The following is a 62656-nucleotide window of genomic DNA, read 5'->3' on the forward strand; positions in this document are numbered from 1 at the left end:
TGTGTTCACGGACATTCCTCCTCACAACAATCCCTGGGAGGAGAGGAAACCAAGCTTCAAGGCTTGGTAATCAACTCGTCCAAAATCTCTCTGGGACAGAGCTGAGACCCTGCCCTTTGTCCCCATGCTCTGAGGCTATGCCCTTCCCTTCTGCACTTGGCTGTCTCCCAAAACTTTCACTGATCAGGAATTGACCCTAGACCCCCAGCAGGATAGGCAAGGATTGTACTTCGGAGGCAGGACTACTGTCAAGCCTTAGTGACTGAGGCATCAGCTCCTCCCTCTTGGCGTCTGGAGAACAGAGCTTGGTTCTGCCTCCGCAGTGGCCAGTGGCGGTGGGGTGTGGGGACAACCCCCAGTACCCCGCATAGCAGCACAGCGCCTGGCCCATCGCAGGAGTGCAAATAGAGTATTAAATGCATGGAACAAAACCCTGGGGGCTTGAGATCATTGCTTCCTGACAAACTTTTTTCAAAGCACTGTCATTTTGATTTTACAACTGAAGAAAGCTTAAACCAAAGTGATCTGACATTCTTTTATGTGGACACTGATATTATGGTGAGGCCCTGGGCAGAGAAAGCCATATCTGATTTTCACTATGCCATGTATATACATACAGCAGTGTTTTACATGGTGCTGCAGTGGCTCTGGTTTTCAGGAGAGTTGAGGTCTGTGGTTGGTCCAGCCCCAGAAAATGGGCATCAAAGAACTCTCTAGTATAGCCTCATTTCTCTTCATACCAGAACACTGGACACAAAGGCACTCCCTCCTCCACCTCAGCTGTGAAAGTAGCCTAGATCTCGAAGTAAGCATCACTTCTGGGAAGCCTTCCCTGACCACCCCCAGCACAGGTTAGAGCCCTGGGCCCTGTCCTCATGACAGCCTTCTGCAGCCTGATCCCGCCCATACATCCACTTCCCCTGAGGGCAGGGGGCTATGTCTTGCTCCAGCAGCTCCCAGCTCCTGGCACAGCACCTGGCACACAGCAGATGCTCAGTATGTTTGCGAAACGAAGGCAAGCTCTGTTTCCCCAGATCTCCTCTGTCCAAGAGTGGTTTTGTCACTGGGGCTGCTAGTCTGATGACCCCTCTTGACTGTGCTCATCAGGCCCCTAGTCCCTGCTGTTCACCCCCTCCAGCTAGGACAGGAGGGTGCGTGGAGACTGTCCACAGAGACACCATGTGCCCCACAGTGCACTGGAGTCATTCATTTGTTCTCTTTGCTCAGCGATCAGAACAGTACTGATCACCACATTTGCTGAAGGTTTAGAAAATGTTAGCACTCTGCATCACCTCTGGGGCTCCTCAAAACCAGTTGCAGAGGACTCAGTACTTCCCAGCTCCGCCTCCCCCCCCCATGAAGATGTGGTGAATGAATGGACACACCAACAAGAGTCTTAAAGACTCAGGTGCTTTGCCACTTTTCTCCTGTGTTCCCCTAACACTGGGGAGAGCTCGGCGGAATTAAAGGAGCCAGGTGGCTTTGGGGAAGAGGCGACCCCAGGGGAGAGCAGCTTCGAGCAACCCCACATTACTCAGTAACCCAAGCCCTGGTCCCCCTGACAGCCTGGCCGCACTAGGCCAGGGCAGGCAGCAGATAGCAGTTCCTCTTGGCCATCTTCCAGGCATCCATCTCTGATCACAGCTGGAAACTGGAGAAGGAAGGTCTGAGATTGAGTAGACCCCAAGCCAGCAGAATGGGAGCTGACAACAGAGTGAGGGCCCCTTGGGGGGAAGTCTAAGATGGAGGGGGGATTGAAAAATAAAGCCCCCCCCATCCCACTAGAGCTTCCAGGGCCAGAGGAGGCAGGGGGAGGGCCAAGGGCCTTGATATCGCTTGGTGATCCTAAAGAAAACCATGGATGGAGACTCTTCATTCTGGGTGGTGGGCCAGGGGAGTCCTCACAGCTGGAGGCCTGCCAGGAGAACCCTTGGGGGAGGGGAGTCAGGGGGACCCTCAGAAGGGGAGGACTGTCAGGATCTTGCCCTCTGCTGGACCAGGGGTGACATAAGCTGGTACCACTGGTTGTTAAAATGTAACGATGTTTCCATACAGGTTGATAGACAGATGTTGCCCAGATATCTATTCTCCACAGGCTGGCCCAGCTATTCTGGCCCTTCCAGGGGTTCCCTCTAGACCTCCTGACCTCCAGTAGATCCAGTAGAGGTCCGTATAGAACTCCAGGACCCAACTGTGTTACACATATTAACTAGAATCTCGAGTCATAGCCCTAGGACCTGGACCAGGGTTGTTACTAAGCAAATAGTTGTTAAATGAAGAATGAACAACAGAAGTGGGGGAAATCAAGGCTCCAGAGGCATTCAGAGACTAAGATGGGAGAGGCTCGAATCAGCCAGGAGGCTCCCAGAAGATACTGGGAGGGCCCAGCCCATTCTGTCTTGCTCTCCCTGGTTCTGCAGCTTGTGAGGGCTCTTCCCTTTGTAGGGCCTGTCCAGACCCTGCCTGGATAACCCAGAGCAGCCCCCACTCCCAAACAGTGCCCAGGAAACAAGCTGTATCCCTGGGGCAGAAGGCTGGACCTGAGAGGATACCCCAGACGAATTGTCCAAGAATCATTATCCAAAGGCTGCTGACCAGACATCTCCCACCCCCACCCCTTGCTGAAGGAGCCAGCAAACATCCTTCCTGCTGACCAAGGAGTGACAGAGAACCTCTGGGCCAGGGGCCAGGGGCCACTGAAGGCCAGAGAGCCTGCTTGGTTTGCCAGGAGCAGTGCTACAAAGGCTGATTGCTGCCCTCCCAAGCCTGCTTGGCTGGGCACTTACTTAGGTTAGGAAGCTAGACATCTAGAATCCAGCTGTCCCCCAGAGTCCACGCTAGGCTCTCAAGCCCATGGCAGGAGGTGGGGAGGAGATGAACTGCACATAAGGCAGAATCACGTCTATTGCCCATTCCTGAGAATGGCAAGCCCCGTTCCTAGCAGGAGCCCCACTTTGCATCTGCTGTGGGGAGCAGCTGCCCCTACAAGCCTAGGTCACATCCTCGGGGAGTGGCAGCTCTTCTTTCAGGCAGGGATCTTTGCAAACAGCAGCAATCCCCTCCCACACAACAGCCCACTTGGACTGGGCTGGACAGCAAGATGGAAGGAGGGCTTCCCCTCCCACCAGCCCCACAAAGATCACCTCGCAGCTTCTCTTCTTTGAAGTCCCCTGTGGCCCGCAGGCGTCAGAACCAGTAGTGCCAGGGTCTTCCACCTGTGAGAGTCCTCCAGTGGCCCCATGACCATGGGGTAGAGGCCACCTGCCTCAGCAGGGCATCCAAGGCCTTTCTAGACACCCCACCCTATCAGCTTCAGTCCCTGAACATCCTGGAAACTCACATGGCCAGGCTTCTGTCTTTGCAAGTCTCCTTCTTGAAACACCCCCTTCCTCCTCTGCTTGCCCAATTTCTAAGTTGCCATTCTAGGAAGCAGTTCATGTGGGTGCCCAGCCTCTTCCCCACTCCCATGAGTTCTGCTGCTTCTCTTCCTGGGCCCCAGTGGCCTCTGTACTTCCTAAGGTCTCACATTCACCCCGGTGGGAATGCAGCTCCCTCCTATGTATGGGTCTCTCAGCTGGACAGTGGCTCCTGAAGGCCATGAGGGTCATCTCCAAAGCCTGGCTCACAGTAGGCATCAGTCTGTGTGCTTCTTGTCTGTCTCCTGGGACCCCAGCAGATGTCCCAAGTGGCTCCTGACTCCTGGCCCAGAAGACCCTCTGTCTTGCTTCCCTTCTTTCCAGCTGCTGAGGCAGGCCAGGTCTCCTCGGACCCGTGCAGGTGAGAAGGAAACCCAGCTGTCAGCAGGGCCAGCTGCTAGTCATGCTGGGGTGCAGACCTGGGAAGCCTAGGAGGCTTGGGGCCCCGGGGAGGGCTTCGGCTGCTGAGGCCCAGACACCCCCAGCTGGGTTAATCATCAATGCTTGGACAGCGCCTCTTTACCTCTGTACTCCATCTGGCTTTTCCAGTTTGGAAAAGATTGAGTAACCCCTCAACTGTCTCTGGTGTTAACCCTGGGGGGGCCAAGCCCAGGCTTTAAAGGGAAACAGAAACACTCCTTGGGAAACACTCTAAACTAACACCACGTTTGAGGGGGAAGGTGCTCTCCTTGCCCCTGCCTGGGACCCCCAGCTATGCCCCATTAGGGCAGAACACCAGCCATCTCCAAGACCTACCCCAACCCGAACTGCATGAGGGTCAGCTGGGCCAAGGGAGACAGGCCCCAGGGGTCTGACACTGCCGCCCCGCCCTGCCGTCCTTGCCCCACCTCAGGCCTCAGGCCCAGGCCCTCACTGCCCTGGTTCTGTAACTGCGGGGGCTGAGCCTTGGCAGGGCCTGGGCCTGGCTCCAGTGGGTGGGGCCTGGCTCCGGTGGAACCTGCGGGCCCTGCTGGGGAGTGTCTGCCCTGTGTGCTGGGAGCCCCAGCCTGAGCCAGAGCCTGGAAGACCCTGTTCATGGCCAGATCCCCCCGCCGCGCCGGGGCCCCGCGACTGCAGCTGCCCCTGCTGTGCCTCCTCCTCCAGGGCGCCACTGCCATCCTCTTTGCTGTCTTTGTCCGCTACAACCATGAGACGGACGCGGCCCTCTGGCACTGGGGCAACCACAGTAACTTGGACAATGAATTTTACTTTCGCTACCCAAGTGAGTGTGGGTGAGGGAGCGGGGAGCTAAGGGCCCAAGCTCCATGGTGTCTTGGGTGTGCATATCTGCCCCCAGGAGGGCAACCATCTGGCTGAGATGAAGTTGCCCCAGATTTATAATAATACCCTTTCCCTGGTGTCTGCGGTGCTCTAGGCATTGTGCTGAGGGCAGCACATGCATTATCTCCTTTACTCCACGAAGTGGACAAAGATGGGGAAACTGAGCCTTGAAGAGATTAGGACGTGGCTGGTTCAGATTCCAGTTGTCAGAGTTGAGGGAGCTGGAATTCAAACCCAGATCTGAGCTTTAATCGCTCCCTGTCTTGCCTCCCAGTTGGCCAAATTGGGCTTTGCAGGGCTGTTGCAGAGACTGCCTTTCTGAGGACCTCCGCCCTAATCACAGGAGAGAGAATCCTCCTGTGATTAGGGCGGAGGTCCTCAGAAAGGAGGTAGGGAGTGGTGTGCGGGAGGTGGCAATGGCAGGGCACTATGAAGGCAGCCAAGACTGGTGGCGCTCAGGTGTTTCCTCCCCAGTCACTCAAAACTGGCCCTTCCAGAGTCAGAGAGAGAATGGCACAACCACTGACCACAGCCGCAGAGCAGCAGCCCCCAGCCCCCAGAGGGAAGCATGGCAGGGTCATTAGCCCATTTCCTAGGGGAGGAAGCTGAGGGCTTGTGACTTGCTCAGGAGAATGGCAGAGCAGGAACTGGGACTTGGGCATCCCAAGCAACACAGCTCACCTGCCTGCTGACGAGGCCCAGGAATGAGAGGTTAAGCCTCTGCCCCTGCTGGAGACAGAGCCTCTCCCTCAAGGTTGCCCCCTTCCACTCCCAGCTCAGGCCCTGGGCAGCTGGGACCAAAGATACCAGATCTCCAGACTATAGCACCACTGCTTGGGCAAGGCTTCTCTTAGCCTCACTTTTCTCCATCTGGGCAATGGGGAGCAGGATGCCTCAGTTTGAGGGATGTACATCCAAGTAAGTCCTGGTGTGAGAGCCTCCTATAAAAAAACCCCAGGCTGTCATTACCTTGCTTTTTGTATGCTGAGCTGGCAGCAGGCTGTCCCCACCTGACCCTCTCCCAGTCTCAATGCTGACACAGCGAGGCTCCCAATGCTGAGGACATAGACAGTGAGTTGCACTGGGCCCGAGCAAGAAGCGCTCAACCCCCAGACCCCCAGGTATCCTCGGCAGAGGGGCTGCAGCTCCTCCCTCTCATGTTTCATGTCAGCCCTGTCTTTACAAGGTGAGCCACAGAAGCTGGGGTGGCAGTCTCATGGGTTGTGCATTTGTCCAGAGAGGTAGTGTTGGGAGGGAACAGCCCCCAAGCTGAGAGAAGTAAGCTCTTGTCCAAGAGTCTGACCTGGCTGCCTGCAGGACCCCCCCCCCCCATTTGCTCCTCCCATGGGCCTCACCCAAGGCCTCAGCACCCTGCTCCACTCAAAGTTCTCTCTGAAACACCCCAGCCTGTCACCCCTCTGCTGCATTGCGGGGGGGGGGGGCTCTCCTGGGACACGCAGCCCTCCCTGGACTGCAGTAAGAGGAATGGAGTGGGGATCCTACCTCTCTGCTGCCCTAGGTTTCTATCCCTGTGGACTTGGGACCCTGGTGTGGGGGAAGGTCGGGGCCAAGGGAAGTGTGAGGTCTCTAGAGCCTGGCGCTTTGATGAGCCGGGTCTTCCTCTGCCCCTGAGTCCAGGGGAAGGGGTCAGGGCCAGAGGGAGGTGTAACCACTGCCCTTTCACCGCCGGTTCGGGAGATGAAAGGGAGTTCTGCAGCTGGTGTTGAGCTGTGGGGCTAGGTGTCCAGTGCCAAGGACACAGCTGCTCTGAGGGTCTCTGTCATTGCCACAAGGAAGGACTCTCAGCATACATGTGGCCCTCTCCCCTCAGATGTGGAGAGACAACTAGAGAGGTCATGGGGCTGCCTAAGATCATACAGCTAGTTAGCCAGGCTAGAGCCAGGTCTCTTGGCTGCCCAGTTGTGGCCTTTCCCCACATGACAAACTTCCTGTCCCATCAGGCAAGTCATGGAGAATAAGAAAGAGGAGAAAAGACAGGTTTATAGGGGACACAGTGGCAAGTACAAGATAGAGTCTAAGAAAACAGTATGGGCAGGTCCTGTGTCACACATCTCTGAGACCTTGCTCTTGGGGAGAAGTATTTTGGATAGATGGAATCAGGATCTTCTTGGAAGAAGTGGGGGAAGGGGATGTTACTGGGACCAGAGTGGTTTGTGACCACTAGAAGAGTGTGAGGGGAGGTGGACTCCACAGCTCACCACTCCCTTCTCTCTGTTCCTCGTGTTTTATAGCCCCACTTTACAGATGAGGAAACCAAGGCTCACAGAGGTTAAGTGGCTCATCCATGATCACACAATCTGGCTTTAACTGTCCCCTTGTTCCTTGTTATTTTGTTCAGGAGCCATCCAGTGGGTTGGGGAGGGGTGGTAAGGGGAGGAGGGAGGGTCATGGGTATCTCTAGAGGGCTTCTGATCTGTTCTCCAACCAGAGGTGCATGGGTTTGGTGGCCACAGCCACTGTGGAATGTTCCCAGTGAAGGAGATTTCTTAATGTTTAGACTCCAGTTGAAAGGTCAAGGGAAAAAAAAAAAAAAAAAAAAGGTCAAGGGACTGAGTTTTGATGGAAAACAAACCCGGGGTGGGAGATGTAAATATTATTCCCACTTCAGACAAGCTCTGGGGCAGTTTCTGCATGTCAGGGACATGGCATCCAGCACCCCATCCCCCTTTGCCATCTTGCTGTCCTTGGACAAAAGAAGAGATAAGACATCCCCTTTACTGTTTGCTTAGGGAGAAAAGAAGCCAGACAGTGAGGCCTCAAAGAACGTAGGTTGCAGGCTGGGTTATAGGTGATGCTTCTTTTTTTTCTGTTGGGGTTTAAGATCTGAGAGGGAAGAGAGAGCTGGGTGATTCGGGAGCACACAGGGCTAGAGAACACTTAGCAAGGCGAGGGGACTTCCAGACCCTCTCCCCGCTTGGCTGTGGGGGCCGACAGCTGAGCTCTGCTTCCAGCACCCACCCAACCTTCTGCCAGGGGCTTGCAAGCTTATTTCCTGTCTGCCCATACCTAGCACAAAAAAGCAAAAAAGTCTGCTTCTCTCAAAGTTACGGATTGCAAAAATTTTTGGCCTGTTGGTGCTTCCTCAGATTAAACATAAAGGTGACCGTGATTGTTTTTTTCCTTTATGATCTGTCTATTTCTACAAGAGATTTGAAGTCATTTGTAACAAAAACATGATGAGTAGGAGAAAAGAAAAGCAGGGAAGCAGAACACAAATAACGAATAGAACACCATAAGTGCTTCCAGGTGCTCCAGTGGCTGGCCGATGGCAGCGTGGCTCCAAGCTACCAGGCAGCCAAGAGAAAAAGGAAATATGATCAGTCATGTCTTCTCCTCAGAAGCCAGGAAGGCTCACAGAAGCAATTCTTTGATTCTTCCAGGTTCGGTGACGGCAGGCACAGTGGCAGCTGAGCTAACAGCTCCGTCCCCAGAGCCTGATGCTCCAGTTCATAGGAAAGCTCGCTCCCATGAATTTGGGGAACGCTGCTGGGTCCCTTGGGGGAAGTGACATGTGCTACCACCAAGTTCCAAGAGAAAGTTCTCACGTGGAGCTATAAAAGGGGAGTTTAGGGTCAGAGTTGACTCTGTTTCTCAATAACTTATTTACACTTGCGTGACTTCTGGCAGCACTGTGATACTCCTTCTCTAGCATTTCTCCATTAAAGCCAAAGATACGGCATGGAATCACTCTACACGTAGACCTGAGACAGAGAGCGGGGCCAGGTGTGTGCTAGTGGCATGTCGCACAAGGTTATGTTCCAAACCCTACTTACACGTAGGGGAGGAGAGAGGTCCAGAACAAACTAATACTGAAGCAAACTACTTGTCTGTATCTCATTTTCGGCCTTACTGCATATGATTTGTATTAATCTCCTCTTTTATGCATACATAATAAAAAGCAAATGGAAAGGCTCTGATCCACTGGGTGTTATGCTATATGTTGGCAAATTGAACTCCAATAAAAAATAAATTAAAAAAAAAAAACAAAGAAAAGAAAGGCTCTGATCTTCCTGCCCAGAAACCTCAGTGACACTTAAAAAAAAAACAAACACAATTAATTCATGTATAAAATTAACATATTCAAATTATAGAAAGAAACAAACGAAAAAAGCAGAACCCTCCTTCCCAGAGCTACCACATTGCAGGACTCCAGGGGCTGCGGTTTGAGGGGCAGCAGTGCACCAGCAACCCCCCCCCCCCACACACACACACACTCCATTTAGTCCCTGAGGAAATCTCTGTTCACAATTAGAGCTATTTCAAAAATAAATAAATACATACATAAAGTTATTTCATAAATTATTTTTTAAAAGTTTAAAATCCTCAACATGGAGAGGTATAGATTCTCAATATGAGGGATGGAGGATAGACCTTGAGGAGGACTTTCCAGCAGAAAGGGAAAATTGAAAGAAGCTCGAAGGGGAAAATGAGTTTGGGCATGGAGGGGCAGGGTCTGCGGCAGGAGAGAGCTCAGGCCGGACTTCCTGCCAGCCAATTGTAGGAAACCAAAGGCCAGGCCAGAGAAGAGACTAGAAGGCTCTCTGTGCCTTGGCTCCGACATGGGGACAGCAGGGATGGTCTGAGTCCCACTCCAAGCAAGCCAGCTCTGTGTAGGTGATCCTGGCCAAGAGGCCCCACCACACCTGAGGAGTTTCAGAGCCTCAGCTACTGCCTCAAGGTGGCCCTGGCTGGTGAGGGCTGGGCGCTGGATCGGATGGCCCGAGGCCAGAGCAGCCTTGAATGTCCCCTGCAGGTTTCCAGGATGTGCATGTCATGGTGTTTGTGGGCTTCGGCTTCCTCATGGCCTTCCTGCAGCGTTATGGCTTCAGCAGCGTGGGCTTCACCTTCCTCCTGGCTGCCTTTGCCCTGCAGTGGTCCACACTTATCCAGGGCTTCTTCCACTCCTTGCACGGAGGCTATATCCATGTCAGCGTGAACAGGTACGCAGGGATAGCCTCCCGGTTCCTCCCTGCCCCCTGGTCTAGCTGGGAGGCTCCTGCCCCAGGGGGAGCCAACCCCAGCCTGGTCCTTCAGGCTGCTCCTGGGCCAGCAAGTGACTTATCCAGGTGCCCTGCCTGTTCCCCTTGCCACCCACACACCCAGCCACACCTCCCCCTTTCTTGAAATCCCTTCTTCCCCAAGAACTGTGGGGTGTAGGACAGGGCACAGGGGCACCTGTGGTTCAGGGTGGTTCTAACACTGGAATCCTGGCATCTCTGCCTCCGGCCCTGCTTGTCTGCTCAGGGCGCCCTCACCTGCCCTGCTCACCCTCCCCTCACACCCTGCCTCCCCAGCATGATCAACGCTGACTTCTGTGCTGGGGCTGTGCTCATCTCCTTTGGTGCCATCCTGGGCAAGACTGGGCCGGCTCAGCTGCTGCTCATGACTGTGCTGGAGGTGGCGCTGTTTGGCATCAATGAGTTTGTGCTCCTTAATCTCCTACAGGTGAGTGGATGGATGGGGGCGGGGGGTGGGGGGGTGGGGGTGGGGTGGGGTGGGGGGGTGGGTGGGGAGGTGGGCATGGTCAGGGCCAGGCCCCAGAGCATGGAGACCATGGGGCCAGGACTGCCCTTCCAGCTCAACTCCACCTTCCCAGGTGAAGGACGCAGGAGGCTCCATGACTATCCACACTTTCGGGGCCTACTTCGGACTGGTGCTCTCACGGGTCCTCTACAGGCCTCAGCTGGAGAAGAGCAAGCATCGCCAGTGCTCTGTCTACCATTCGGACCTCTTTGCCATGATTGGTGAGGCCTGCCTGGGCAGGGTGGGGTGGTGGGGTGGGGGTCAGGCAGGGCCATCTCCAAGAGAGGTCTCAGGGTGCTGCCTATAGTCTTTGGGGTCCTGCTGGGAACTCCCTTCCAAAGGCCAAGATCTCTGCTCATCATTGTCAACAGTTTTTTGCCAACAGTTCTTGGACTCAGCCCTGGGCTGAGCACATGCCCCAGACCCACTCCTGGGGGCCTTTCTGAGTTAAGTCCAACTACACCAACCCTTGCTTAAAACCCTTCATCCTCCACCCTGAGGCAGAAGCCCCCCGCATTCTCCCCATCTACCACCTCCAGGATGCTGCTCCTCCCTCTGCCCCCCCCCCCAGGTGATTTCCCAGAGGCCCCCTAACACCCACACCTTGGGTGCTGGGAGAGGTTGTGGGTCTGACCATCAAGGCCATCTGTTTCTTCAAGCATGAGCGTAGACCTTGGCCTCTGCTCCTGTCTCTGCCTCCACAAATGAGGCAGGAGAGGAAATTGGTATTTTATCTCTTCATCGGTGGTACTGAACAATGATCACAGTGCCTATTCCCACAGTAAACAGAGAGGCTGGTCTTGTATTTCTTGCTCACCTCAGGGATTATCATGAAATGAGGTGGATGCTTCAGCATTCAAGAAGGCATGCTTCCCCCAGAGGCTTGCACCCCAGCTCTCCTCTGTCCTCCTCCTTCCAGGCAGGACACCCTGCCTCTTCCTGATTCCTCCTGCTCACCTCTTGCAGGACACGCATGTGAGCAGACTGCACGCTTCAAGGAGCAATTGCATTGCACACCTGAGGGCCCTCAGGACGAAAGGTCGTCCCTCAGGCCCTCTTGCCATGGTGGCCCTATGGGGTCCCTGCCCTCCCCTCCAGGACTGGCCTGGGAACCCCACACGGGTAGGCGGGGCACATGGAGCTGTGGTTTCCCCACACACACACACACAGAGGCACCCCTCCTGCACCTTGCAGCCCCCCCCACATTCAAGGGGCAGGTGAGGTTTTAAATATTGCTATTTCCCTGATATGAATATCAAGCTCCCAGTTGAGTGCCTAACATGCAGTGCCCTTTCCCTGTTTTTTTCTCCTTTTCTGATGCTGAAAAAATATGTCAACTGCCTGTGGTCCTCAGTCGGGTAGCTCTTCCCATTGGTTCCCTTTGACAGCAGCTCTTGGTTGGGCAGTTAGTGGCTGCTAGGCCCAGGGCTGCACACTTCCTGCACGCTGGCTGATGTGGCCCGGCTCTAGGAGGTGTTATCCCCCTTTATGAGTGAGGACACTGAGCCTGCTCAGGGGACTACCTGCTTTCTCTCACTCTGCCGGCCTGCCCCCTGTTTAGGGACCATCTTCCTGTGGATCTTCTGGCCCAGTTTCAACTCTGCACCCACCACACTGGGGGACGGGCAGCACCGAACAGCCCTCAACACATACTACTCTCTGTCGGCGAGCACCCTCGGCACCTTTGCCATGTCAGCCCTCGTTGGGGAGCGTGGCCGGCTGGACATGGTACGGGTGGAGGCCTCTGGGAGGCCCAGAGATGGGTGAGGGGAGGAGAGGCCTGAGACCGGGCAAGGTCCACTTTCCAGAGGAACAGGACACGGCATGAGCACAGGGACCAGATGTGCAGGGTCACAGCAAGACAAGACCCCATGACAGCAGGAGAGTTAGAGATCAGACAGCAGAGGGACTTCCAGAGGCAGGAGATGCTGCTGTGGTGGATGGACGGAGCAGGGTTGGTCTGGGCAGACAATCTGGAAGAGCCTCCAATGCCCTGCTCTCCTTGATCCTCCAGGTCCACATCCAGAATGCCGCACTGGCTGGAGGGGTTGTGGTAGGGACAGCAGGTGAAATGATGCTGACACCCTTTGGGGCCCTGGCAGCTGGCTTCCTGGCTGGGACAGTCTCCACGCTGGGCTACAAGTTTTTCACGGTATAAATCCCTCTCAGGTCCTGGGCAGAGCAGGGGTCCTCAGCACCTTTCCCCCCATTCTCCAACAGCCCAGTGGGGACGGGCACACGAGACTCATGATGGTGTTCTGTCCTCCAGCCCATCCTCGAGGCAAAATTCAAAGTCCAAGACACATGTGGTGTTCACAACCTTCATGGGATTCCTGGGGTCCTGGGAGCCCTCCTGGGGGTCCTTGTGGTCGGGCTGGCCACCCATGAAGCTTATGGAGAAGGGTGAGTCCTCCCCATCCCTGACCCTCTCCAAGGTCATTATCCCCCTGGGTGGCCTCTCTCATTCTCTTCCTCCTTCAGTGGACCAGCACAAAAAGCAGTGTCTATTTTCATTTACTCATTCATTCATTCATGAATAATGACAGGAAAACATAATAACCTTCAAGATGGAGGTTTGCACATTAGGGGTCAGAGGACAAGCACAGTAATCCTCAGACTGAGTCAGAAAAGCACATGTCTGCGGGCACACGAGGGTGGAAGGGGGATCTGGGCTCCCTTGAGGTCCTTTTGGCCTCTGTGTGATGCAGTGACCTGCCCTGGCTCTGGCTCTATCTTCCCATCACCTCCTCTCCCTGCAGCCTAGGCAGTGTGTTTCCGCTCATAGCCAAAGGCCAGCGCACTGCCATGTCTCAGGCCATGTACCAGCTCTTCGGGCTGTTTGTCACTCTGATGTTTGCCTCTGTGGGTGGGGCCCTCGGAGGTAAGTGACCTTGGCTGGGGTGGGCAGCTAGCAGGAGCTCCCCGGAGCACGGAAGACAGAGGAGGGGTGCTCTCTGGAGGAAGGGCCTCTGGATCCCATCCCCCTGACATTCATTTGCTCACATGATTATTAAGCACTTGCTTTGTGTCAGGTGTGGAGAGCGGCTGCAGAGTTCAGGGGTAACCTCCTCCAGAAGCAGGTGCTTGTTCCCTCCTGGTGCTGGGAAAAGATGGGGAGCAGGCTAGGGACCCGTTGTCCAGTCCTGTGGCTTCCCTGTGATGCCCATTCTGTCCACCAGAGGGCAGCACGACCTCAGGCTGAGGCCCCTAAGGGAATCCAAGCTCGGTAGGGAGCAGGGGTGGGAGAGAGGGGATGGACAGAGGTGGGAGGGGAAGGACAGGGGCAGAGGGTGGGGGCTGGAACACACAACCTTCCGCAGAGGCAGACTGCCCACTGACCCGGGTCAGACAGTCCTTCCTGATGTCTGGCCTTAGTCCTCGGGGCCTCCAGAATGAAACCTGAGACTCAGTATTCGCACCCTGCCCCTGCTCTCACCGTGAGCTTCACCTTCTCCCACAATGTTCAATTTGTTGGGTCATTTAATTCCTTATTTACTCAATAAACACCCTCTACAGCTGTCCTAGATGGAGGTTATGGGGATCCCAGGAGCTGTGCTTATGGGAGCCTCACGGTTTAGGTCATTAATGTTTAGGGGAACCAGTAAGGGCTGGACTTCTCTGGGCCTCAGCTTCCTTCACTGTGACCAGAGGGTCATGGGTAGTTTGTTGGGCTGCTGTGGGTACTCAGGGGCGGGGGTGGGGGGCTTGATGAGCCCTTGCCTGGCCTGGCCCAGCACACAGCAGGTGCTCCCCAAGTCCAGCTGGGTTCTCTGTGGCAGGCATCCTGTGGAGACCACCCTCCAACCCCCCCACACCCCTGCACCTCTCACCCCCTCCCAACCCCTCCCCTACTGCCATCAGGTCTCCTGCTCAAGCTGCCCTGCCTGGGTTCCCCGGCAGACTGCCAGTGTTATGAGGACCAGGTGTACTGGGAGGTGAGCTGCCTGCAGGCCCTCAGACCCCCCCTCTTTCCTCCCTCCCTGCTCATTCTCCCTTGGGGGACACCCCAGCTGTGGTCTTCAGCCCCCTGAAGCGACCTCTTCACCTGCTCCCCCACCCCTGCCCTCCAGGTGCCTGGGGAGCATGAAGATGCAGCCCAGGGACCCCTGAAGGCGGAAGAGCCAGATACCCAGGCCTAACTTGCTTCCAGTCCTCGAGAGGACGAGAGGATGCTCTTGTTTTAGGAGATGGTGACTGGCTGCCATAGGGATGTTCTTTTCTAGCTCCTGACTCTCCTGATACAAGAAAGGCTGAGAGCTGCCTGGGGTACTGGGCACAGGGCGGTGGAAGGGGCGGCGATGGGGGGAAGCCGCACCTGGCCCAGGTTGGGGGGAGAACTCACATCAACCCCACCCCACCCCTGGGCCTGTGAGCGAGGTTTTGGGCACAGCAATTACCATGAGGTGTGAGCCAGGCCCGGTGGCTGTTGGGGTGATAAACACCACCTATACCAAGGACTCCAACTCCTTTTTGTGCACTGGGAATCCAGGGACCTCCTCTCTGGCTCTAACACACAGTGTTGAAACCTTGGCGGGCTCAGGTGGGGGGACCTGGGTGCCAGCACACTCCCACCCCCCGGGGCCCCATGTAGCTCCCTGTGTGGTGCCCAGCTTGGGCTTGCCTGCCTCCAGGGACAGGGCACTCATTCTCTACTAGAAAGTCTGTCATGTGGGGCCTGGGCTGCTGGACAGGCCTTCCTGCCCCAGAATGGCATCTGCTCCCCATCCTGATGTGGGCGGCCTTCAAAGGCAGCAGAGCGGCCCCTGTGGGACTTGAAAGGGGAGCAGGGGCTGGAAAGGGGAGCAGGCTAGCACTGTGTCCTTGGACGCAGCCAGCAGTCCGCACCGTTCTGCCCCTGGGGTCAACAGGGGAGTGGGAAGCGCCCAAAGGGAGGCTGCATGGGAGCAGGGAGACAGGCCCAGCCTGGACGCCGGAGGCTTCTGACCACCAGAGGGCGCCCCAGATCCAGCACAAGAAGCGGAGGCCCGGCCCTCACCCTCACCCTCACCCTAATGGGTGTCCTTCCCAGGCGCCCTTTCTGGGTTCCTTCCTGGTGTCCTTACTGGTGTCCTTCCTGGGGGTCCTCCTGGTGTCCTTACTGGTGTCCTTCCCGGGGGTCCTTCCTTTGTTCCTTCCCAGGCGTCCTTCCCGGATGTCCTTCCTGGGTGTCCCTTCCGGGTGTTCTTCCCAGGTGTCCTTCCCGGGTGTCCTTCCTAGGAGTCCTTCCTGGCTACCTCTGCCTGCTCCTCACCGTCATGCCCTGAGTCTGCTTTGAGTTCCCAGTTCCCACTGTATGTCAGGCGGGTTCTAGTGCCTCAGATCTTGTGCAGCAGAGAGGCCACCCCTCCAGCAGCCTGGAGTGCCTCACCCCTCCCAGAGAGCGAGGACCCCTCCACCCTGTTCTGTCCTTCCTCCAGCGGGAGCTGCCCAGACCACAGGCCTCTCCCCTCAAGATCAACACCCATTCAGACCCAGGGACCTGTGGGGAAGGGGCTTCTGGGGCCTGACTCTGGGTCAGGAAAAGAGGTACCCCCACCAGGCTTTATCCTCATGGAAGTTGGGGGGATGGAGTGTGGCTGGGAAAGGAGGCCGAGCACAGAGCTGAGAGGAACAGGAGGAAAAAGCAGCGCCACTAAGGGACCCCATCTCTGTCCACAGGGCCCCATTGTACCCCAACCCATCAGCTTTCTGCTTCCTCCACAGAGCCCCCCATTGCTGGCTGGAATGGGTGTGGGAGGGAGCACCTGTGCTGGGGCAGGAGGGTGACTGCCCAGGTTGCAGTAGGGTCCCCTGTGCTTTCGGCCCCTGTGGGGAGGGAAGGGGCTTGGGAAAGCTGAGGCCTCATCCCCCTTTACCCCCTGGGGACTCAGCTCCGAGCCCTATGCTGGTCCAGGCCCAGCTGCTGAACTGGAGCCCCCACCCTCACCACCCAACCATCCTCAAAGGGACCTGAAAGCCTGTTGGGAAGGGAAGGCTCAGTGAAAGGATGAGACCCTTGCTGCCCTGGCTCAGTCTGGGTAGTCATTTCTGCACACTGCCAGAATTTTCCAACAGATCCTCTTCTGGTTCCTTCTTTTTTTTTTTTTTAATATTTTATTTAGGGATCCCTGGGTGGCGCAGCGGTTTGCCGCCTGCCTTTGGCCCAGGGCGCGATCCCGGAGACCCGGGATCGAATCCCACATCGGGCTCCCGGTGCATGGAGCCTGCTTCTCCCTCTGCCTGTGTCTCTGTGCCTCTTTCTCTCTGTGACTATCATAAATAAATAAAAAAGAGATTAATATTTTATTTATTTACTCATAGACACAGAGAGAGAGAGAGAGACAGAGACACAGGCAGAGGGAGAAGCAGGCTCCATGCAGGGAGCCTGATGTGGGACTTGATCCCGGGACTCCAGAATCACACCCCAGGCTGCAGGTGGCGCCAAACTGCTGCGCCACTGGGGCTGCCCATCTTCTGGTTCCTTTTTGATGGCAGCCACATCTCCTCCAGGCTTGAAAACAGAGCCTCTTCCAGCCCTGGCTGGCCACTGCACCCAGCTTGGTGGAGAGAGGCTTTGGAGAGGGGACAACTGAGCCCTCTCTGGGGGAAGGCCATCAGCCAGCCGGCGTTCAGGGGAGGAAGTATGGGGTGGCCCACCAAGAAGTCCCTGAGGAAGGACAGGTTGGTCAGGGACTGTCCCACAACCGAAGCCTCACGTGTCCTGCAGGCAGATAGTGCCAGGCTCCATCACCCCCAAGAGGCCTCCCATGGCCTGGAGTCAGTGCTGAGCTCTGTCACAGAACCCATAGCTTGGCTCAGGAGCCTCGGTCCAGGGCTGAGCTTTCCCAACCGGGGGCTGGCTTGTCACAGCTTTTCTTCCCTTCCCTCCCCTACTGGTTCCTGAGCAAGCCGCTGGGCACCCCATTGACTGTGCCCTGTGATTAAAGCCATCACTTGTGGTTTGGGGATGGGGGCAATGGGGGGCAAGAAGGGGATGGGGGATGGGAGTGATGGGGGAACAGGGGTGATGGTCCCATCACTGCTTTCAGGCGGGGAGCTCAGAAGGCGGGAAGTACAGGTGTCTCTGCAGTCCCTCCTCCATCTGCTCTACAGCCCGGCTGGTCCTTCACACAGCAGCCCATCCATCCATGCTGGGTCAACAGAATGACAATGAGCAGGTCAAGGAGATGGCAGGGCCAGGGGCCGGAGGGCTTCTTCCTCACCCTGCAGGACAATGATGCCTCTGCCCCTCAGGGACAGCCCCTCTGATCACCACCATTATTACTCTCAATGCAGGACAATCAGATGCTTGTCCACTCATGAACTCTGTCCAGCTCCAGTGTCTGAGCTCTGGGGACAGTGATGGACGAGGACATGGTCCCACTGATGGGGAGAGGGTGTGCTGAGGTCAGTGTGGAAGCCAGCAGGGCCAGGGCCTTGAGGAAAGGGTTTCTGGAAGTGGCCCCTGTTCTGGCTTCCAGTGGCTGTGTCTGTGACAGGGGGTTTACCCTGCAGACATCTGCAAGGTCCCCTGGTACTTCCGTGCCTGTGTGGCTGGAGCCCTTTGACTGCAGTGGCTCCTCTGACCTCTGGAGGACCCGGCCTGAACTGCGCAGCCTGGGAACAGCCTGAGCTGCGCCATTGGGATGCACATCACGGCGCATGGCACCGGCTCAGGGAGGAATTAGACACGGCGTGGGTGTCCAACGTGGGGGTCGGTGGCTGTATCGGGGCAGATGGACTCGGCGGGCGCCCCGCCTCACCCCGATATTTCTCTACCACCATCAGGACCCCTACCCGCCGCCTCCCAGCTCTGCGCCCCAGCCCCTTTGTCTGGCCCTGCCGCCCGCCCCGCGCGCCCGGGCCGGCCCGTGCACCACCGCCGCCACCACCGCTGGCGGGAACAATGCGGGCCAATGTCTCGGACAGGCGGACAGGCGAGCTGGCTATGCAAATGCCACCGGCCTGTGAGAATTCCCCTCCGCCGCCCCTGGCTTCTACCGCCTGAGAGGGGCCGGCAGCCACTGCATAGGGATGAGCTGTCATCTCCAGCGCCCTGGGACAGAGCGCCATTGTCTCCACTGCACTGTCTAATCGCCAGCCTCCGCCCAAGGCAGAGGTGACCCAAACCTGTCCCCTCCACCTACTCCTTGCCCCAGAGAGGCTTGACTTGGGGGTCGGACTGTGGAGGGCCCCCAGCCTCCCTCCCTGCTCACTAGGTTGGTGCCCTGCAGGCTCAGGGCTCAGTTCCTGTCTCTGAACCTGTCTCAGAGGTGAAGCCTGGCTGGGTGGTTGGTGTTCTTTCCACTCCCCCTGCCTATCCACCCAGCACCTCTCCCCCTTCTCTGTCCATTTTCTCACATCACATCGACCCAATGGACTCTTACAGGTGTTTCTGAAGCTGATTCCTGTCCAGAGCCTCAAGGGGAATGTCCTGGTTTCCCCAAACCAGGTTATGGGACAGCCATCCCAAGTGGTCCTCTCTGAGCATGTACCCCACACTTCCCTCCACTGTATGCCACAGTTAAGGGCCCTGTCTGTGCCCTGAAGAAAGGCTCACCACAGCAGGACTGAAACTCCTCCAGTGACGAAGGCGTAGGGCTGCACATGCAGTCCCCCTCCACAAATGGAAGAGGTGTGCCCAGGGGGAGGCCAGTCCAGGAACCTGTATCTGGCTAACATATGGGACTGGTCAAACCCTGGCCTGAAATACTCAGACGGCAGGGGTGCCTGGCTGGCTCAGACTCTTGATCAGGGGAGCCTGAGTTCAAACCCCTTGTGGGGTATAGAGTTTACTTAGAAAAAATACTCAGACATTGGTTGAGGGAGCTCTGTGCTGGGCAGTGAGGTGCCTGGAGCCCTGTTCTTGGACGCATGCAGGCCAAGCTCCAGCACACGGTGTGGAGGCTGGATGGGGTGCAGAACCTAAATCCATTTTTCCTGAACCTTTCCGGAGATTCATGATCAAGGGCTGATGCCCCTCAGGTGAAAAGCTGTTCTAGACCTGGCGCTTGGGCCCTTGAGACAGTGATATTCTGGGACTCCTCAGGTTCTCGAGGAGGAATCAGTCAGGGCAACACCAAAAGGAGACGTGTCCTGGGAAAACCCAGGCCCAGTAAGGCAGAAGAGAGTTGAAGGGGGGCGGAGGGAGAAGACGCTGCTGCAGAGGCTTGCTCTTCTCTGGGCTGGCCCAGCCTTTCATCCCCCATGCAGCTCTTCCCTTCTGTCCCTCTGGCCTCCCCAGAGGTGCAGGTGCGAGGGTGATGTACACAGCAACCTCGTCCTGGGGGCGTGTGAGGGGAGCCTGGCCTCCAGGGGCCACATTGGGGTGCTATTAGATAAGAGGAAAGTCAGGACCAGGGAGCTGGGGTGTTTCATGGAACCAGGGAAGATACCAGAGTTCTGCCTGCCTCGCAGCCCCCACCTTTGGAACTGGGCCCTGCTGAAGCTCCTCACCCAGCTGCTCTTTTGTCCAGGTTTCTGGTCCAACCCAGAATTCCTCCAGAGCATTCTGACCTGGGCTGCTCAACCTCATGGAAGCTCCTGGCGCCACCTCAGGAAGAAGCCAAACCCGTGTTCTCACACATCTCCACACATGGCCAGGACCCCCCCTGGGCCCTAGCCCCAGAGCACATCTTCCCTCCCATGAGGGCATTTGCAGATGGGCCCCCTTGCTTTGGGCAGTTCCTGGAAGAGGAGTGACCAGAGCTCCCCACCCTCAAAGCAACCCTCTCTCTTTCACTTGGACATTTGGGGCTCTCTGGGCCTGCTCAGCTAGTCTTCTGGGGCCCCAGGCAGGCCCAGCTTGGCTCGGAGGCTGAGAGAGGAAGTGGCTTTGTTGTGCCTGGGCATCGTCTGGATTCTTAAACTTGCTTTTCCCACCCTGCTCTTCTTGGCAGGAGAGCCCTCAGCTGGAGATGCTGCCCGCCTCCCAGTGTTCCCTCCTTGCCTGCTCACACCATCCACCTCCGTCTCCCCAGAGCAAGGAATGTGGCTCCAGGACACTGTGGGGCTTGTTCCCAATCCCTTTCTAGCTCATTTCACTCAGGCTTTTATAAACTTGCCTTCATCCCACGGGCTGTTGTCTGGTTCTGGCTCTGAAGACACAGACAGAGGTCTCCCCTCCTCCCCGCAATTCCTCACGCTTCATTTTGTCCCAACACCATCTGAGGAGGCTGCGCCATGGGGGGTCAAGGAACCCTGATGTGGGAGCTGGCGGGGGGCAGGGTCCCCCTACTTTCTGGCCCTCGAGCTGCTCAGGAACCGGACCCCGCACGGTACACCGTGGCTGTCAGCCAGTCAGCAGTTCTGTGCCAGCCCTTCTGTCCACGCCCCGCAAGCCTCGATTATTGGTGGAATTAGCACCGAGCTTCTTGTTGGCAGTTGCTAATTAAGACCATTAATAAACACGATTATTGATGTTGTAGCAGGCTGCAGCCGCCAGCATCTATCTCCCGCACCCCGGGCTCTGCGCTGGCTGCGGGGTGGCTTCTGCCCACCTCTGTACCAACCCTCAAGGGCTGCTCTGTTTCACCACTGCCCGGCCCTGGTAGAGGCCCTTCGAGCCAGAGCTTAGTGGGCACAGAGGCTTGGAAGGGGCGAGCTGGGCCTTCCAGAGAGAAGTACAGGGGCAACCTTCACCCCAGAACTGGAACCAGGGAGGCCCCCGTGTGTGAGAGAGCCACGTGATGCCAGTACCTTTTGTGCCCAGAACACTCGGGGGTGGCTTGGGATGGAGGCATGAGGGCTCTCACACCTAACTCACACACAGGCACCTCTGTGCTCCAGCAACCCACAGCCCTCAGCATCCCCGTTTGCCTTAAACTGGGTGGTATAGTATTTGAACTTCTTCTCCTGTGACTGAGAGCACCCTCTCAATGAGACGGTGAGACCCCAGGAAAGGGGATGATGTGCTTGAGTGCAATACTGAACGCCTACCAGGTGCCCATGAATAAAATATGGTCATCTCTTCCAGGGCATGGTCCCTAACCCTCCAGATTGGCTCAGGTCTGCGTCCTCTGTGGACCATTGCCTCCTTTTACATTTCAGCCCCCCTCACGGGGTGTTGTGGGGAGCTGCTTATCTGTTCACCCCAAATGGACCTCAGGTGGCTGGAAGACAGAACCTGCCCGTGCTCACTGCGGAGGCACAGCCTGATCCTACTGCCTCACCCCTCCTCCCGACCTCCAGCCTGGGGCCACCAGGGGGACGCACCCAGTTAGGGGTAGCAGAGCCTGCTGAGCCCTTGGCCAGTGCTCAGGGCAGGTGGAAGTCGCCCCTCTGGCCTAGCCTGGCCTCAACACCCCCTCCCCATGGTTCCTTCAGGCCCTGAGAAGTGGCCCAAAGCAGCCCAGGAGAGCTTGGGAAGAGACCCTCCCCCACACACCTGCTTCCCCCCATTCTTCTCCTTGAGGACTTCAGTGTCTTGACTTTTTCCTATGGCTTTTGAAGGAAGGATCCACCAAGACTTTAGTCTGCCCCAACTCAGAAGAAAAGAGGGGAGAAAAGTCCTGAAAACAAAACCCCTACCACAACCTTAGACTAGGAGAGATTGGCTGGAAGGCTTTTAATCCCTTAATCCCTCTCAGATGGGCCTTGAGACGCTAATGATTTTCCTAATTATTCCCTCCCATTTTCCCATCGCTCTGTAAGGGCTTTCGAGAGGAGTGAAATTCTGAGCGATGGGGGTGAGATGAATGGCAGGCCCACCTCCCCCAGATCAAGCCCGAGTTCAAGCGGCTAGAGAGGTGGGGGCAGGGCCAGGAGTGCTCCAGCTGGGGAATCCGGTTCCCCTGCCACTGGGACAATGGGGCAGTGGAGTCCGGCTGCCTGAGAGGGCCAGGTGTGGGGCTGGGGTCCCCTCAGTGTGAATGGCCCATTATCCTGCCTAAAGGATGGGAGCTGAGGGTCTCTTTATGTCCGCTAGGAAAGGCCCCTCTGGGTGATAATCACCCTGGGAGGGAGGTGGAGGTGGTGATAAGGGTCTTTAAAGGGGACCAAGCCTCTTCAGAGAACAGTGGCCATTCAGGCTTCGGGCTCCCCTTGTTTCCAGCAGCCTGGGATCCTGTGGCCCATCCATGGGGTTGGGGGTGAGGGGCAGACAAGCAACTGTAGCCAAGCTCTGGGCTCAGCCTCCTCCCCATCACTGTGGCCTGCTGGCCGGGGGCAGGGAAAGGGATAGCCTTCTTCAGGAGACTTCCCCTAAACCCCCTCCCCTCCTGACTCCCACCTAGTCCTGGGTCCTCTGGGGCCTAGTCTCACCTCCACCAAGCTGCTGAGTTTCTCTGGGGCCAGACATGGCTGAGAGCAGACCCTGGCCCTGCCGCTCCTACAAACTCCCTGTGGGATGAGGAATCAGCCCCATTTCACAAATGGCAAAACTGAGGTTCTGAGCAGTCAGGAGACTCATGAAATGCTACAGAACCAGCTACCAAGCTGAGATTAGAGGTTGCTCTTGCACACCCCAGGCCCAGGGCTCTGGTCTTGGCATTTCTCTGCCTGGAATGCCCATGTTTCCAAGGACCGTGGGGCCATCTTCCATATTTCTGCTCTTGGCTCAAACCACGCCGTCCATGAAGGAAGAGGTCTGGGATTGGCTTCAAAACTACAACTCTGAGCCTAACCTGGGAGGTGTGGGAGCTGGGTAACAGAGCGGTGGGGGCTCCTCACACTATCCTCCCCACTTCTGTGTTTATTTACAATTTTTCACAAGAAAAAGTGGAACAAAATCTGGCCTTCCTTAAGCACCTTATTTGAAATTGCGATTCACCTCCTAAACCTGGCCCTTCTCATCCCCTTTTCCTGTTCTATTTCTCTCCAGATTGTGTAGGACCAGCTGACCCTGGATGTATTTTACTGATTAATTTGGGTTCTTGTCATCTCACGCCCTGGCCTCACGAGGCCTGAGGTACTGGGGTCTGGGTGCGCCCTGGCATGCAGTGCCACACCTGCACCCAGAGGCACCTAGCACACATCAGCCAGGCACCCCCATGCTGATCCTGACCCGGGTTTGCATCCGAAGGCTATTGTCCCCACCGAGGCAGAGGAAGGGCAGCTTCCTTTTGGCTTGGGTTTCTAGCCTGCAGCGTCCTTGAGCACCTGTAGCCATAGCCAGAGGGTCCTTCCTGGCGCCCCCTTGACTGGGAGAAGCCCCCGAGTGTCCTATTATGTACACTCACTTCCTACTTTGTTGGGCCTTTTGTCAGTGGGCCTGGGAGTGTGAGGGGCTATTACCACAGACCTCATTATTCCCAACCAGAGCAGTAATGAGGAGTCCCCTCCACAGGCTAGCGCCCCGCGCAGGGTCCCTCCCATTTAATAAGTGCAGTGACAGCCGCTCCTAGGAGCTCCCGCTTTGTGCTTGTGTGGTGCCAAGCACGCCACATACATTAGCACAGTTAACCCCCCGCAGCTCTGGCAGAGAGCTACTCTGTGTAGCCCCATTTTGCAGATGTGAGTGCGAAGGCTCCACTACCAGACCTCCTTTGCGCTCGGTGTAGCCGCCCTAGGAGAGGAAGGGCAGGGGTGCACCCGGGGCCCCAATGGGATGCAGAAGTGCAGAGAGGGCACGTGAGCACACAGCAGGCTGGCGAGGCCCACGCTGACCAGGCAGAAAGAGTCTGCGGAGCATGGGTGGGGGGGCAGGTGGCATACCCTCAGCTGCAGAGGAGCCACCAGGCCACCACTGTCCCCTCCCAGGACAGCTGCTGGCTCAGGGAGCTTCAGTGACCTGCCCATGTGCAGGGAGGTAGTGAGAGCCCAAGCTCTGCCTCCGACACCATCTGGCAAGGGAAGGGGTGCTTCTTTTTCAGGGCTGGTCCCACAAGGTCCTGGGGGGACCTGGGCAGAGCAGGAGGTCTAGTGACCAGGCCCCGGCGGCCATGGGAGGAAGCAAGAGCAGGTGGAGGAAGGAAGAGGCAGCCAGAAGGACCTGAAATCCCACTCTTCACTCTTTGTTTTTTTTTAATATTTTATTTATTTATTCATGAGAGACACAGAGACAGAGAGAGGCAGAGACACAGGCAGAGGGAGAAGCAGGCTCCATTCAGGGAGCCTGACATGGGACTCGATCCCGGGTCCCCAGGATCACACTCCGGGCTGCAGGCAGTGCTAAACCGCTGCGCCACCGCCACCAGGGCTGCCCCCCACCCCCCCCACCCCCCCCACCCCCGGCCACCAGGGCTGCCCCCACTCTTCACTCTTAAATGAGGAGTCTCAGGGTTTGTTTATGTTCTGGCCTTTGGGGTAAAACCCTCTCCCTCCCCAGCCTTTAAAAAAGATGCAATAAAGAAAATAAAAAAATAAAAAAGATGCAATAATTAATATTTTACATTTAATTGTTTCTGAATAAGTAATTCCTTTGTTGTACTTTGGAAGCACAAAAGGACAAACAATACAGTTTAGAGTTTCCCTCCAGCCTCAGTCTCCACCCCCAGGTCTGGTCCCAGAGACAACCCCATCCCCGTTGCTCGTTGCTCGGGATCCTCCTAGAGTTACTCTGGGTCAGGCTGTTTAGTTTCTAGAAGTAAACACCCGTCCCTCTGCAGGCCATTCGTGTGTTTCCTGAATGTGTGTAAGCACCCTCTCAGCCAGAGACAACCCTCCACTGAGGGGACCCCAGGTATGGAGGGGAAGAGGGTCCTCAGAAGTGGGCATGGTCTGTGCAAAGGCTCAGCTGGGTGGCATCTTCTGCAAGTCCAGGTTGCTAGTGTGCTTCTTGCATGAGAGTCAGCGGAGGAGGCTGGGCCCCTGCAGCTGGGCCTTGGGGGCTGCAACCCACAAACTTGGACTCTCAGGATTTGTCCATCAGTCCCTTCTTGTAAAGGATGGGTGTGAAGGAACTCCCTGGTCTGTGACCCCCAGCTCTTCAGTCTCATCCTGAGGGGTTATATAACTTTATGAAGTATTTAGCACAGTACTTGACACAGAGAACACTCTAACCGTGTCCTGCCTTAATGGCCCCTCCCCATCAGTACCTACGCACCTTCTCTGCTCATTCCTGGCCTGAAAACCCGTCATGCTCCTTCATCTTGGGTCCCTGGGGAAGGGTAGCCAGGGAGCCTCCTTGGTGTGACCCCTGGAACTGGGGTGCTCGGTGAGACCCCACCCCTCCTGGCCCCTACACTCCACCTCTTCCCACCGCCCCACCCCTGCCTCGAACCCCCGCCCCCCCTGCTCATTAGAGCCCAGCAACTGGCTACAGCCCTGGCTAAGGCTGCAATTAGATCGTTAACACCAGCCCCAACCCACCTGCTCAGTCTGCAAACGAGTTTTAATTGTAATCCCTTAATCTCCCTCAGATGGCTAGCAAGGCTGGCTCTAGGGCTTTTGCACCAATAGCTCCTTCCCCCCCCTTCCCCCAATTAAGGGGTCCTCTAGGCAGAGAGTGCCTTTCCCAGGCCTGGGAGGAGCAACATCCCGCCCTGTCTCCCTCTCGGTGAGAAGTGGCCCCAGATAGCGGCTGGCCCACCTGAAGTTCCCATAGGTGGACCCCTCCCTGGGCTGCACGCCTCCAGCCCTGGTTTCTCTGTGCTCAGGGAAGCCCCCACCCTGGCCCCTTCACAATGACATGATTTTCTGTCAACCCATCCTGCACCCCTGTACTGGCCAGCTGTCTCCTCTGCAATTCCGGGGTTGTGCTGCAGGTGGAACTGGGGGCCTCGACGGGAGACAGGACGACAGGACGTGTGTGTCCCATGTCCCAGTGGGAGCCTCCCCAGAGCGTGGCCTGGCCCTCCAGTCCCATGCCCACCCCGGGTCCTGGCACCCTCCACTACAGAGGAAACTGGCAAAACATTGGGCTGGCCTCCATCCTGAGCTCTGAGCAGGGCAGAGACAGGAGGAGGGACAAGATGACCCAGCATGTGGCCTTGTCTGAGGCTGAGCCTGGATGAAGCTCTTTGCTGGGAAAGTTCTGTCACTAATTGACTTGCAAATGCCTTGTTTCTCCCCAGATTCATAATTAGTGCTAAGGATTTCTAGGGCCCCATCCTGAAGGGGCTTTTTTGGGGGCAGCCTACCCCTCTCCCCTCTCTGAGGTCGGCTGGGCTGGGGGTGGGCAGAGTGGGGCACCGGTGCCCAGCTGCCGCCCGGTGTTCCCACGGCTCTGGTGCCAGCGTGTGAAAGGGGAGGTACGGGAGGTGCTGGGGCTGGGGCTCCCCACCATACTTCAGCTGGGACCAGGGCCAAAGCCCCAAGGCTCCAGGAAACAGCAGAGCTGGGCAGTGGGCAGCAGTGGCGGGTGGGGGCTGGCTGGCGCCCCCAGGAAGGAGAGCCCAGCCGGTGCGGGGGGCTGGCATTGGCGGAGCCTCCGGCTAGATGAACAGGCCAACAAGGGGCCTCTCTTCCCTGTGGCTTCCCCACAAAGGCCTTGGCTCCACCACTGGATGTGGGGGGGCCGGGGGTGACCGGAGGGAGAGGCCATTCTCAAAGACACCCCCACTCCTGGCCTCTGTACTCCCAGGAAGGGGCCCTGGGCCAGGGGCCCAGTATCCCAACTTCAGGCCCAGCTGGGACTCTATCTGCCAAGGGAGGAGGGCAACTCTCCCAGTCTTCTGGGCTCAGTTTCCCCCGCGCTGTTATCCCTGGGATCCTTCCCCAACCTGATGTCCCCTCCTGGTATCTACCCCATCTGTTGTCCCCAACAGCCAACCCCACCCTCCATGGCCAATTCCCAGGAGTTCCCAGCCAGGGCCCCTTGGCCAGGCACAGCTCCCTAACCCTGGACACCTGCTACCCTCCCCAAGGGCAGGAGAAGCCGTCCTGGGTTCTGCTTGCCGGAGAAGGAGAAGGAAGGTTCTAGGCTGTGGCGCCTGCTGTGGAGCTGGACAGGCCAGGGCCTGCCATTTGCAAACAGGGTGTCCAGACGTGTCTGTCAGCCCATGGGGGCCTCCCCGCCTGTGCAAGGCTCACAGGGCGATCGCTGGAGCCGAGGGGACCCAGTGGGCCTGGCAAGGAGTAGATGCTCAGTCCCCTTCTTCGCTCATGGCTTTGTGTTGGCCTGTCTGTTCCCTGGGGGCTGGGTCCTGTCACAGTGCACCCCCATTTTTCTTGCCTGGCTCGCCCTTCCCACCCTCTACTAGTCCCCATTTCCTCCTTGGCCCCTCCTGCCCTCTATAGTCCCCATTTCTTCCCTGGCCCCTCTCCCTGAATGGCCCACTTTCCTTGGGTAAGTCCCTTCCAAAGTCTAACCTTCTGTTGCAGGTTGCCTCTCCCCAGCCTGGCCTCTTCCTAGGCTGCCCTGCAGCTGGGACCCTGAGGGAAGGGGGTGGGCTGGGCTCTATGGTAACCCTGAGAAGAGAATGCCCTTTCTCCTCATCTGCATACAGACGGTCTCATCTGCATACAGACAGGCCTCATCTGCATATGCTCTGTGGGACTCTGAGAGCACATTCCGAAGTCTCCTGCCTGGACCCTCCTACCCCAGTGCTGACATCCCTGTCGAGGGAGGGCCCCCACCCCTTCTGCCCCTGTCTGGGTCTGGGTCTTTCTGTTTCCAAAAGGCAGCCCACCCTCCAGGGCTCCTCTCCCACCTGCTGTGCCCAGTGCGTGCCCTTCCCTGTGCTCAGAGCACTCTCTCCACCTCCTCCAGCCTTTCTAAGCCAGGAGGCCCTAGTGCAGGCAGAGGGCTGGCCCTGTTACTGGCTGCCTCCCCCACCCAGGTCCCCCAACACCCAGAGGGTAAGGAGGCTGGGAAGACTGATGCTCAGGCTGAGCAGACCCCAGCAACTTCCTTCATGCTGACCCCAGGCCTCCGTGAGATCGACCTGATGGGGTGGGGGCTGCAGTGGGTTTTTGCAAGGTCTGGTAGCAGGAAGGGGCCTGAAAGGAGGGCTGGGGAACCTTAGAAGCGCTGGTGGGGCACAGGGAGCCCAGGCCCAGTGTCAGTCTTTTAAATAAGCCCCATCGTGTTACAAACAGAACTGCCTCTTCTTGGCTGCGTCCTGGGACTCGGTCAGCTCTTGGAGTCCCTGTCCTTGCAGGAGACCCTGGGGCTCTTTGATACCTGGGGTAGGGGGAGCTTGGAATTCTTCTGATGGGTCTCCACCATGCCGAGGGCCTTGGCCACAGCCCTCCTTTCCAGCGTCCATTTCCACTGTGAAATGAAGAGCTGGAATAGGCCAGGTGGCTTTAATGTGTCCCTTCTTCTGGAAACCGTGTCCAGGTCCCTAGCCAGCATTCTGTATGCAATTTCAGCAGATGCCAGGGGCCCCTGAGGTTCATCTTGACTTCAGGCTAGGAGTCCCGGTCTAGGGAGCTAAAAAGTGCTGTGGTCAGTGTTTAAATGGAAAGGGGATTGTAGACATATGTGTGTAGATGCATGTGAAGTCTCTTGGAGAGGACACCGGGACCACCAGTTGCCTTTTGGAGAGGAGTTAGGTGGCTGGGGATGGGGTGGGGAAGCGACATACTTCCCTTTCATGCTGTGAGAACTGTACCATGCTTACTATCTTAAGTTTTTTTATTTAGGAAGATTCCAGGTTTCAAACTATAATTCCATGGAGGGGTGGTGGTTAGATGGGAGGAAGAACTTTTGAGAGGGTGATGGAGATCTTAAAAAGTGTTTGTAGTCTGGACTACTTTACAGCATGAGCTCTATAGAGTGAGAGGGCCTATCATTTGGGGGAGTACCTTGGATACAGACATGCTACGGGGGAAATGGTGTCAAGAGCAGTCCCAGTGCCTTCTTACTGTGGGTCCCCTGCCCTCGCATTCCTACCCAGGTCTTGTTGGGAAGTTCTGTCTGCTGCCTAACCTGAATCCCTTTTGCTAAGGATGTTCATCCCCTCTATCTCTCTGGGGAGGGGCAGAAGAAGCAGGAGCAGGTGGCCCTGTGGGGCAGGGGTGCTCTCTCTCTGTGGTCTGTTCAAACACGGGAGGACATTTGTGAAGAAGGGCCCCTTTGTGGAGGAGAGAAGGCCACCCAGTGATCTCGCACATAGGCAATCCCACCCTTGGGATTGGGATGCTGCAAGCACCTGCCCATCACTCTGAGTTGGGGATGACCAGAGCCTGGGTGGCACTGCCAGGAGTCTTGGGATGGCTGAGAAAGGTGGAAGGAGCCAAGGAAGCCCCCAGTCCCCACCCCACCCCACACATGGCTTCCTTCTTCTGCTGCAGTGGTGGGTCTCTTGGAGGGAACCCTCCCTTCCCAACCCTGCCCAGGTACATCACTACCACCAGGACTGGGTCAACATTCAGGAGTCTTTATTAGACATGAGATGGGACCTCCATCTCAGAGGATAGCGACTCAGACAATACTGGAGGGACTGGGGTGGGCCACGGTGGACAGCTGTTGACACGGGAGCATGGGTACAAGGAAGCCCTCTCCAGGTGGCTCCAACATAATGGGCAGCCAGGCTGGAGCTAGGGCCATGCCACGTCCATCATGCTCAGAGGCTTCCTGGAGCAGCCAGTCAGCTTGCTGGAGTATTCACCTCATCCTTTGGTCAACCTAGGAAGGCTTCTCAGAGGGAACCCACACCCCCTGGGTGAAATAGGTCCTTCTTTTTGGTCTGAAAAAAAAATGTCAAGAGTGAAAAAGATTCTCTTTGGATAGAGACCTTGGCAGGAGGCAGAGGACAAAATTCCAGGGAGAGCATCCAGCAGTCCTTGGGGCTCCCCTCCACCAGAAAGGCAAGGGCCTGGGGAGGCCCCACGACAAAGGGCTGAGTCTAGGCATCTCTTACAGGAGCTCTACCCAGGGCCATGACAGGTGGGGAACTCAGATCCCCAGCAGGTAAGAGGTTAAGCTGTGGCCCAGGGGATGTGCCTGAAGGTGGGGGACCTGCTTCCCTTGGCCCAGGACCAACCTGGGACTACTCAGGTGGCTTCCACAGCAACTGTAGCCTCTTCCCTAGTCCTGTCTTCACTCATAAGGATGGGTTTTCACATCCCTCCGGGTCAGCACCTGAGAACTTGCTTGGAGGTCCCCGCCATTCTGGCCCTTGAATGTATTAGGAGCCTGTTCCGCCAGGGCCCAGGGAGGGAGGGAGCTTGTGCAGGGGACCCACCAGGCCCCATCTGAAGCCCAGCCCAACTTACTAGCTCCCTGACTCGGGGCCCTTTACATGTCCTTCCTGGGGCCCTGATTGCACCTTTGCAAAGTTGGGGGCAGTACCACCCAGTTTCCAGGCCCGTTGAAAGATAGAGAAGAGAGGGGGTCTGGCTTGCCCGAGCCGTGGGTGTGAATCCAGGTCAATTCCCTCCTTCCTGGGGTGGATGGAAGCCTTAACTAGGAAGGAAAAAGATCAGCAAGGGCTACAAGGAAATCTGGCATTGAGAGCAGGACCATTGGCACAGCATCCCTGTCCTGCTCATAGCAGCTCTTGGGGGGTCCCTAAAGTTCACCCTACCTGACTTCTCCAAGGGCTTTCAAATCTGAAAAGAGAATCTGGGGAAGAGGAGGGGCTGTGAACCATGCCCCTCCACTGCCCTCCTCCACTCGGATGGGGTGGTCCAGCCTCAGCCACCGCCCTCCCACTGACCTTGATTCACCCACTACCCTACAGCAGGCCTAACGGGCCATGGACCTTGTCTCAGGTTGTACTGGGGATGGTACATTTGCCTCACCCATCACCTATCCTACTGGCAGCTCCCCGCAGGTAAGGATTCAGTCTCCCTCAAACCTGGGCTCCTTGAGGCCCCGACTTCCCTACCCCTTTGACCTGGCCTGGCCCCCAATGCCGCAAGGTGAGGTGTTGCTCCTGGTACCCAGCCAAGACTGTCAGCCTCTCCCTGCACACAAACACTGTCCCCCCCACTGTAGCCTTCCTGGCTCCAGACCCTCAGCCTGCTGGGGAGTCCCACAAGCCCCAGGCTGGCTGGATTGGGGGGACAACGAGGTGTGTGTTGGAGCCTGGGGAGGGGTGGTGGGTGAGGCTCCAAGCACCCCCCTGTGGGGGAGGAGGGGTCCAGATGGAGCCATCTCTGCTGCTCCGCCCTCCCAGCCCAGACACAGATAGCCAGCATCTCCTAGCAACCATCCGGTAGCAGGGGGCTGGGAAGGGGGGGCGGGGAAACAATGATGTCGTAAATCATCCCCAGCCCCTCCCTGCCAGCCCACCCTGCCTCAGAGTGGAGAATGGCCTTCTTTCTCTCCCCACCTGCTTCTCATTTGAGATTCCCCCAGCAAAGCTGGCCCCTGCTCTGAATCCCCTGGGGATACCCCTCTAGGTCAAGGTGACCATTCTCTGCCTTTTGCTTGGGCTCCAGAGGGAGGGAGTCCTCACCATGTCAAGATCTCTCAGGGATCCTGTTGGAACCTCCCTGAAGGCAGGAGCAAGGAGACCTCTTTCCTGGGGGGCCCCCCAAACCTGAGGGCCTGGGAAACTCTCACTTTCCAGTGGCCTCTGGCTCTTGCCTCTCTCTGTGGGTGGGGATGGGGGCAAGGAAGGGGAATTTCAAAGCATTTTGTGACACTGACTCCCCTTCTCTACACAAGATTTTATTTATTATTATTATTATTATTATTATTGTAAGTAGGCTCCACAACCAGCATAGGGCTTGAACTCAGAACGGACCATGAGATGGAGAGACACATGCTCTGCTGATGGAGCCAGCCAGGCACCCCTCTAAACAAAAGATTTTACATTTGGGTCCCCAGGTCTTTAAGGGGCACTGGGACATCACCACATCGGCCAAGTCTGTTTCCTGTGCCAACAGCCATAGTCCAGAAAGCTCAAAAAATGACTCACACCGCAGGGAACATGTTCCTTACCTCTCAGATTGGCCACGTCAAGCCAACGGTACTTCTGCAGTACAGATCTCCATAAGACCTTGGGAAGGACGTCCCCAGACAGGGGCAGGCAGGATTCTGGAATTTCCTGGCTGGAGAGAGGAAAAGCCTGTTACAGAAACACGAAACTGAGTGCAAACGTCTTACACTTATAACATCAATGTGTTCTCGGGCATGTGAAATAATACACACGAAGTATTGTGCACAGAGCCAGACATACAGTTGGCCTCCACCTTGGCTATTTTTAAAAAATCATATGTTAATATTAATTTTTATTGGACGGTGGTCAGGAGAAGGGATAAATCCCTGGAGACCTATCTCCCATCCTTCAGGAGCCCCATGGGAAGATCCAGATAGGAAGTAGTGCCCTGAGTACAAGATGGCAGCCAATTGCTATGGCAACAGCAGCAGAAGGAGTCCGGTTGATTGTGGGGGCAGTGCTGGAAAGCCAGCTGGTGCCAGATGGACAAACCCAGCAGAAGGTAGCCCTGGCCGAGTGAGGCTCATGTCCCTGTGCCCAGGGCTCTCCCTCCATATGCCAGCCTCCGCCTGGTCCCTTCTGTAAACCTAGAGGCTCCTCTCTATCTGTGGGGTATGATGCCAGAACCAGGCCTCCCCCCCCAGCTCTTGCTTGTACAACAAGGAATGACCACTTGGAGACAAAAGACCCTGCTGCTCAAAGTCTTGCTGGCCCATGGGCTGAGGGATCTGGATAAGCCTGAATTTAGCTCACTCCTGACAATGCTGAGGAACATAAAATTGGGGACTTGCCAGACTCCAGGGCGGCAGGGCTTGGAGGCACCATTTTGTGTCCACTCACTGGAGGGTCCCAATGTCTGGCCAGTGTTTTCTTGGAGAACGCTGAGATGAGGGCCACAAGGTTAGGGCAATGTGGGGGAACTTCAACCCCACTCCCTGCAAGATTGTTAGTGTTTACACCAGGCCAGCAGGAAGTTCTTCCTGAGAAGGATGACAGAAGCTGTGGCCACGCAGTCTACCATCTAGGTGGTAAGATGCTCGCCTGCTGGTGACCATGCATGAGAGCTCCAGCGAGTGCATGGAGCCCAGCCATGCTTCCCAGGCAGGCCTTCAGCACAGACAGCACCCAGCCCCTCACTCTCCTCCCCAGCACTCATGCCCTCATTTGGGAACATGGAAGCCTGCCCTGACTGTCCCCACCTACCTGCAATGGGCCTTCTAACTCTTAGTCCCTTCTAGAATTTGCCCTGGATATCTGCATACAGCCTTACAAAACACCCTGGTTCACACAGACCCATCTGGTTCCTCAGGGTAACTGTGGAAGGAAGTCAGGATCCAAAGACATTAAGTGACTTGCTTAAGGTCACCTAGCTAGGAAAGGAGGGAAGCTTAAGGTCACCTAGCTAGGAAAGGAGGGAATATTTCACATTTGCCTCTTGACCAGCCTGTCTGATTCCAGCGTCAACAACCAAAACCTCCCTCTGTAGTCCATCCTGTGGATGGAGCCCTTCTACCAAATCTGTGAGCAACCTCGGGCTTGCTGGGGTTGCTGTCATTCTATTGCTTCCAATGCCCCAGACCCAAACATTTATTAAAAGGAAAAGTTCACAGCAAAGCATGGGAGGTGGGAGAGAAGTTCTATCCACGCTGCTGGTAAGCAATAGGTGACACTGGGATCAGGCCAGGAAAGAACCCCCCCCACACACAAGACTGGGTAGAGTCTCAGGCAGCCCTCCCGGGGGCAAAGGGGGTACAGGAGCTGGAAGCACATTGGAAAGGCTGGCTTGGGGAAGGGCGGCTGAAGGGCCTGGCATGATGGGAGTTATAGTGGGGAAGAAGGCTGGCAGCAGGCAGGGCCTTGGTGCAGGGGGTGGGGGCCTATGGGGCCTGAGAGGATTGTGGAGGGGAGCCTGTCCTGAGTCTGTCACTGTGAGAGCCTGGCCAGATCTCAGCTTCTCCATTTCCTTCCCAGATCTGGCTTTCTCCCCTCCTCCAACCCCCTTCCATCCACGCTGTGGGCCCTGGGAGCTAAGCCTCCTCACCTGACAGGGCCACTTCCACAGCCACTCACAGAGAAGCCTTTGTGCAGAGGCTGGGCCTGGGGGAGGGGCAGGGGCCGGCACCCCCACTTCCCTCCCCCCAGAGGCCAGCAGCAGCACCTCACCTCCTTAGCTGCCTCTCTAGCCTCCCATCGCCTTTCTCCAGGAGAGATCCCCTCAGAGCCCTGGCCCACCTGCCACCCCTCCCTCACCCTCTCTTCTAGGGACTCTCCAGGACTGAGTGCCCTCTCTTCTCCAGTCCTCAGCTGACCCTGGGACACCTGTGTTAGGCACCAACCCTGGCTTCTCCACGTCTCCTCCCAGAGAGCCCCCATCAGCCTACCTGCGTGCAGGTGGCATGCGGCATGCATGTGGTGGCGGAGCGAGTCTAGGGAAAGAGCCGGAGACCCTTCCCTGGGTGGCTCCCAGGCCTTTCATCTGGTCCTTCATTTGCAGAACTAACCGAGAGCCAGTGAAATGTCTAGTTGGGCACTGGACGGAGTGGGCAGCTAGATGCGGTGCCCTGGTCCCTCCTGCTCCCCAGCCACACCCTGCACCCAGCATCTCTGAGGCTGTCAGCCAACTCCCCGGTACTCCCTGGTGGGGCCCCTAAGGCTCTTCATAACCCACTTTTGCCTCCATGTCCTATCACCTTCTGGCCCAGAGTCCCCATAATGGACAGCCCACCCCCATAATAGCCTGTTTCCTGCCTCCCTGCCTGTCCACTCTCCACCACCAACTCCCTCAGGCCTTGGACTTAACAACACCCTGTCTACCTTTATCTCACCACTTCTCCTTGGGCCCCTCCAGGAGGCCATGCCTCACTGCCCTGCCCCATGCCCCTGCAGCACCTGGCACAGGTCAACCTTCCCACTACCTCCTCGGGGCAGCCCTGTATCCCACCTTTGTCTTCACACGGCCCCTGGCACTCAGCAGGTGCTCGGTAAATGCCTGTAGATGGACTGAGTGGACAGAGAGGCAGGGTTAAGGGAAAGGAAGGTATGGGTGTGAGAGCTACTACAAAGGAGGAAGAGATGGGTCCTGACTTTGGTGCTGTGGACGGGGAGGGTCTGCACCTGATGTGACTTGAGGAGTTTGGTGACACCAGCGGTGGAGGCAGACTAGCAGGAGCACGGCCAGGCTGGAAACACAGTGCTGAGCCTCTGAGTGTTTGGGGTGTGGCCACCGGCGAATTATGGAGGGAGGTTGGCTTATGTACCACTATGGAGGCCTCAAGCACGGGAGCCCTCCTGGCAGCTGGGGCCTGGGCATCAACCCAGCAGGTGCACCCCTCCAGCCTTTTACCCCTGGAGCTAAGGGTGGGAGCACAGAGAGCAGTTAGGGGACAGATGTGGAGTTCAGGGAGGCCAGAGCCAGCAAAGTGGGAGAGCATCTAGAAGGCCAGATGTGATACACTAGCAGGTCTGCAGAACCCTAGGGAGCACTCGTGAATGGAGACCTGGCCAACCTGGAGGACTGAACAAGCACATAAGCAAGGATGTCACAGGAGACCCAAAGGCCACAGGAGCAGGCAGGATGACACCCGCAGGAAATGCTTTGCATGGGTTGCCCAGCCTGAGTGGGGACGGGTGAACTCGTGTAGGGGCTGTGGGTGGCCGTCAGGGCGCAGCTTTGGCAGAGTCACAAACATGAAGCCAGACTGCTGGGCTGGGCAGAGAAGACTGGAAGCTTCATCTCGGGTACACAGCAGCCCTTGGAGGCCCCAGAGAGACCCTCACGCTGGCAGGGGTCCTCACCTCTACTTCCTCCTGCTGAGACGCCCACTTCTGACCCCTCCAGTATACGTCCGTCACCCACAGTCCATCAGATCCTTCGTCAAGGCCTCTGACCACCGGTGTTCACCAGGGGTCTGGAAGGAAGGAAGGCCTCTCCCCCAGCCCTGCTCCCGTGCCGGGCTCATCCTCCTTTCGGGCTGCCATGTCTCACTCCTCCTGCCTTCCTCTCTCTCATCCTCTCTTCCCAACTCCACTGGCAGGAAGACTCCTCCATGTTCTGGCCGGCCCGCCGCCGCTGTGTCCATCCACCTGTCAGAGGTGGCCATCTTAGGGCAGCTGCATGAGATGGCGGTCTCGGTCTCCCTCTCCCTCTCCCTCTCCCTCTCCCTCTCCCTCTCCCTCTCCCTCTGCTTCCGTTCCCACAGCAGTGCCTCCTACCCGTCTCTCTCTTCCTGAAGCCTGAGCCCAGCAAGGTGGGGGGCCAGGCTGGGGAGCCAAGGCCAGAGGAAGCAAGACAAAAAAGGACAGAAAAGCTGGCCCCTTGGCATCTCTCTTTGGCATCTGAGTACAGCTCAGGGAGGGGCGACAGAAGGGAAGAAAGAAAGTAGTGTGAGTTTTTATTTCTGTCCTCTTCCTGCCACCTCCCCCCCCACACACTTTGATGAAAACAAAATCTCTCCCCTTTTCTCTCTCTTCTCCTCCCCTTTTTTCCTGGCTCCTACCATGAGCCTCCTGGAATGCAAATGAGTTGTATTATGCAAATGTATGCAAATCAGGCTTAACGAGCGGAAGGAGGGGGCAGAATGCCTAATGAGTAATGGTGGAGGGTGCAGATGGAGGGTGGCAGCGATGACCCCCTCCTCTTCTCCCGTTCCCACAGCCTGGAGGCTTGCTGGAGGTAGCAGGGTGTCCCTCACTTCTGGGAAAGACTAGAAGGTCAAGGCCTCTGTCACTTCGGCTCAGACTGGCCTGGGTGGTAAGTGAGGGACAGGAGAGATTGCGGGGAGAGCGGTTAAGTATAAGGGACTGCTGCTCACTCGCACAACCTTCCCAGAGTCTCTGGATGCACCAGCCTCTCTGCCTGTACAGCTCGGCTCCAGTGCTGAAAAGAGGGTGATGCTCATGCATGCCAAGGCTTGTGCATCAGAAAGGAGGATTCCCAAGGGAAGATTCCCAACCAGACCCAGGTTCTTCCTGGGGGTGGGGGTGAAAGCTGTCTCTCTTTGTGCTTAGGAAAGTGGGGGTTGGGGAGGTTGCCATGGAAACAGCATGGAACACCCACCTCCCCAACATCCAGCCCCAGAGGACCTAAGAGTTGAGGGGGGGATAATAGATTGACACCCCCTGATGCCCCCACCACCTGGCACTGCCAGCCGGAGATGGCAGCATCACATCCTAGAGAGAATGGCCCCTTTGTTTCTGGGCTCCCGGTGTTGGAGAAGCAGGCCTGGGCACACAGAAGGGCCTTTCCCAGGCCCTGTTCCAGTTTGCGTGACTCTTGCTGGCCTCTGGAGACTCCTTGTGGCCATCGGCTGGCCTCTGTGCCCTGGCAGATGGTTGCCCCCTTGCCTTTTCTCCTGTGAGCTTGCCAGCTACACTAGGTGTCCCTGTGCTTCTGTCTGAGGCCTCCCCTCCAAAGCTCCTCGGACAGAGATACTAGCCAGTCCCATCTCTTCCTGGCTTGTGTGGACACCTCACATGTCCAGACATGCATTCTGTCCTTTTCTGTACGAGGACAACCTATGAACCCTCCCTGCCAGCATTAGGTCTGCTCCTCCCAACTCAGGCTGGGAGGCCCATGCAGGATATATACGACACCGTAGGCAGGGCCAGGCTGGAGTTCAGGAGGCTGCATCTTGGCATTTCCACTACCCAGCTGAGTGACCTTGGTCATAACTCCTTCACTCTCTTGGGATCTGTAAAATGAGGAATATAGGGCTGAGGCTCATTCTAGCTCTACCTGCTTTCACAAGACCTTAGGTTAAATACTTTCTGAGGTCTAACTCTCACCCCTCCTGCTGCGGCAGCGGCCCCTCACTCAGACTCACCAAAGAGGACAAATGCAATTTCCTGAAGATGGAATGCCAACTGCCCTCAGCCTTTTCCTCTTCCTGAGACTCTAAGGCTGCCTGCAAACAATTCCCACCGATTTCACAATCTAGAGACAGACAGAAGGCCCCTCCCCCTCTCCCGGAGGGGGCCTGCGCTGCCGTCCTACTCACCGTCAGGGAGCTGTCCGTGGTGCTGGATGCGGCTCTGGCTCACGAGTGGAGAGGAAAGAGGGCGGGAGGGTGGGCGAGCACCCACCCGCCCCAGGTAGGAAGCTGGAGGGAAGAAAAGAAGCAGAAACATTTGGAAGCTGTAAGTAAAGGGGCAGATATCCCTGAAGAAAGTTTCTCCTCTCTGAAGATCTCCAACTTGCCAATACGACTTCGGGACTGGGGGGTGGTGGAGGAAGAGCCCAGGAGTCAGTGCAACTCTGAACATCTCCTTCATTCCCAAGGACTTAAGAGTCCTCGATTAGCTCAGTCTTCACCTGAATCCTATTTGGAAATCCGCCAGGAGATAGAGTCATAGTTCCTGCCCTTGGGGAAGAGCTCAGGTTGAGGGAGTTGACAGGATGCAGATCTCTAAATTCCACCTGAAATTCTAAGGTTCCCATAAGGAATTTAGTAATAAAGATGAGAAAGATAGACATATGCAGATACACAATCTGTCCCACAGTATTAGATATGGAGAGCTCGAGAGGAAAGGTAGGGAAGGTAGGAAAGGGAAACTGTGTGTGCCTAGGGGCGTGTGCACAGGTGCATGTGTGTGTGTGTGTGTTGTGTGTGTGTGTCTGTCTGTCTGTCTGTCACCCGGGCAGAGGGGTAAGTCTGCACCCGTGGTTCTTATCCCTAGCTGCACATTAGAAATACCCAGGGAACTTTTAAATGATACCTATGCCTAGGCCTCATTCCAGGATACTTTGATTTCATCCATCTGGAACTCGACCCATGCATCAGTTTTTGTTTGTTTGTTTGTTTGTTTTTTTGTTTTTTTTTTAAAACCTCCCCAGGTGGCGCAGCGGTTTGGCGCCGCCTGCAGCCCGGGGTGTGATCCTGGAGACCTGGGATCGAGTCCCACATCGGGCTTCCTGCATGGAGCCTGCTTCTCTCTCTGCCTGTGTCTCTGCCTCTCTCTTGCTCTCTTTGAATGAATACATAAATAAATCTTAAAAAAAAAAAACAAAGTACATAGTTCAGTACTTTAAAAAAATAAAATAAAACCTCCCCAGGTGATTTTAGTACATAACCATGTCGAGAATCACTGGCCTGGAAGAAGGCATGTAAGAAAAAGTACAGGGGTTAAATCTGATCAGCTGGAGGGCGCAGCAAAGCTAGGGCCCCTGAAGAAGTAGGGAATGAATAGGGATGAGGAGGACCAACATCTAACATCCCTCTCCTGGGAACTCCTGGTGGCCTGATCTGGATGGGAGACTGACTCAGGTGTTGAGCTTGTCTCCTGTGTGCTGTGGAAGCTCAAATCATCTCAGTGACATCAGGCAATGAGATGAACTGTCTTCCCACCACAGTCCCTTGTGCAGAGACAGAGCATGGGTGCAATGACCCTGAGGGCATGCTGCTCCCCTTCACCCAAAAGGTCCCCCAGGGAGGCAATTGTAGAAGGTAAACAGCAACAATGGTCTCTTTCAGTGTCCAGATCCCAACCCTTCAGTCCAATTAGCAGACACAGCAAACAGCAATTCAGCGGCCTTCAGCTGCTGTCATAACAAACTCAGAGCAGCCTTAATGGGGGGATTAGGGCAGGCAGGGGGGGTGTCACTCTGAGCTTTGGGAGAGCCTGGGTGGCAAGGAAGGGTTCCCCATTTCTCTCATGTCTCTCCTATCTAAATATGCACCTACACACCTTTACCTTCCATAATCCTGCTTCTCATTTTCCTCAAAGCTCCAAGAATGTTTTCATGGTTTTGTCTACTCCTTCCCTCCAATGATTTTAAAGCATTAACCTAAATGCATTTGTCTCCTAGGGAAGCTGGCACACTCTGCCTCTGGATGAGATAGTGCCACAGCCCCCCAAGATCTCCGAGGTCTCAATAGCAAAGGAAGGAAGGTGAAAAGGTTGATCTGTGCCCAAAACATTGGGGTGGGAATGAGGTGAAGACATAAGTATCAGAATATCCTAGTTCCCAAACCTTGGGAAGTGCAGACTTCAAGCAGGACTTCCAGACCCAGAAGAATGCAGAGGGGCCTGTGCTTCTCTGGCAGGTTACCAACCTTGGGGACTAATTTGGCATTCAGGGAGGTGGCAGACTGGGAGGGAAGAGAGAAAACACCCCTTCTTAAAGTTGTTCAGTGTCAAAGAAAAGTCTGCACACTGATAGGCAGGTAGGTCTCCATTTGGTTTGTTAATTATACCCATTCCTAACTGGTCCTTTACCCAAATAAACTGTATTTTTAGTAATTCTAGAAACTTAATGGAATAAACTTGGAATTATCATTTACCCATGCCATATTTCTCTATGTAAGTCAGTTTACCAATCCTAAGTACTCTTCCAATAGGTGATAGGGACTGTTAAGAAGAGAAAACGTGATGGCCCTTCTGCCCCATGGACTCTAGCCTCTTCCCTTCAGGGGCTTCCCAAGGACTGTTCCTCTTCCTCCGAAACTTCAGACACTGCCTTTCCAGGTCCCCAGGAGTGCCTCCTTAGCTCCAAAGCTGGGAAAGGAGGATCTTCCTCAAGTTTAAATGTGTTGAGATCCTCAGTCAAGAACATACCAAAGAGCTGTCCTCTTTGCATCCTGAGATCAACCATATGTTTTCAGATTATTGTTCTAAACTGTAGCTTAAGAATTACTCTTCGCCCATGGATATCATAATGTATTATAAGATCTTTTACATAGACTTCTTTGCTCCATGTAACGGTCCTGAGGGCATACATTCTTCTCCCCCTTATATAAACATTGGAAGCTCAGAGATGATGCTTGTGGCTGGGGAAAACTTTCAATGCTGCATATTGGGGAAAATCTGACCCAGGGTGAGGTTGTGGGTGGTAATCAAAACTTGAGTCAGATATTTAGAAGAAAATTGCCTTTGAACTCTTGGATTCAGAATTCAGTAGGAAGGCATGAGAATGAGACTGAGGGAGGAAAATGGGGAAAGAAACCAGCTTAGAACCTGTTTCCCAGTAGGAATGGGTAGATGTTGCAAGATCTGAAGAATAAAACTAAAAACTCGTGGACACAGAAGTGTGATGGTACCAAGGAAGAAATTTGCTAACTGGTGAGTGGTGAGGCTCTTTTGAGCCCCTTTGGAGCCAGCCTCCCTGCACCCCCACACCATCAGTTCTCCAAGTGCGTTCAGTGGAGGAGGTATTACCTGGTATAAAAGTTGGAGGATGCAGACGGCAGGACTCGGGGGTGTCACTGTGATGTCTGCATTTGGTAAACCCTCCCATATCCCAGAGCGTCTGTTCCTCTAGTGGATTTATGCTTATGCATAGTCAGGCATCCCTGATCTTACAGCCAAGCTTCCTGCCCACTGTGGATGGGTCACACACATCCAACCTCAAGCCAGGTCACTTGGGTTCTCACCCTCATGAGTAGACGCAGCTCCCAGCACAGGCACCCATCATTTCCCTGACAGCCCTGCCCACACAGCCATGTGCACCACCACATGTACACATAAGGCAGCACACACTCACCCACCACATCCCTCCTGGCCACTATGTCCCTCCTGGCCTCTCCCTGGAAGGAGGGAATGCTTGTTCTATAGGGTGTAAACTCTCCACCCACGTGCTCCCTTAGCCCCTCTATTCTCCTTTGGAGAGCCAGTGGTCAGATGTGCTGATGGGGGATCCCACAATAACAACATAAACCCACTGTGGCTAAAATATAAGTTCTAAGTCTTATGTAGATGAGTCTCAGCAGATCCCATATGCACATTTCCAACCAGCTGCATGAAGAGTTAAAAAGAAAAAAGAAAAAAAGGGCTTGTCTTTCTTGGTGCTTCTCCTCCTGTCACAACCAGGCCTGAGGTCTCTTCTCCTGGACCTTCCCCTTCCCCTGAAGCGCAGATACCCTCCCTTCTCACTCATCCCTCTTGTCCCCCCACCGGGGGTTGAAACTATTGAATAACATCAGGTACATGCTGGGGTCTGTGGTTCCTCATCTGTAAAATGGGGTTAATAGCAGCCTCCTCAGTGTTGGAGGATCAAAGAGAGGCAGAGAGACAGAGGCTGTTACCAGGAGGTACCCTGTGCTGTTAGGGATTCTCAGTCCCTGCCCAAACCTGCTCCCTTTCTCCCTAATCCTGTCTCCACTGTCTCCCTCCAAAAATACCAAATTCCAAACAGCTGAAAAATCGAGAGGCGGTTAATCTCTCCTTCCTCCAAACCCCCGAAGGGAGGAAACGTGTGCTCTAGGCACTTGGAAGCCTGCTGTTTTAGTTTGGTTCCCCAATATTTCTCCCACATAATATATAATTGAATCATAATCTCCTAGCTATAAAATCAGCTCCTGGAGGAAACTGTAAATTAACACAGGGAACTGGAGTCACTACAAGGTCATTTTGTCCAGTTGTCCTGTCCTCTTTCTAGCCCTGCACTCCTGCACTCCTGCCAGGTGGTGGGGGATAGACCCGGGAGAGGAAGTAAAGTCAGTGGGGCCTTGCTACATTTACTTTTATTCTACCAAGTGACTCTAGACCACCCTCCTCTCAACTGCACCCAAATGCTTTTGCTTAAAATATTTAGGTCAGCTCAGATAAATGGATTCTTTTAGGAAAGGCCCTGATTAATCTAATTCTTTGATTTCTCTGGGCAGCATAAATACTAAGCTACAAATTCCTTTGTGTTTGAGCTCCTTGAGGCCATTTGCTCCTGGAGATGATTTCTAAGAGAGTGAGGATGGGATGGGAAGGGAAGATGTCCTAAAAGACCCCAACTCAACCCATTTGATCAATGAAGACAAAGATGGCATGAGAAGCTTTTCAAGACATCAGACCCAGGTCCTGGGTCAGAGAGAGTAAAGAGTGTGAACAAGGGAGCTGAGAAATCCTCTGCACCCCAGGGCCCCAGAACCCAGCCTGTACCTCCAGTTCCTCCGCGGCTCATCTCCACTCTGCCATTCTCAGCTCTCACCCCAGCCAGGTAGACCTACTTGGCTTCAGGGAAGCAGATGAAAGCAAAAACCCCAGGTAGGGCCTTTGCTCTTTCCTTTTCTCTTCCAGAGGAGGGAAGGGGCTCCCCCAAAGCCTCCCACCCCAGCAAGAGCTGTGGATAGCCTGCGGAAAGCTGTTCACCGGCACCCACGGGAGACGCCTGGTTTGGGAGCCCCAGGCACGGTCCCAAATAACCCCACAACTAGATTTCAACGGAGCTCTGCCTCAGAACAGCTTCCCCCGCAGGGGCCCACTCTACATTTGGTCCAGAAAGGCCCCATCCTGAGGAGGAACCACCCCGCCTCTTTCTGGCCTCCTCCCAGCTCTGGGCGAAGACGGAGCATCTAGCTAACGGGAACCGGGAACCCGGCGGCGCCTCCTACCTGCGCGGGCCCGGGTTGGGGTGCGGTCTTGAGGCCCGCGGGCCACCGGCTCCTCCTCTCGCCCACGCGGCCCGGGGGTCCTCACGTCCCCAGCCACTCGCGTAGGCCTCCCCCGCCCGCCCGCCCATGCGGCCAGCTCTCCCTGGGCCCTCTGCGCAGTGTATGGGGTTATTTTTACTTTCGGTTATCTAGCTTTATGAAGACTCCACACCACTCATACAGCTAGATAACCAAAGATAACAACCAACCCCGCCTCCTGGCTGGTGCCGCTGCCTCTTCCACGCAGCCTCCCGGCCGCCGCCGCCGCCGCCGCCGCCGCCGCTCCCGGCCGCCGGTGGAGGTGGGAGAGGGCACAGGGGTGGAAGTGGGGGCGGAGAGAGAAACGGGGTTCAAGTCGGAAGGACCTCGAGTCCAGGACACAGAGACCACAGAGACCGAAAAGGGCGTGGGAAGGACGCGACGGCCAGCGGCGTCGAGGTCCAGGGGTCGGCCAGGGCCGGAGAAGCTCCAGGCACCCCGTTTCCCACTCGCATCCGAGCACGAAGTGGGAGTTCCGCGGTGCTTCCGCAGGAAGAGGGACTCGCGGGCTTTTCGCGCCAGCCGGGAAGAGCGCGGGGACTGTGGCGGAGGCCTCCGCGGCCCCACGGGGTCCCCAGCGCCCTCCTCCGGAGGCTGCAGGGCGCGCCCCGCAGCCGAGCCTCCGCGTGGGAGCCGCGGGAACCTCTGCTCGGGAAGGGCTGCAAGCAGGGCGCCGACCAAAGCCGGGGGCGAGCAGCGATTCGTGGGGAGAAAACCCCCGGCGGCGTCCTGGCAGGGAACAGGAAATCCCGGCAACCCGGAGGGAGGCAAGCCGGTGCGGGGTGGGTGCCCCAGGGCCTCCTCGGCGCGTCCCCGGGAGAGGGGGGCGGGAGAAGTAAAAGGCTGAGACCCCACCCGGGAGGGGTTCCGGGAGAGCCCCAGCTAGATGGGGCAGGCGGTGCAGGTGAGCAGAGTCCCAGGCCCCGCGGGACCCCTCAGAGAAACGGCTTTGTACAAAGAGGGCCACAAAGCACCCAAGGCTGTGAAAATGACCGGGGGTCCGAGGCGAGAGGGACCCTAGCGCTTGGCAGGGATTCCGATCGGGAACGGGAACCGTCACGGAGGTCCTGGCAGGCCAGAGGAGGGTGCGGGTCTCGGCCGGCACCTTGAGGTGGACGCGCAGGCACGCCGGACGCCGAGGCGTTCGCCCACCTGCTGCCCGGAGCCGGCCAGGCCACTTACATCGAGCCCCGGGCGCCCATCGTGCTCTCCCGCGCGGTCCTCCCGGCGCGTTGCCGCCACGGAGAGCCGTGGCCCGGGGTCCGCGGTGCCGGGGCTTAGCGGGCGCGGGGATGCAGATGCCCGCGGGCTCTCAGCCTCCGCCGAGCAGCGGCGAGCGGGGCCGCGCGGGCCTCGCCCCCCCAGCTCCCGCCTCCACCGCGGCCGCTGCTCTGGCCCGGGCGCGCTCCGGCTCCGGACTTTTCATTCATCCTTTCACGCTCCCTCCCCAGGCCAGCCTCCGATTGGCTCCGGAGGGTCTGACGTCACCGCCTCATCTCCCCCCCCCCCGCCCCGACCCCGCCCCCCTTCCCGGGAAGAGCTGGAGCGCGCAATTGGGGCTCTCCTCCCCCCGGAGCGGGGTGAGGGAGGAACTACAGCCTCCGAGCGCTGACCCCCGGCCGCTTGCTGCCTCGCCCACCCGAGGCCCGTCTGCCATCTCCCACAATTGTGGTTTTGATCGCCATCCTCACTCTTGTAGGCCTTACATTTTCCATTTGGTCCCTAGACGTGTTGCACCGGGAGGGGGGGCGGCGCAGAGGTTTCAAAAAGAATTAGATAACTGGAGATTCTCCCCCTACCTGCCTCCATCCCTCAGGATATCGTTTGTTTGTGCGTGTGTTCTGATCTCTTCCATACTGGGATCCTAATCTTCTAGGACGGGCAGGAACCTCTCTCTGGTCGGTTTCCAACCCAAAACACTGAGGGAACGATTCTGGAAGTTGGGGACTCCTCCTGGGACCCGCGGGGCCTCCCTCTTCGCCGCGAGGTATATTCAACGGGAATATCTCTTGAACCCGCTCGCTACACCAAAGTTCCAGGCGGGGGAGGCTGGTGGGTCCCAGCGGCGTTAACCTGGGCAGCATCCGCAGCATCCACTGAGGCACCGAGGCCCGCGCTAGCGCCTTCTCTCCCTTTCCCCGGCCCGTGAGCCGCCAGGCCCCTCTCCACCTCCGGGCATCTGGAGAGCTGAGGTGATAGGGAGAAGCATCACCCTCAGCAAGGTTTTCAGTTCCAGGCTTTCCTGACCTGGCTCCCCACCTGCCCAGAGAATCAGAGTCCAGTTATGCCGCGTCCCAACCCGGGAGCACGCACGGCCCTGCAAGCGGGATCCGGATTCTCGCTGCCTGGTGGAGCTTTCCGAGAATGAGAAGGAGCGGTGAGGCCCTGGTGAGCCGCAGTGCCTGCCTGGGAGCGGTCCGGGTCTCCAGTTTCCGCACCCCTCCAATCGCCATACTCTCAACCCCTTTTCTGAAAAATCCTATGGCTTAGATACCTAGAGTCCGTGTACCTGCTTAATACCAGCAGATTCCTATCACCTGGGATCCTTGAACACAGTACCAACAGAGGTGCGCTCCCCGTGCCTCCAGCGGGCCCAGCCAGACTGTTCTTTAAATAAATTTTTAAAATTTTATTTATTTGAGAGAGAGCCAGCAGAGAGGGAGAGGGAGAAGCAGACCCTGCTGAGCAGGGAGCCCAACGTGGGACTCTATCCCAGGACTCTGAGATCATGACCTGAGCCACTCAGGCGCCCCCAGCCAGACCGTTCTATACACTCCAGCATGTCACCTCTCTGCAGTGTCTAAGACAAAGCCGAGCCTGGATGCTATTCCCCTTGGTTAGATGTAAGCCCATGGCCAATGGCTTCGTTAATCACATTCCCTTAAAGATGGGAGAATGTCTGAATAGTGTCTACAGGATTGTGAGGTGGGGCACACTTGGAAGTAGGATAAAGCCCCAGGGCCTACATCTCCCAAGAGAAGAGTATGGAGCTGAAGCAAACAGCCTGGCTTTCCCAAGGCTCAGGGCATTCTCAGGGCTGTGCTTGGCACAGTTTTTCCGCCTCTGTCAGCCTCCAGAGGGTCTCAGGACCCAAGGAAAGCCCAAGGGAAAGTCTTTCTAGAAGGTTCCACAGCATCAATTCTTTACCCTCTCAGAACTAGGAGCATGTCAGGCAGAAGTGGAGAAAGAAGGAGACAAAGTGTCCACTGCCTACTTCCTTCCCTCCCTCTCCCAGGTGCTCCTACAGCTCAGAATGGAGCACTGGGGGAGCACTGGGGCCTCTGTTGCCTTAGTAGTAGCAGAAAACTAGAATTCTCCCCCAACACTCTCACAGCTAGACCTACCCTACTGGTATGCTGCCAAATGCATTCCCTAAGGCATCCTCCATACCAGGCCCTGGAGAAACTATAGGCTCCTTCAGTCTTTCAGCTTCCTGCCTACAAACCTCCTCAAATAATTCCAGGTACATGACCTCACACCCCAATACTCTCTAGATATTCCAGCCACCCTAGATTGTGCCAACACTTCACATATACCACCCACTTCCCCTACAAATATTCTCCAATTTGTCCCCCACAAGATCCCTTAAAAGCACCTAAAGCATGCTTTCTTCCCTTCCTTCTCCCCTCACCCAGTGCCTGTGAGGCTGGGGCCAGCATGTGAGAAAGAGCTGACCATCCTGTTAGCCAAAACCATCCTCTTTTTTCTGTCACCAATTCCAACCAGGTCCCCTGTCCTCATGGGCCCCAGCTTATCTCCACAATCCCTTACTCTGGAGTTACCCAGTGAGCACAGCAAGAGGCAGCAGGACCAGCGTAATCCCTCCTCTTTCAGCCACAGCTGTATTTTTGCTGGGGATGAGGTGGGGGTTAGACTCAAAAAGGCTTCTTTGCCCCATGGAGACACTCTCTTCTCCACCCCTATTGGCCAAAATCAGACTCTGCTGGACCTTCTAAAAAACTGAGATCTGGAAAGAAATGGGTACATTTCCAAATTCCTCCCAAATACCTAGATAAGGAGCTAGATCCTCCACCTCTTGCTGTGGTTTTGGGTTCTGCAGAAGAATCTTGGCCTAAGCAGTGGCCCCCACAGAAGAAAATGGAGATTAGTTTAGATTGGAATCACCCTCTCCGGCCAGGTTCCTGATAAAGCAATTTTTTGTCTGGTTTGGTTTTGTCTGGACTTGACAACCTGACCCTCCAGGGTTCCTGCTCACAGGGGAGTAGGGCCTCTGTCTCCATTCCAACAAGGATGGAGCTATAAGCCCTGAAAGAAGCAAACTCCCCACCATCATGTTCACTGGGCTTGCTTTGTATAGGAAACCATGTTACAGTTGGTTTCCAAAAGGACACTACGTGGAGGGAAGCAAATGAGACAGCCCTCCAGGGCAGAGCAGCGTCATACAGACTCGGTCTAGAGGGTCTAATGCTACACCTAAAGCAGTGCCCAGGAAAGAGTGAGTTAACAAGGGGATGTGTGTGTGCCCTCCTGTGGACCTAGTGTCCTATAAGTGGAAAGGGAGGGTGTTGACAAAGCATGTCCAGCATGGGATCTGCGTGGGTGGGGGGGGGGGAGAGGCAGGGCGACCATGTTGTGTTTTAGTGACTATTCGGCAGGTCCTTTGACCACCAGAGACCTTTCTACTATCTAGAACTGGATACAGCAGGCCTGAGAGAGGCTGCCAGCTGGAGCAAAATGGGTGCATTTTGTCCCCCTCCTGCTTGGCCTGCCAGCCTCAGTCTCCCCAGGAAGGCCTCCGCTGGAGCCCACAGCACTCTCTGTTGAGGTGGAGGTTCTACAGAGCTGTGGCCTGCAGATCCCACCGGAGTTCTTCCAGGGAAATTCTGAGGTACTGTGGGGAGAGCCCCCCAAGTCCCTGGCATTGATGTGAGCTTGTAAGTGTCTCCATCAGCTTACAGCCTGCATTCTTTGCCTGTGCCTGTCCCCACCCCCATCCCTACAGTCCTGGTGCGCACCCATTGTCTGTGCCTGAAGAGCCCTATGTACGGAAAAACATGGCCTGAATTATGCTCTCAGGACGCAGCTTTTGGACAGCTTTTTATAATTTGGGTCCAAAATACATTTTGGCATTAAGCCACTCTCTTGAAACATTCAGGTAATTAAATAAAAAGCATAATTTTTCTTTGTTTCAATTATCAGATTAATTTGCCTTGAAGACACAGATGAAAGCTGCATGTGGAGGAGGGTAGGTTCAGGTATTTATTTTTGCCTTATAAATGCATCATTTTTATGAACATTATCACACATTATTCTTTGGCTATAGAATATTTGCATTGTCTGTGGGATGGTGACACATAAAAGCAAGAACGGGAAATTAAAAAAATGCTGAAGCTGTGAAAAAAAAATCTATCTCCATATGGACAGAGGAGGTTAGAGGGCATGGGGACAACTTGGAAGATTTTGTCCCTGGGGGTGTCACCCTTCCCTCCCCATGAGAGTGTTTTTCTCCTGCTGAGAGGCCAGCCTGAGAATTCCTCAGGCCTCTCTAAGCACTGCCTCCCTGCCTGCCCTCAGTTCTTAAACCCATAACTGAGCTGAGCGCAGGCCTCAAAGCCCTATGGAGTCAGGGAGGTAAGGACGAGGTGACAGAGACTGTAGAAGGTCCACCACCAGTGAGTGGTCTCCTTGAGGGACAAAAGCATGAGCGTGTAAGGGTGCACACATACACACACACACACACACACACACACACACACGTGCAAACACAAACCTATGTACTAAGACAAATGCCACCACATTTCCATGGCACTCCCAGCAAGAGCCTCTGAAGCTTCCAGGGGCAGGGTCCGCACATACCTTTGCGGTGTGCATGCTTCCCAGACCTCCACTCACTACAACCCACACTGCTCTCCTTTCTCACCTCTGTCACCCAGGTACAGACATCTGCATCCCCACCCCAGGGTCAAAGGGCTGCCCACGCCCCCAGGAAGCTCTGAGAGAAGAGGAAGAGTCCCTGACTCCCCAGTGCCTCTCCTCCCTCTCACAGAACTGGGGTCTTCCATTCCCATCATCAATGACTCCACAGGTCTTACTACCATCAGAGGGGAGTACAGGCCTGGCCCCACAACTAGAGGAGGCAAGGTGGGGAGAATAGGGGAACACAGAGGTGGTGCAGGGCCAGCTCCTCCCGCCCCCCCCCCATTGAAAACAAACAAATAAGAAAATAAATACCCTAAAAGCCAAGGTGGCCACCCACGATGACACCAGAACCGGGGCTGCCTGCTGCTTCTTGGATGCCCGGCCCTGTCAAGGAAGAGAATGTGAAGGTTAAAGTGGCTCCAGTTCTCTCCCTTGCATTCCACCACCTCTCTGCCATCCTCTGTGGCCCAGCACTGAGCTTCGGGGCAGGTGGGGGGGGTGTCAGCGGGGAGCAGTCTTGCCATGCAGGAGGGCAGCCCCCCCCCCCCCGCCTGGCCAGCCCCAGTCTGGGTGGACAGCGATAACTCATCCCCCCCCACCCCACTCACAACCTGCTCTGCCTCCATCTGAACCTAAGGCTCCGGCTTGGCGATCCTGGCTCCAGCCAGTCCTGCTAACTTGAACCTGCAAAGAATAGTCCCTTGCCCAGTGGACACTCTCTCCTCCCAGCTCCCCGCTGCTTGGGGCAGAATGGAGGATCTGGGGGCAAGGAGACATTTCTGTGTGTCCAGCTCCAACTGCACAGCAAACTGTAAAGTGCTCTACACTGAAGATACAGCCAGTCACGCTCCGCCTCTAGCTTTCTCACCCTTCCATCCATAAGAGCAGATCCTGGAGCTGTCAAGTCCTCCCCTGTCTCACATACACAAAAGGTGAGAATACAAAGCAGCTTTTTAAATTTTAATGTTGGGTATGGAACCTAGTCTCAATATTTTTATAGTCTCATTTTTCCCGGTATTTTGCTTTCAGGCTAAATTTTGATTTAGGGGAATGATGTGGGTGATCCAGCCCCTGATAGACTAAGAGAAGTGCATTCACATGTGTGTGCGTGCATGCGGGTGTATGCGTGTGTGTGTGTGCACATGTGTGTGTTGGGGTAAGTTGGTGAATCTTCCTGCCTCAAACTCAATCCACAACTATTCACCTTCTTTTTTTAATTAGGAAGATAATCTATCTTAATGCAGAGGAAATCATAAAAAGGAAAGGCTACGGAGTGGGAGTAAGTAACTCTTCCATCGAAGCCTGATTTCTAGGAGCCGTGCTTTGAGTGCCCCCTGCCCACCTCTCACGGCCACAAATGCCCACCAGTCCCACAGCTGCAGCTCAACCAGCCTGTTCATTCATAAAGGGATCTCTCCATCTGAAATGATCCTCACACTAGAGGGGCCAACACCCCCACACACACTGCAACTTGCAGACTGGCTAGAAAATATTTGGGGAGTCTCCAGCTCCTTCTTCCACCCTCGTCAAAAAGAGGCGTGGGGTCCCTGTAGCAGCAGCACCTATCTCTGCTGAGCCCTGCCCTGCACCCCGTGCCTCGGGGGGGGAACATGGTGACAAGGACCGCACCCCAGGAGACATGGAACATGTGTGTGCATGTTCAGGCAGCCTCAGCCTCTCCCAGAAATCTGGTCTCTGGAGAACCAGAAATAGTCTGCAGGCCTCCAAGCCCCCACTGCCTCCACAGGAGTCCCAGCCTGTCTCCCAGAAAGCCTCGTGTGGGTAGGGACAGGACTGAAAATTGTGCCTTCTCTCTACATCTCCTGGCCCTTCTTAAAAATTAAGAAATAAAAGCCAGCCTCAGATGGGGCTGGTGAAGGCTGGCAGAGCTTGAGCACCTGGCCCCAACCCCACGCTGGCCTTTCAGCTCCCTGAACCCTCCTCCCACCTGCCAGCTCATGGGAAAAGCAGAGAGGAAGGTAGAATGAAAGTCATCTAAATTCTATAAAAATGCTTTTGGGTTTTTTTCTGATTCTAGCCCCCACTTGTTTGGGAATGTGGCTCCTCCCCAGCCCCCAGCCCCACTCCCCCAGCTCCTCAGACTTTGTCCCCACGCGCAGAGAGGACTGGAGCCGGAGAGGAAAGAGGTCAGGAGTCCAAATACAGAACTGTCTTTCTCCTCCCTCCCGGCCTGGCTAGTCTTCCTTCCTGCCCCTCCTCTGGTATAAGCATTAAGATGTTGGCCGTCTGGTGGAAAGAGGGAGGGGTGGATTAATAGGATCAGTAGCACCGTGACCCTAAAGCCCCCCCAATCCCATTGACAAACTTGGTGAGCTGTCTGCCTTCAGCTGGGCGGGGAAGGAGGGGACCAGGAGGCGCTCTGGCAAGGGGCAGGGCCGCTGCCTGAGCCCAGGGCCACCCTGGAAGCCCCCGGAGCAGGGAGCAGGAGTGAGCAGAGACCCCACTCTGCCAGCCCCTGCTCCGCACACATGCTCCACTCTGTGGGTCACCCCCTAAATCTTTTATCAGCCGTTCCTTCTTGTGATTGCTGTGCCTGTCTCCATTAGCGGGTGAGCAAAGTAGGGCGCCCGGACTTAATTCAGGGGTCCCACCCCAGCCCAGCCCAGATGTCCAAGGGAGCAAGGACCCTCCCGAATGGCCACTCACCTGGCTTCTGTGAGGAGGAGAGCCGGCTTGGTGGCCCCTGCCGATGGACTGCCTCTCTCCAGCTCCTGCCTCCTGAGGCGGGGCGGGGTGGGGGGGCAGGAGGGGAGATGCAGCTCCGGTGACGTAGCATCTGTCTGTCCATTCAGGAATTCCGCTCGCCTCTCTCTCTCTCTCTCTCCCTTCATCCTGGAAGGCAGCGAAGAGGGGGTGCTGCCCCTGTCTGGAGACACCACAACCACCAAAATGACAGCCGGCCGGGAAGCCCTCCTTCCTCTCCGAGGCCTCGGTGGGAAGGGATCTATGGCACAGCCCCTGGCCCCCACCCCCTCCTCTTGCCTTTTTCAACCTGAGGCAGGAAGAAGGGGCTAAGGAAAGCTATTGTTCCTCCAGGCCAATCTCATCCCCCGAGGAAGCAAGACAGAGGGTGTGACAGACACACACCGTCCCCAGGTTCTTGCCAGGTCCAGCCGAAATTTTCCAACTTGAGTGCGTGGCTGGATGACTGGCGTGCAGTGGGGGGAGCCGAGCTGGACAGGAGTGACAGCAAGAGGACACTCTGCTGTCTGCTGGGGTCCCTGGGCCCTCCTACCCAGCCTCCCCCAGGCCCGGGCCCAGTTAGCTCCAGGAGTCCCAAATCCATGTCCTCCTTGCGGAGGAGAAAGTGACTTGGGAGATGCCAGCGACCGAGGGGGGCCAAGGTGGGGGCTGCGGAGGCCAGCGTTTGGACGTCTAGACGGGAGACCGGAGGGGTGTGACCACGGATTCAAAGTGGGAGATAAATCATCTCATTCTCAGAGGAGGGAGAGCCATTGGGGGCTGGTTTCCAGGGCTGGGGTCCCGATGTTTGCTGGATGCCGGGGGCCCAGGACGGCACAATGGCCGGGTCTTCCCAGTCACCCCCAGCCGCCCCGCCCGCTCTTCCTCGGCCGGCCTGGGAACTTAGTCTGAGCTCGCCGACGTGACAGACAGCAGGCCTGCATGCTAATGAAGTTTGTCTCAAGTTCATTGTCAAAGCCCCCCCCTCCCCTCCTCTCTCATACACAAATCTCCCTCCAACTTTTGTCCCACAGACCTGGAGGCCACTTGAGTCCCTGCCGGCTCCCTCTCCCCTCCCCCACTGTGTTCAGTGTCCCCCGCATTACCTCCCTTAGCTGGGGGGTGGGCTCTCCCCTCTCCCCGTGCCTTCCCAGCCACCTTCCGGCCTTCATCCCCAAGCTCTGAAAGGGGGATTCTGAGGGCTTAGGTCAGAGTCCTAGGCCTAGAGCTTCCTTCCGCACCCCAGAGTGGGGAGACCAAGGGGGGGGCAGGCTGCCCCCCCAGCTCCCCTCCCCTCATTCCTCCCATTATTATTATTTTGCTCTCCCCTTGATTACATCTGCTTCACTAGCTCAGAAATAAAGATCCTTTGAGACTAATTTTGCGCCCCCAGCTCCCCACCCCTTCTCTCCTCCTTCCCTCTAGGCCTGGGCTCCCTTCAGCTCCTTTCTCACCGGCTGGAAGACATTGAGCTCCTTGTCTGGGGGCTGGGGGGCTGATGGGAGGGGTGCCAGTGGCATGGAGGGGGTCTCTCCAACTCTGGGACGTGTCCAGCAATCCAAACCTGTCCTCCCTTTGTTCCTGCAAATCTCTTCACACTGTCCCCACCCTCTCTAGTCTGCCTTTCTCCCAGTAACCAGGGGCTAGGGGAGGAGGGGAGGAGGACCCTGAACTCACTCCACCCCTCAATTCTGGGGAAGTGGGGGAGAAAAGGGAGAAAAAAAACCCCCGAATCCCCCCCTCATTAGCCAGAAAGGAATCAAAAGGGGATAATTATAATTAAAGGCAGACAGCTGTGGATGGAGTCTTTTATGTTCCTCCGGGCCTCCTCCCACCTCTGCCACCATCCCCCAAACATCTGCAGGGCTCCAGGAGCACCTTCTCCCTGTTGTGGTCCTGAGAGCGAGTGAGTGAAGGGGGGTGGGCCCGAGCCTGGAGTCCGAGGTGTGGGTGCAGCTCTGGGAAAGGGGACCCCAGAGCCAAGACTTTCTCACACATCTCAGCAGTCCCAGGGCCAGGAGGCGCCCTCTTGCCGTGCTGCAGTCTACACCCCGAAGTGTGGGCCTGGAGGTGGTGAGAGCATTCCGGTAACAATAACTAATTCAATGGTTTGGGGAAAATTTTTTATTTTCCTAAAGCCAGTAATAATTTATTCATGATCATCTCAATACTAAACATTACATATAACCCAGAATATTTCCGCATTCAGGCCCCCTCTTTCCGAACACAGGAGGGGTAGCCGAAAGCCGGAAGAGCGAGGGTCTCTGAGGGCTGTGTTGTAACAAAGAGAGGCTCACAGATTTAGGGTACACGTAAATGCACACACACACATACTTTATAATTTGGGGTGGTGTTGCTAGGCCTCGCTCTGCTATCCATGTATTTATAGAACTTGATCATAGGCCAGAACAGCAGGGTAATTATAGCATTATTAGCATATATGCAAATCAAATAACCTATATATGCTGAATGGAAGCAAATTATTATTTATTTCTCTCCCCATCTCCTTCCCTGGTATCAGCTCTGGTTCCTCAGAGCGGCACACCAGCAATTATCTGACACGGGGAGAGGGGACTGCCGTAGGGGAGGAGGGGGCCAAGGGAGTAGGACATTTTACTCTGTGTTATTCTGGGAAGAGTGGGGAGGGGCTCTGTGAGAAGTCTTTGAATTAACAAAGAGGGGGTGGGGTGAGTGTGAAGAGACAGAGACCCTGGGCAGAGACAGCCAAAGCCAGCGAAGCTGTGAAGAGTGTCAGAGAGGGACGAGGAGACAGACCCTCAGTTCAAGGAGCAGAAAAGCAGAGACAAGAGTGGCAAAGGCACACAGAGAGGGGCACAGAGAATCCATGGCACCTGGAGAGAAAACCCCGGGCCTGTTTCTCTGGAGGGCGGGCCTGAACTCTCTGGGTTCACTCAATCCTGGGACGTGGGGCGTAGGGCCCCAGGCGCTGTCCTTCTGTCACTGGAGCATGCCCCCTTCCCACCCCCTCCACCTTGTTTGTACCACCTGGTAAATAGTCAGAGGATCCAAGCAGAAGCTGTTGGCCCTTGTGTCATCATAGCTGCCTGCTGGCTGGGTGACCACACAGCGGGGTGGACAGGGTGGGACTCCAGCTCCTCCCCTCCCCCCAGCACATCCTGGCGCTGTCAGGCTCTCCTCCCAGATGTCCCTAGGTGCCTCGGGCTCTAAGGAGTCCCCAGCTCCCTCCTTATATCTTGCCTTTTCTTACTCTGATGTTATATTTTTACCACATCTGAGACTGGGAAGCAGGACCTCTCAGGGTTTATTGCTTTTCCTTCATATTGTTCCCAGGACTTGCCCAACTGACCTGGGGACCTCTTCCCCTCCTGGCCAGGTGGGATTCCACTGGCCCACGGCCTCACCAATGTCCTTCCCTCTAGTCCATCCCCTGAGTGGAATAAAGTAGTGTCTCTGTGTGGCTCCTTACATCCCTAGAGATACTTGCATCTCCACCACATTGCCAACACAACCCCCCAGGCACTGCTAGCAATGTGGCCATCTCGCTAACTCTGTGTCAGTAAAGCCATTGCCCACCTGAGGCAAACTTCAAAGAAGGCAATATTGTGGGGGGGAGGGTATCAAAACTGCAGCAGAGGAGTCCGAGGGCCCAATTGTTCTTGAGTGGCATAATGAAGAAGGGGAAGGGTCCTTGAAAGAAACAGACAGAGACACCCAGAGAGACAGCTGCTGAAAGACTGCAAGAAAACAAACTTTTGAGGCCATACTTAGATTTTTACACAAACATGAAAACGTGCTATCACATAACTATACAAAGACCAGCAAGATGGATGGGCTTTATCACCAATGACCTCCCATTTACGAAATGCATTCGTATTTTTATCTGCTCCTGGATCTGGTTGTGTTTCTTTGTGGCCACATAATACAGAACAGTCAAAGCGCTGAAGAAGCAATGAAAGGAAGGCCGACAAATGGAGCAGAGAGAGAAACTGAGAGAGGCAAAGACCAAGACCAAGAAAGGCACCCTGAAGCCAGTCAAAGACAGGGCAACCAGAGAGGGTGACAGCTGGCCAGCCCCAGGGGCCAAGCCTGCCCTTCTCTATCCCACGCTAGAGACCTCAGACATGGCCCTTACTTTTGCCTGTTTCTCCTCCAGACTCAGTCCTGACTTTGGTGAACCGATCTGCAGCTTCTTCTGGCATTCGCCCGGATCCATCTGAAGTCGTCTGAACAAGGGCCACACCCTTCCCAGAGCTGCCCAGAAGACATCTGGCTTCAAGCAGGAACTCTGGCATTTCTCTTTCAAGCTCTGTGCTTCTCTACTTCTATGGTTCTCGCCTAGAATAACTGAGCTCCAAACCTATGGAGTTCTGCGTGTGCACATAAATAGCTCTTAGCCCATCTTCTCTCCTACAAGATCAATGTCCCCAGTAGACTGACTGGACTTCTGTAACCACACCTTGCCTGCCTCTTGCCCCGGTAAGGTTGTCAGGACCTAGTGGAGCAGGTCCATATATGGCATGAACGGATTTATGTTTTCATCCAGCATGGTCTGTGCACATCGACACCTGCCTGCAGCCAGGCTCCACCATCCACCAGGCATATCTGGCCACCATGTGTGCTGCTGTACCTGGGGGCACCTTCCAGACCCAGGACTTTTGGGGCATGCTCCAGAGGGTCTTTTACCTCAGAGGTTATCCCCAAAGCTGTCAGAAAAAAAATCTTGTTTTTGTAATTTGATGATAGATCTGATACATACAGTTTCCCCACAATCCAGCTTTTCACTGCAGAGCTCCCATGGCACCAATCACATCTGCCCTGGGAAGGACACCAGACTTCGCCACAGAGGTTCTGGCTGGCATGCCAGCTTGATCCCAATGCCCATGAGCTGGAGAGGGCTGTTCTACTCTACACCTTCCTAGGTGTGTTTTGGTAACTATATTTATATACAGATGTTACTTTTATTCCTAGAACCGCATATATCTTTTCTGCTCCTTTTCAGAAAAATAATAGTCTCTATGTAGGCACCTGGCTCAACCCCAGCACCATGTGTGATACATGTAGCTCAGAATACACACTGGCACACAGATCGCCTGCCTGATACTCTAACAGAGTGCCATTTTCTTGGTGCAGTGCTGGCTTCTGCCTGCTTCGCAGACGTTTCTCCAGGGCTGATGCTCATTTCTGAGGCTCAGGCTCCCAGATTTGGGCTGGATCACTCAGCTAAACAAGCAGCCAGTATTCCCCACCTTTGGAACCCCTGCAACCCTAGTGGAGGCAGAGGTGCTGAAACTTGATGGCTGTGTATCTGGCCACGGCTGTGCCTGTGGTGACACCAGGTGGGTTCCCTTCCCACTGTCCTGCTGGGAGGGTCACACTGTGATGGTTTGAGTTAGCGTTGAAATCCCTCTGAGCTGCTGAGTGTGTGCAAGTAGGTTTATGTGTCTGAGTCATGTCTATTTGCAGCACACAATGATGTGTGTGCGAGTTGGTGTGCATATACTGTGATCACTTATGTGTCCATCATGGCCCCGCTCTGCAAGTGTGGTGTGTTCTTGTGGTTTGAGGCTACGCATGGGTCATTTGTTGATCTCCGTGTTTGCTGGTGCGTGTCTAGGGGCCCCTCAGTCCAGCGGAGTGAGGCGTGGGCCTGTCCCTCTGCCCACCTTGGCGCCAGGCCACGCCTGTGGAACATGCCAGTGCCTCTGCTCCAGCGGCGCTCTCCCAGCGCCAGCAGCAGCTCGGCTCCCGCTTCCCACCAAATTCTGGCCTGGGGTGCTCCAGGCGGGCGGGGGTGTGTGGGGACAAGATGGGGCGTCGCTCCCTCTTGGGGCATACTGGAGCCTCTGGCACCTGGGAGGACAGGACAGCCATGAGCGGCAACCCTGAGCAGAGAAAGACAGGAGGGACTCGGAAACAGAGAAAGGAGAGAACAAAATCCATTTGAAAAGGAATCAAATGTTAAAACAAAAGGGATAAAATAACGTTAAATGAAATAAAAGGGAAACAGCAAAGATCTTAAAAACGTTAAATTAAATGATAAGAAGGGCAAGATGACAAAATGGAAAAGAAAAGTCTCCAAGGCGCCCGAGGGGAGGAGCCAAGACCGAGCGCTGTGGAGTTGGAGTTGGGGGGAGCTGTGGGAAACGGGGACCACAGGATGGGGGGCTGCAGGAAGTGGCAGGGTGGGAAACGGGGAGGTGCAGAGTCTGGAGGCTTCAGAATCCCGGGGGCGCGGGAAGCAGGGAGCTGCGGCAATCCGCGACTCGGGAATTTGGGGGTTGCAGGAAGCCAGGGGTCGCGGGAAGCGGGGGTGGGGGAGTTGGGGTGGTGGTGGAGGTGGTGGTGGTGGTGTGTACCGGATCCGGGTGGGGGCCACGGAAGCTAGGAGACTGCAAGAACCGGGAGGGGAGAGGTGTGCTCAGGATGCAGAGGGGATGCCGGGGTCAGAATCTAGGGGCACGAGAAGCCGGGTGGATGCGGGATTGGGGGCTGCAGAATTCAGGGCACTGGGGGAAGGAGGAGGCGCGGGATCTGAGGCGCTTCGGGAACCGGGGGGATGGGGTCCCCGAGCCGTGGGAAGCGGGGGCCGCGGTGTCTCCTCCGGTGGCCGCTCACTCTCCTGACCCGTGTCAGGCGAAAAGCCCGCTGGAGGCTGTGCGGGTGTCCCCCCCCGCCCCCCGGGTGTCCCCTCCTTCCCCCCCACCCCCCATCTCTGACGCCAAGCCCATCCCGGGGGAAATAAAGCCAGGAACCACCTCTCTCTTCCACAGCCATCCCCCAGGCTCAGCCGTCTCCCGAGTTCGAGTTTTTGGCCGCCAGGCCCTTGTAGACGCTGTCTCCGGATTCCCGGCGCCAAGCAGTGGACCGAGAAGCGGGGACCTCTGAGGACGGGAGGGGGGTTGGGCGGGGGGCAGGCGTCGAGGGCTGCCACGGCCCCACTCCCCCGCTTCGGCCCCGCTGGCTGCCAGCCCCAGGTGGGAGGGTCCGGCCGAGAGCGCCGGGCGGGGGAGCTGAGGAATCAGTAATCGGAGAAGCTGGGGCATAGGGAAGCCTGGAGACCTAGGGCAAGGAAGACCAGACCGACAGAGCCAGGAGCCAGGGGAGGAAGAGAGGACGGGAGAAGGAGATCCCGGGAAATGCGGAGGAGAGAGGACACCCGGACCAGAGGGGTGGAAGGACGGTGGGCCCCTCTGGGAGTCTGGCCAGAGGCCTTGAGACCCTCCCTTCCTCCAGTGGGCTGGGGGCCCTTCCCTTATTTCTCTGAAGCTGCCCAGTTCTACCCTTAGACCTAGGTTTCCAGGGGCTGAGGGAGCCAGGCTCCAAAGAATCAGGGCCCTGTAGAGCATGTGGACCCTGTCTGTGGCTCCCCCAAGCAGGGAAGGGGATGGAGAAGTCAGGGAAGCTCAGTGTTCCAGGGCCCAGAGCAGGAACCTAAGTGGGCAGCCAGCCCAGGAGCCCTGGGCCTAGGACCTAGGTGTAGGGCGTTCACCTAGGTGAACTGAGAGACCACCTCAGTCCAGAGCTTAGCATCTTAGCTAAGTCCCAGCTGACTTCAGTGTCAGGTGGCCTTTCTTTCGCTCTCAGAACACCTCAACAAATACCTCCCAGCAGGCTCCTCCACCTCCAATGTCTGTGGGCTGGGAATGGGGGCAAGGGTGCAATGACCAGCCTAGCCGCCTTGGCCACACCCTTACTTCCACCCCTCTCCTCCTCCATGAAGGGAGGGAATATGACCAACCCAGATCTGGTGGGTCAATCCTACCCCAGAATATTTTGGACTTGATCAGTAAATGTATTGTGTCTTAATTGGGGGCAGAGGATGAGCTAACCGGAGAGAAAACCCTTACCGGTGGGGGTAGGTGAGGAGTGGAGTGCTTCCATGGGAGAAATCCAGGGAAACAGGGATCAGGAAGGTGTCCTGGGAGAGTCCTTGCCCCGAGGTGAATATCCAGGCACAGGCATTCCTGGGTAGAGGATCAATAAGAAAGGTAGGAAGCCTGGTGGAGGGGTGCATGGGTATTAGGAAGAGCGCAGTCTGCAATGGCAGCCCCACCACTTAACTGACAGTGTGACTCTGAGCCAGTTCCCTAAACTCTCTGAGCTTCTCTTCCATACAGGTAAAATGGAGGAGAGAAAACCTACTTCCCTGGGCTGTGAATTCAGTGAATGAACGAACGTGCCCAGTGTATGCTGACTAGGCTCTTCACGGACACTCAAGAAATTTAGACTTCGTCCAATTCAGGATTGTCCTGTCAACTTTGTGATTTTTGTATTGGAGGGAGAGGAGTAGAGAGGGTGGTAGGGACGGGGTGGCTGTAGCTTTGCTGCCTCTCCACTTTGCCTTCTTGTTTTAGCCAGTCTGCAAATCCCTGTGTCAGCTCAAGTTATCTCAAAAAACATAAATAAATAAAATCATACATTAAGGGTCCCTAGCTGGCTCAGATGGTAGAGCACGTGACTCTTGATCTCAGGGTCGTGAGTTCAAGCTCCCTGTTGGTTAGACAACTTAAAAAATAAAGTTTCAAATGCATACATTACAAAGTATGCATCTGTAAAAACTGCTAAAATGAAGTAAAATGTCTTAATATATTGAAGTATCCTGAAATAAAATATTGCACAAGTCGAATTTCTCCTGGACTCACCCTTTCCCATCCACCCCCAAGTCACCTGCTCAGTCTCTTACTCAGCGGGGTTAGAATTTCTTTTTTTTGGGGGGGGGGTTAGAATTTCTGTTTGCAGTTGAGTGAGTCCAGCTACCCTCCTTCCCTACTGCAGCTTCCCTCACTTACGTACTTACTTTCAAAGAATTTATTTATTTATTTTTACAAAATCCTTTTTAAAAGATTTTATTTATTTATTCATGAGAGACAAAGAGAAAGAAAGAGAGACACAGGCAGAAGAATTGCGGTTTCTGTGTATGGAAAAATGCATATCTTGATAATTTGTGTTTGGGCTTTTAATTCCCCCCAATTAAATCTGTGAATTGATTACAATCAGATACTTGTTCAAAAATGACTTACAGTTCTGACAGGAGTTAAATGTTGAAATGAATACACAAGGTATGCAGTAGTTCAGAGAAGTACTTCACAGCGTGCGTGATCCCCGCTGTTGAGCTTCATTCCCTCCTCGGTCGCAGGTCGCACTAACCTGGGGGCCTCAGCAAGTCTCCAGCCCTGTCTAGACCTGCTTCCCGAGTTTTCTGATGCCCCCCTCATTCGGTTGTTCGAGATCCAAAACACATTCTGAACATCCAAGTTTCTTTATACACTGCAGTGTACCATGGGGATGAAGATGAGATACAAGGCGGGCAGCCTCCATGACCTGACTTGCTGCACCACCCCTCACACTGACTGGGGCTCCCATATGCCCCCACCTCCGCGGCCCAGATTCTCCAGATGCAGGGGCTCCTAGGCCTGGCAGCGCTTGGGTTCTGAGGTATAGAGGTGAGTGAGGAGGGTGAAGGGCTGGGCAGAGTGGTTCATTATCACCCTATCTCCTCTTTCACAGTTCTCCTCGCCCAGCCCCTGCTCCCCGTGGCGGCTGCCCTGCCCCCTCCCCCTGGCCTAGGCTCCGGCTTCTCCCCAGTGTGTGGAGCGGAGGGTCCTCCCCGAGCTGCGGGGCTGGGGCTGGGCAACAGATTGGAAGTCTAGTGGGAGGGATACAATTTGGATCCTAAGGAGAATTTCCTGACCTTTCCAAGGCGGGGGATCCGATAGCATTCTCTCCTCGAGGAAGAGTCAGTCCCCCGAAAGCCCTGAAAGAGTGGAAAGGATGGGGTGCAGGGGGCGGTAGCTAAGACCCCTCAGCAGTCCAGAGTGGGGGGGGCAGGGGGCAGAGAAGGAGGAGGGAGCCGGGAGTAAGGAGCTCTGAGAGGACACAGGGGCAGTTCTGATTTCTGTGCTCTCTCAAGGGCTGGCGTCAACGGCGCAGCTAACGAACTCCTTCCCGAATTCTCTGTTCGGGATTGGGCTGCTCCCAGAGGGGGGTCCTTTCTAACAAGGTGCCCCTAGGCCCTGCCCCTCCCTCCACAGGAGTGGGAGCCGCCAAAGGTTCGGGGAATATAATGGATCATTTTCCAATTTACCAGGGTCTTAGAGATTACGCCGCTAATCCCATCAAAGACCATCTGCTTACATTGTCCCTCCTGAGCCAAAATAAATAGATCCTTTACTCCCTCCACTTCAACTCCTCTGGGGTATTGTCGCGGGAGAAAGTTCGACAAGGCCCATCCCATTTCCCCCTCCCTCCTGCTGCGGGATGGACAGAAAAGGAGAAAACAAACTTAGCTTGTCTGAGGGGTGAAAGGTCACTTATGCTCTGGCGCTGCATTCTTCTCGGGAGGCTGCGACGCTGGGAATCCAGGAGGGTGGTGGCCGGCCGGGGCCTCCCGGGATCAGCCCCCGCAGGGTGTGGGACTCTGCCCGATCGGCTACTCCCCTCCCCCCCGCAGCATCGGCCCATTTGGAGTCTCTCCCACCTGGGACTGCTGGGGAATAGTTAACTTGGATCCAGGCTTCACCCCTCCTGGCCAGAACTGTGGGACAGGACAGGGAAATGCACAGAGACACTAGTTCGATTCCATCTAAAAGTTATTTATTCTATTGGCTTTGCACACTTATTCTCTTGTTTGTTATTACTCTGTCGCCGAAAGGGGCTTTATAAATGGGGGAGAGAGGCTTCAGGGGAGCCTGGTAGGGAGCCCAGACTGGAACCCGGAGGGTCGGATGCAGGCAAATCTGGCTCCAGGCATCACTTACAG

General features: G+C 55.8%; 1 protein-coding gene and 1 long non-coding RNA gene across 32 annotated transcripts; one reads left to right on the forward strand and one right to left on the reverse strand.

Moving 5' to 3' along the window:
* The first annotated feature begins 4356 nt into the window (after nucleotides 1-4356).
* RHBG (Rh family B glycoprotein) lies at nucleotides 4357-14698 on the forward strand. Of its 2 annotated transcripts, XM_072829949.1 has the most exons (10): nucleotides 4358-4638; nucleotides 9472-9658; nucleotides 10013-10163; nucleotides 10315-10462; nucleotides 11803-11969; nucleotides 12256-12393; nucleotides 12511-12644; nucleotides 13001-13122; nucleotides 14103-14176; nucleotides 14312-14698. In XM_072829949.1, the coding sequence occupies exons 1-10, from the start codon at nucleotides 4452-4454 to the stop codon at nucleotides 14378-14380; spliced, it is 1377 nt and encodes a 458-aa protein (XP_072686050.1). In that variant the 5' UTR covers nucleotides 4358-4451; the 3' UTR covers nucleotides 14381-14698. The 2 variants fall into 2 exon arrangements, with proteins under 2 accessions (XP_072686051.1, XP_072686050.1); XM_072829950.1 differs by lacking the exon at nucleotides 13001-13122 and having other exon boundaries at nucleotides 4357-4638.
* Nucleotides 14699-29409: 14711 nt separating this feature from the next.
* On the reverse strand, nucleotides 29410-52123 carry LOC140635383 (uncharacterized). 30 transcript variants are annotated; one of them, XR_012032707.1, is made up of 10 exons: nucleotides 51880-52121; nucleotides 49525-49596; nucleotides 37933-38034; nucleotides 37759-37839; nucleotides 37529-37626; nucleotides 35732-36271; nucleotides 34878-35287; nucleotides 32728-32916; nucleotides 31939-32048; nucleotides 29410-29734 (listed from the first exon to the last, which is right to left on the reverse strand). It is a non-coding gene; the product is annotated as an uncharacterized lncRNA (long non-coding RNA). The 30 variants fall into 30 exon arrangements; XR_012032710.1 differs by lacking the exon at nucleotides 37759-37839 and having other exon boundaries at nucleotides 34878-34936; nucleotides 35051-35287; nucleotides 51880-52119; XR_012032715.1 differs by lacking the exon at nucleotides 37759-37839 and having other exon boundaries at nucleotides 35732-36019; nucleotides 36149-36271; nucleotides 51880-52118.
* Nucleotides 52124-62656: the final 10533 nt, after the last annotated feature.

The sequence above is a fragment of the Canis lupus genome, chromosome 6 (genome assembly GCF_048164855.1).
Source record: "Canis lupus baileyi chromosome 6, mCanLup2.hap1, whole genome shotgun sequence".
Classification (NCBI taxonomy): domain Eukaryota; kingdom Metazoa; phylum Chordata; class Mammalia; order Carnivora; family Canidae; genus Canis; species Canis lupus.

Bases quoted from the DNA above. Each gene is read 5' to 3' on its own strand.
- RHBG (XM_072829949.1), top strand. From the start codon at position 4,452: ATGGCCAGATCCCCCCGCCGCGCCGGGGCCCCGCGACTGCAGCTGCCC. The intron at 10,164-10,314 runs GTGAGTGGATGG...CCACCTTCCCAG, and splicing joins TGCTCCTTAATCTCCTACAG to GTGAAGGACGCAGGAGGCTC. The intron at 10,463-11,802 runs GTGAGGCCTGCC...CCCCCTGTTTAG, and splicing joins GGACCTCTTTGCCATGATTG to GGACCATCTTCCTGTGGATC.